At 44.5% G+C, this 72,089-nt stretch overlaps 1 protein-coding gene and 1 long non-coding RNA gene across 6 annotated transcripts; one reads left to right on the top strand and one right to left on the bottom strand.

Moving 5' to 3' along the window:
* Positions 1–19,556: 19,556 nt before the first annotated feature.
* SFPQ (splicing factor proline and glutamine rich) lies at positions 19,557–53,612 on the top strand. Of its 5 annotated transcripts, XM_077295799.1 has the most exons (14): positions 19,559–20,583; positions 20,867–21,055; positions 24,774–25,075; positions 25,185–25,280; positions 25,396–25,592; positions 26,644–26,728; positions 30,431–30,545; positions 31,220–31,265; positions 31,357–31,475; positions 32,235–32,303; positions 36,469–41,236; positions 49,991–50,037; positions 53,398–53,457; positions 53,554–53,612. In XM_077295799.1, the coding sequence occupies exons 1-10, from the start codon at positions 19,630–19,632 to the stop codon at positions 32,274–32,276; spliced, it is 2,145 nt and encodes a 714-aa protein (XP_077151914.1). In that variant the 5' UTR covers positions 19,559–19,629; the 3' UTR covers positions 32,277–32,303; positions 36,469–41,236; positions 49,991–50,037; positions 53,398–53,457; positions 53,554–53,612. The 5 variants fall into 5 exon arrangements, with proteins under 5 accessions (XP_077151913.1, XP_077151914.1, XP_077151912.1 ...); XM_077295798.1 differs by lacking the exon at positions 32,235–32,303 and having other exon boundaries at positions 19,557–20,583; positions 30,431–30,546; positions 31,224–31,265; XM_077295797.1 differs by lacking the exon at positions 32,235–32,303.
* LOC143815957 (uncharacterized) lies at positions 48,043–48,929 on the bottom strand. The gene is made up of 3 exons (XR_013223855.1): positions 48,736–48,929; positions 48,246–48,357; positions 48,043–48,204 (listed from the first exon to the last, which is right to left on the bottom strand). It is a non-coding gene; the product is annotated as an uncharacterized LOC143815957 (long non-coding RNA).
* Positions 53,613–72,089: the final 18,477 nt, after the last annotated feature.

The raw sequence follows: 72,089 nt of genomic DNA, 5'->3' as shown, positions 1-72,089 counted from the left end.
TCCCTCTGTTGATCCTCCTGCCCCGGTGTTGGTTGATGGGGAGTTGGAATATGTGGTGGAGAAAATTTTGGATTCTCGTTTTTCGAGGTGGAGGCTTCAGTATCTTGTCAAGTGGAAGGGTTATGGCCAGGAGGATAATTCTTGGGTTGTTGCCTCCGATGTCCATGCCGCCGATTTGGTTCGTGCTTTTCACTTGGCTCGTCCTGATCGGCCTGGGGGCTCTGGTGAGGGTTCGGTGACCCCTCCTCAAGGGGGGGTACTGTTGTGAATTCAGCTCTTGGGCTCCCTCCGGTGGTTGTAAGTGGCACTTTTGTGAGTTCTGCTCTTGGGCTCCCTCCGGTGGTTTTAAGTGGTACTGCTGCTCCTTGGATTTAGTAGTCAGCAGCTGCTTCCACTGATTGTCTTTCTGGCTCGGCTATTTAGCCTGGTTCTATCCTTCAGCCTGTGCCAGTTGTCAATGGTTCCTGGTTGGATTCACATCTCTGCTTGGATTTCCCTGATATTCTGACCAGTTCAGCAAAGATAAGTCCTGCTTTGTTCTTTTGCAGTCCACTTGTTGTGGACTTAATCTTTCTGCACTTTCTATGTTTTTTCTAGTCCAGCTTGTCAGTATGGATTTATTCAGTTAAGCTATAAGCTCTGGGAAGCTGATTTACCCTCCACACCTTTAGTCAGGTGTGGAGATTTTTGTAAACTGTTCTATCTATCTAGCTAGACTGGCCTCCTTTGCTACATCCTGGTTACATTCTGCGTATGTCATTTCCCTCTCCACTCACAGTCAATATTTGTGGGGGGCTGTCCTATCCTTTGTGGATTTTCTCTGAGGCAAGATAGCTTTCCTGTTTCTATCGTTAGGGGTAGTTAGTCCTCCGGCTGTGACGAGGTGTCTAGGGAGTGACAGGAACATCCCACGGCTACTTCTAGTGTTGTGTTAAGCTCAGGAACTGCGGTCAGTACAGGTACCACCTCCTCCAGAGCACGTCCCATGTTGCTCCTAAACCACCAGGTCATAACAGGATGCATTCAGGTGCAAGAACTCGGGCGCATAGCTCTGTACCTGACCCCTCTGGCGCTGCCGCCCTGAAGCCACAGGTGTACTAGAGGTGGCAGCATCAGAGGGTGGGGTAAGGGAAAAACTATATCCTCACCAGCAGATTCATGCAATGTAGCATGGATGACCAGGATGCTCCAGTGCTGGTGGATGGGATCGAGGGATCAGATGTGAAGGAAGGCTGGGAAGGTGCAGAGGGGCCGGGACTGTCAAAATGTCCCACGGTGGCGGACTCCTGAGGGATCGCCACAGAAGGGTTTAACTCTGCTGCAGGCTCCCCAGTGCTGCCAATGGTGCTGAGGAACAAAGAGAAAAGAAAATATAATTAATATACTGATATTGCATGGCCCTGGCTGAAACAGCAAAAGAGGGTTAGACATGTAAAACATTGGTTATTAAATGTGGTGGATAATATTTACCTTCGGCTCACCATCGTTGACCTGAGGAACAACAGAGCTTAGGCATATTTATATCTGCTCCTGCGTCCTCCAGATCCACTCAGGGCCTGCATCTCTTTGTTGAACTCCTTCTTGAAGCAATCCCTGATCGACCGCCACCGCTTGACAATCCTCTCACCTGTAAAAAAAGGAGAAACACAAATTGGTTAGTATACAACACTTTAAATCCATCAACACAACTGAACTGTGTATACTTACGTGCTTGATTCTGAGCCCGAACATCGAGGTCCTCCCAGAGTTGTCTACCAGCTGTTCGCAGACTTGCTCCCAGAGCTGACGGGTCACAATGACATCAGCGTGGCGGCGGTCAGCCATGTTCCACAGCGGCTCCCTCTCTCGGATCAGATTGATGAGGAGGTTAATATTTAGTCCAACCTCCTCACCGTCCGAGTCAGGAACACGCTGTGAAGCCTGTTAAAAAAGAAGAAAAAAACCAACAATAAGTTCAAATAAAAAAGAAATAAGGAGATACTTACACGATGACAGCCGCCCGCACTCTCACGCCGACGACTCTGGGAGCCGCTCGGAGGACCTCTGGATCGAGCACCAGAATCAGAAGACTATAAAAAAAAAAAATTATGTGCTTATGTATTGGCTTTTTATGTGTTGATGTGATGTGACAGTGTGATGTCTATAATGATCATTTTGTATGTTGTGTGATGTCTATAATGATCAGTTTGTATGTGTTGTGTGCAGTATTCTTTCGGTAAGGATCTTTTGTTTGTATGTGTTGGGTGTAGTGTGAGGTTGTGGTTCCACGATGCATGCAAGACACTTACCAATTGCGATCCCACTCCAGGTCTCTCTCCACCCCTTCGGTCTTCTTCTGGAAGCACCTCTTCTGCTGCAGCTTCCTACAAAAATTAGAGATTGATAAATAGATTAATTATTAAAATATATATATACATATAAAAAAAAGATATATGACAGATAGATAAATATGGGCTAGATAGATAGACAGACAGACAGACAGACAGACAGACAGACATTCAGACTGGGCCAAAAAAAACTTATCTCTAAAAACAGAAATTTTATTTACCTCACTGCGCTGCCGATGTTCAGGAGGGCTCCCAGAAGAAGACATGGTTGATAGCTGGCTGATATGCTCTGTGGCAGGCTAGGCTCTCGGCTCTCTGGCTGGCAGGCTAGGCTCTCTGGCTGGCAGGCTCTTGGCAGGCAGGCTAGGCTTTCTGGCTGGAAGGTTCTTGGCTCTCTGGCTGGCAGGCTCTTGGCAGGCAGGCTAGGCTCTTGACTCTCTGCTGGCAGGCAGGCAGGCTAGGCTCTCTGCTGGCAGGCTCTTGTTAGGCAGGCTAGGTTCTCTGCTGGCAGGCTCTTGGCTCTCTGGCTAGCAGGCTCTTGGCAGGCTGGCTGTCAGGCTCATGGCAGACAGGCAGGCTAGGCTCTCTGGCTGCAGGCTCTTGGCTCTCTGCTGGCAGGCTCTTTGCAGGCAGGCAGGCTAGGCTCTCTGCTGGCTGGCTCTTGGCTCTCTGGCTAGCAGGCTCTTGGCTGTCTGGCTGGCAGGCTCTTGGCAGGCAGGCAGGCTAGGCTCTCTGGCTGGCAAGCTCTTGTCAGCCAGGGTAGGCTCTCTGGCTGGCAGGCTCTTGGCTCTCTGGCTGGCAGGCTCTTGGCTCACTGGCTGGCAGGTTCTTGATAGGCAGGCAGGCTTGGCTCTCTGGTTGGCAGGCTCTTGGCTCTCTGGCTGGCAGGCTCTTGGCAGGCTCTTGGCTCTCTGCTGGCAGGCTCTTGGCTCTCTGGCTGGCAGGCTCTTGGCAGGCAGGCAGGCTAGGCTCTCTGGCTGGCAGGCTCTTGGCAGGCAGGCTCTTGGCTCTCTTGCTGGCAGGTTCTCAATGGATGGTAATGAGTGAGGGCCTCACTGGTATTGTTATACAGTTATATGAAAAAGTTTGGGCACCCCTATTAATCTTAAGCTTAATGTTTTATAAAAATTGTTTTTTTTTTTTGCAACAGCTATTTCAGTTTCATATATCTAATAACTGTTGGACACAGTAATGTTTCTGCCTTGAAATGAGGTTTATTGTACTAACAGAAAATGTGCAATCTGCATTCAAACAAAATTTGACAGGTGCAGAAGTATGGGCACCTCACCAGAAAAGTGACATTAATATTTAGTAGATCCTCCTTTTGCAAAAATAACAGCCTCTAGTCGCTTCCTGTAGCTTTTAATGAGTTCCTGGATCCTGGATGAAGGTATTTTTGACCATTCCTCTTTACAAAACAATTCCAGTTCAGTTAAGTTTGATGGTCGCCGAGCATGGACAGCCCTCTTCAAATGATCCCACAGATGTTCAATGATATTCAGGTCTGGGGACTGGGATGGTCATTCCAGAACAGTGTAATTGTTCCTCTGCATGAATGCCTGAGTAGATTTGGAGCGGTGTTTTGGATCATTGTCTTGCTGAAAGATCCATCCCCTGCGTAACTTCAACTTTGTCACTGAATCATGAACATTATTGTCAAGAATCTGCTGATACTGAGAGGAATCCATGAGTCCCTCAACTTTAACAAGATTCCCGGTGCCGGCATTGGCCACACAGCCCCAAAGCATGATGGAACCTCCACCAAAGTTTACTGTGGGTAGCAAGTGTTTTTCTTGGAATGCTATGTTTTTTTGCCGCCACGCATAACGCCTTTTTGTATGACCAAACAACTCAATCTTGGTTTCATCAGTCCACAGGACCTTCTTCCAAAAAGAAATTGGCTCCTCCAAATGTGCTTTTGCATACCTCAGCCGACTCTGTTTGTGGCGTGCTTGCAGAAACGGCTTCTTTCGCATCGCTCTCCCATACAGCTTCTCCTTGTGCAAAGTGCGTTGTATAGTTGACCGATGCACAGTGACACCATCTGCAGCAAGTTGATGCTGCAGCTCTCTGGAGGTGGTCTGAGGATTGTCCTTGACTGATCTCACCATTCTTCTCTGCCTTTCTAATGTTTTTCTTGGCCTGCCACTTCTGGCCTTAACAAGAACTGTACCTGTGTTCTTCCATTTCCTTACTATGTTCCTCACAGTGGAAATTGACAGGTTAAATCTCTGAGACAGCTTTTTGTATCCTTCCCCTGAACAACTATGTTGAATAATCTTTGTTTTCAGATCATGTGACAGTTGTTTTGAGGAGCCCATGATGCCACTCTTCAGAGGAGAGTCAAACAGGAGAACAACTTGCAAGTGGCCACTTTAAGTAGCTTTTCTCATGATTGCATACACCTGGCTATGAAGTTCAACGCTCAATGAGGTTACAAAACCAAAAAAGTGCTTTAGTAAGTCAGTAAAAAGTAGGTAGGAGTATTTAAAACAAGAAAATGATAAGGGTGCCCATACTTATGCACCTGTCAAATTTTGTTTGAATGCAGATTGCACATTTTCTGTTAGTACAATAAACCTCATTTCAAGGCAGAAACATTACTGTGTCCAACAGTTATTAGATATATGAAACTGAAATAGCTGTTACAAAAAAAACAATTTTTATAAAACATTAAGCTTAAGATTGATGTGAATACTTTTCTGCCCAATGATGACAGAAGTATTCTAGGAGTGATACCTTTATTGGCTAACCAGAAAATAATATGTTTGCAAGCTCTGAAAGCTTGCAAATATATTATTTTCTGGTTAGCCAATAAAGGTATCACTCCTAGAATACTTCTGTCATCATTGGGCAGAAAAGTATTCACATCGATTTTTCTGGCTAACACGGTACCACAATACAATTTGTTATTGTACATCATGATTAAGCTTAAGATTAATAGGGGTGCCCAAACTTTTTCATATAACTGTATATGTGTCCTGGGGCAGGCCAATATGTTCTGAGCATGCTCAGATTGAAAAACCGGATCAGGTCACCGGATCCAGCTTTTTCCGGATCCAGCACATTCCGGTGTCCACAGACATCCATTGTAGCAAAAAGCCGGAAAGGCCGGATCCGGCCTTTCTGGCTTTTTCACCGCAGACAAAAAACGTTACTGTAGACGCTTTTTCCAGACGCCGGTATTTAAATTTTCGCCGGATCCGGAAAAAACAGGAAGGACCGTTGGGCCATGCGGCGCAATCTGGCGCTAATACAAGTCAATGGGGAAAAACCGGTTCCGGTTTTTAATTTCGCCGGTTCCGTTTTTTCTAAAAAATAGCCGTAATGGGCTGGAATGAAAAAACCTGATGTGTGAAAGTAGCCTTAGAGGTTGGACAAAGAAATGACATCACAATTCTTTTTTTTTTTTGTTAAATAATAGATCTTTATTTAGGTTACAAAAACGCATACAAATCCGCATGAAAATCCGCATAAAAAACACATCAAATACGCACAGATTTGTACCTGCGTTTTCTGCTAAGAGATGCAGAATCTGCAGAGAAAATTCCACAGGCAAATCTGCAATTTGTGCAGACCCTTTTCACACATCACTGTGTCCAGTATGTGTAGTGACAGTTTTGACACATACAGGAGACTCTTGGGTATGTGCACACGTTGCAGATCTGTCTGTGGAATTTTCTGTTCAGATTCTGCATCTCTTGGCAGAAAACACAGGTACAAATCTGTGCGTATTTGATGTGTTTTTTATGCGGATTTTCATGCGTTTTTTTTTTTGCGGATTTGTATGCGTTTTTTTAAGCTAAATAAAGATCTATTATTTAACAAAAAAAAAAAGAATTGTGATGTCATTTCTTGTGCAAACTCTTCATTTACATACTCTATTGAAGAATAGTGTTTACACACACAGAAAGATAGATCTATAGATAGATGATTTATGGATAGATCAATAGATAGATCTACTGTATATATAGATACATGATAGATAGATAATGGATAGATACTGTATACCGATAGATATATCTATAGATAGATAGATAATACCAAGCCCGATGTTTAGTAATAAGCATAATAAAATTGGACATAAAGAGTTAAATAAAGATGCACACACACACACAAATCTGCCTTAGGCCGGGGTCATACTTTCGAGAAACTCGCACCTCAATACCCGACACTGCCGACGGCACTCGGGATCGGAGCGCTCAGCTGCATAGAAATACATACAGCCGCACGCTCCGCTCCCGAGAGCCGGCGACAGTGCTGGTTATTGATGCGAGAGACTCGTGCAGGTTTCTCACAAGTGTGACCCCGGCCTTAAACGCAATTTCTGCTTAATTTATAAAAAAATTGAAAAAAAAATGTGGTGGGCTCCCGCACAATTTTCTGGGAAAGAGAGGGAAAGACAGCGACTGGGGGGCTGATGTTTATAGCCTTGGAAGGGGTTAATACCCATGGATCTTCCCAGGCTATGAATATCAGCCTGCAGCTGTATATTTAGCCTTTACTATTAAAAAAGGGGGACCCCCACCAAAAAAACAAAAAAAAAACGACGTGGGGTCCCCCTATAATAGCCAGAAAAGGCTATGCAGACATCTGTAGGCTGATATTCATAGCCTAGGAAGGGGCCATGGATACATACACCAGCTCACAGCCGCCCCAGAAATGGCGCATCTGTAAGATGCGCCAATTCCGGCACTTAGCCTCTTTCTTCCCACTGCCCTGTAGCGGTGGCATATGGGGTAATAGTGGGTTAATGTCACCTTTGTATTGTAAGGTGACATCAAGCCTGCTTAGTAATGGAGAGGTGTCAATAAGATACCTATCCATTACTAATCCTATAGTTCTTAATGGGTTAAATAAACACACAGCAAGAATAAAGTATGTTAATGAAATAAAACACTACACAGTTTTGCCACCTTTATTGTTCTGCCAATCCATGCGACGCCCTCAATCTCCTGTAAAAAATAAAAAACCAACACAAATACTCCCTGGTCCGATGCAGTCCATTTAATAACGAGTGTCCCATGACGATCTCCCCTATAGAGCAGTCACATCAGGAGATGTGACCGCTCTACAGAGCCTCCAGTGACACACTGACAGGAGACAATGGCCCCCGCAGTGTTACCAATGAGGGTTCAATGGGCTCTCACTTTACGGCACTGCTACAATGGTGCCGCAAGTGACAGTATGAACTCTGCTGAACTCGGCAGAGGGATACAGTGCAGAGGATTACCTCCTCCTGTCATTGTATTACCGGAACCCCTGGAGAGCCGTCACATCTTCCAATGTGACAGCTCTCCATGGGAGATCATTGTGGGACACTCGTTAAATGGATTACATCGGATCCGGGAGTATACTATCGGTTTATTATTTTTATTTTTTTTTACAGGTGATTGAGGGCTTTTGGGACTAGGTGATTGGTGAGTATATACTGTATGTTGCATGTACTGTACTGTATGTGTATATGTGTTGTTTGTTTTGACACAGTAGCCGGATGATGGGCTACAGTTGTCACTGTAGCAGGCATAGCGGATGGGACTAGTAGTCCTATCGGACGATGCCTGCCTGCACACAGCCTCGCACACACAAACACAGCCCCGCACACACAGACACACACGCAGGCACCCGTAGACCCACGCTCACACATCCACAGACACACACAGATACACACAAACACACACACACACACGCACATCTTCTCCGCACATAGTCTCCGCCCACACGCATAGCCTCTGCCCACACACTCTTTCTTCTCCCTATCTGCAGTGTTTCTCGCACCCAACTCTGCAGCGAAACCACAGATCTTTTTAAACCTGCGGTTTTGCCATGGATTTCAGTGAATCAATGGAAGTCAATGGGTGCAGAAACGCTGCAGATCCGCAAAAAGAATTGACATGCTGCGGAAAAAAAATGCTGCTATTCCGCACGGATTTTTCTGCAGCATGTACACAACAATTCTCAATTTCCCATTGACTATCATTGCTTGTGCACTACACTGCGGATTTGATGTAATTCCGCGTGCCCAAAAACGCTGTTGAAACGCATCAAAATCAGCAAAATGTGTGCACATAGCCTTATACATGTAGACCCATTCAAATGAATGTTTCTGTACACGTCAGTGTGTTTCCACGGACCGTGTGTCTGTGGTCAAAATACTCTGACATGTCCGTTTTTTAACAGCAGCCCGGGTCGCAAGATGTCCCACACACGTGTACACTGATGACACACGGATGACATCCGTGTGTCATAAGTGTGACACGTATCAGTACCTGGGAAGCAGCGGTACTGTTAGCGCTGTTCCCCGGCGCCGGGTGCTGAAGACAGCTCTCATCATTCACCCCCGCTACACCTGCGATCAGGGCTAGCAGGGGAGAATGTTGAGAGTTATTTTCAACTGATAACAGTGAGGGCAGGCTGCGGCTGATGGTACTACTGCTTCCATCAGACTACACCTGCTGCAGCTAATAACAGTGAGAGCAGGTAGCGGCTGGTGGGAGTATTCATCAGCCTCTGCCTGCACTATAAATAAATTAAAAAAAAGCATGGGTTCCCCTGTATTTTTGATAACCAGCCAGTCAAAACTGACAGCTGAGGGCTGCAACCCTCAGCTGTGATATACAGACAATGTTAAAAAACATATAGGGAGAATGAGAAACCATACGTAAAAGAATGAAAAACAGGGGGACACCTTTGAAGTAAGAGGCTGCCGTCACACTAACCGTATTTGGTCAGTATTTTACATCAGTATTTGTAAGCCAAAACCAGGACGTAGGAAAAGAGGTGCAGAATTTTCTGCACAAAATCCGCATCTTCTGGCAGAATCCGCAGCCGCGGATTTTGTGCGGTTTTTATGCGGAATTGCTGCGGATTTTGTGCGGATATTCTGCGGATTTTGGCACTGCGGATTTTTTACATGGAGGAGTGCAGAAACGCTGCAGATCCGCTCATAAGAAGTGACATGCACTTCTTTGAAATCTGCAGTAACTCCGCACTGATTTTTCCGCACCGTCTGCACAGCTATTTTTTTTCCCATTAAATAACATTATACTGTACATCACAGTGCGGATCCGCAGCGTTTCTGCAAGGAAAAATCCGCTGCGGATCTGCAGCAAATCCGCATCGTGTGCACATAGCCTTAGAGGAAAAGTATAGTAGAAACATATGCACCACTTCTGCATTTATCACCCACTCCTGGTTTTGGCTTACAAATACTGATGTAAAATACTGACCAAATACTGAATGTGTGACGGCAGCCTAAGGGTATGTGCACACGTTGCGGATTCGTGTGTGGATTTTTCCTCGCAGATTCTGAAAAATCCGCAAGTAAAACACCGCTTTTCCATGCGGAATTTTCTGCAGCATGTGCACTGTGGATTTGGTTTTCCATAGGTTTACATGGTATTGTACAACTCATGGAAAACTGCTGCAGCATCAAATCCGCTGCGGATCTGCAGCCAAATCCGCAACATGTGCACAGACCATTAGGCTTCTTTCACACTTCTGTCGGCAGGCGGCCGTCAGAATGCGTCGTATCGATGTCTTAAAAATATGAGAGAGAGTGAGAGAGATTCCCCTGACTACAAAATCCTTCCAGGCATGCTCAGAATACAAAAACGGGATACGTCGCTGGATTCCTGTTTTTTTTGTAAGGCTAAGTTCACATTAGCGTATCTGTGCGCAGCGTATCATCGGCATGCGCAAACGCATGCCAAAACGCATACTTACGCTGCTTTTTATGTCAGCATCAGCTGATGCATCTCACAAAAAACTCTATGTGTGCATGCGTTTGTATTCGTTTTTGCCTGCGTTTGCGTTGTTTATGCGCATGTGTTCAATATTTCCAGGAGGGTGAGTCTCAATGGGAGTGTTTCAATCGGTTTCTGGACATGCGCAGTGAAAGGTACGCAAGTGCATTGAACACTTTCGTATGCATGTCTTTGCGTACCAATGCGTTCCCTTCCCATAGACAGTAATGCTTTGTTTATATGCACTCATCAGCATGCGCATGCCTGCGCATATTTGACGTGACAAAAAATGCAACATGTTGCCATCGGAGGGCGCTGCGAAACAACGCATACGGACGCATCCGCAGGTGAAAATATGGCCACACAATGCTCCATACTGTAGAATGGCACACATCATGCTCCATACTGTATAATGGCCACACATGATGCTCCATACTGTATAATGACCACACATGATGCTCCATACTGTATATTGGCTGCACATGATAGTTCGTACCGTATAATGGCCACACATAGCTACTCCTACACATGTGGCTGCGCTCCGTACACACGCGCTCCGCTCCATACACCTCGTACACACGCGGCTCCGCTCCGTACACCTCGTACACATTTAGCTCCGCTCCATACACCTCATACACACACGACTCCGCTCCGTACACCTCATACACACGGCTCCGCTCCGTACACCTCATACACACGGCTCCGCTCCGTACACCTTATACACACACGGCTTCGCTCCATACACCTCATACACATTCAGCTCCGCTCCATACACCTTTTGCCTTTTGAAAAGATTTTTTATAATTTTTTCTATTTTTTCTCTGGTGCCCCCTTAGGGTCGGCGCCCTAGGCGGCCGCCTAGTTCGCCTTTACGTTCGGGCCGGCCCTGCATATCTGAAGCTGAAGCAGTGCATTTTACAATAGTATTGATCTGGTGAAGATGCCTTCAGGAGGCCATCTGTTCCTCCAGCATATTATACAGTGCACCGATCTGGAGAAGACTCCTTCAGTAGGACATCTATTCCTCCAGCATATTGTACAGTGCACTGATCCAGGGAAGACGCCTTCAGGAGGCCATCTATTCCTCCAGCATATTGTGCAGTGCACTGATCGGGGGAAGACGCCTTCAGGAGGCCATCTGTTCCTCCAGCATATTGTGCAGTGCACTGATCCAGGGAAGACACCTTCAAGAGGCCATCTGTTCCTCCAGTATATTATACAGTGCACAGATTTGGGGATGACGCCTTCAGGAGGCTATCTGTTCCTCCACCATATTGTGCAGTGCACTGATCCAGGGAAGACACCTTCAGGAGGGTATCTGTTCCTCCAGTATATTATACAGTGCACGGATTTGGGGATGGCGCCTTCAGGAGGCTATCTGTTCCTCCAGTATATTATACAGTGCACAGATCCGGGGATGACGCCTTCAGGAGGCCATCTGTTCCTCTAGCATATTATGCAGTGCACTGATCCGGGGACGATGCCTTCAGGAGGACATCTGTTCCTCCAGCATATTATGCAGTGCACTGATGCGGGGAAGACACCTTCAGGAGGACATCTGTTCCTCCAGCATATTGTGCAGGGCACTGATCCAGGGAAAACGCCTTGAGGAGGACATCTGTTCCTCCAGCATACTGTGCACTGCACTGATCCGGGGAAGACGCCTTCAGGAGGCCATCTGTTCCTCTAGCATATTATGCAGTGCACTGATCCGGGGACGATGCCTTCAGGAGGACATCTGTTCCTCTAGCATATTATGCAGTGCACTGTTCCGGGGACGATGCCTTCAGGAGGACATCTGTTCCTCCAGCATATTGTGCAGGACACTGATCCGGGGAAGATGCCATCAGGAGGCCATCCGTTCCTCCAGCATACTGTGCACTGCACTGAGCCGGGGAGGACGCCTTAAGGACATCTGTTCCTCCAGCATACTGTGCACTGCACTGATTATTATACATTTTTATAGCGCCATTTATTCCATGGCGCTTTACATGTGAACGGATCAAATATAGACAAGTACAATAAACATGAGTAAAACAAGGCACACACAAGTACAGGAGGAGAGCGGACCCTGCCCGCGAGGGCTCATAGTCTACAGGGGATGGGTGAGGATACACTAGGAGAGGGCAGAATTGGTCATGTGGCGGTTCAGCAGACAGAGGATCGCTGCAGATTGTAGGCTTGTCAGGAGAGGTGGGTCTTCATGTTCCTTTTGAAGGTTTCCTTGGTAGGCGAGAGCCTGATGTATTGGGGTAGAGAGTTCCCAGACTATGGGGGAAGCACGGGAGAAGTCTTGTATGCAGTTGTGGGAGGAAGAGATGAGGGAGGAGTAGAGAAGGAGATCATGAGAGGATTGAAGGTTGCGTGTAGGTAGGTACCGGGAGACCATGTCACAGATGTTTGGAGGAGACAGGTTGTGAATGGCTTTGTATGTCATTGTTAGGGCTTGTTTCCACTTGCGAGAAATACGTCCGTGTCTCGCATGTAAAAACCAAGCTGTGGCACCAGCACTCCAGAGCGGAGCGTGCGGCTGCATAGGAACACATGGAGCTGCACGCTCCGCTCCAAAGTGCCGGCGCCACAGCTTGGTTTCCACATGCGAGACACAGACGTGTTTCTCGCAAGTGGAAAGGGGCCCTTAATGTTTTGAACTGTAGACTCTGGGCAATAGGAAGCCAGTGAAACGCTTGGCAGAGAGGTGAGGCTGGGAAATAATGGGTAATTGCGGTAATCGAGTCGGGAGATGATAAGGGCTTGCACTAGCGTTTTTGTGGTTTCATGGTCAAGGAATGCACGGATGCGGGAAATGTTTTGAGTTGGAAATGGCAGGAGGAGGCAAGGGCTTGGATATGTGGCTTGAAAGAGAGGGCAGAGTCAAGGATCACCCCGAGGCACCAAGTGTGCGGGACTGGGGAAAGTGAGCAGCCATTGACATTGATGGATAGGTCGGGTGGAGGGGTAGAGCGAGGCTGGGGAAAGATGATGAATTCTGTTTTGTCCATGTTCAGTTTTAGAAAGCGAGCAGAAAAGAAAGATGAAATAGCGGACAGACATTGTGGGATTTTGGTCAGTAAGGAAGTGAGGTCAGGTCCAGATAGTTAGATCTGCGTGTCATCAGCGTAGAGATGATACTGCAAACCATGGGATTCTATGAGCTGTCCCAAGCCTAAGGTGTAGATGGAGAAGAGAAGGGGCCCTAGAACTGAGCCTTGGGGAACACCGACAGACAGGGAGGGTTAGATATGATGAGATCCAGGATAGGAACAAGTCTGTGATGCCAAGAGATGAAAGAATCTGTAACAGGAGGGAATGTTATACAGTGTCAAAGGCAGAAGACAGGTCCAGGAGGAGGAGGACCGCGTAGGGTCGCTTGCTCTTGGAGGTTAGTAGGTCATTGGTCACTTCAGTTAGGGCAGTTTCAGTTGAGTGATGGGGTCGGAAGCCAGATTGTTACCGGTCAAAGAGGGAGCAAGAGGAGAGGTGGGAGGACAGTTCAAGATGGACATGCTGTTCCAGTAGTTTTGAGGCATAAGGGAGAAGGGATATCAGGCGATAGCTGAACACAGAGGATGGGTCGAGGGAGGGTTTTATGAGGATAGGTGTGATTGATGCATGTTTGAAGTATGAGAGGAAGACACCATTTGTAAGTGAGAGGTTGAAGAGTTGTGTTAGGGTTGGGATGAAGACTTTGGCGTGGTTAGGGATGAGGTGGGACGGGAGCGGGTCAAGCGTACAAGTGGTGACATGTGATCTTGACAGAAGGGTGGAGATCTGATCGTCTGTCATGGTGGAGAAGCTGGCTTTGGAAGAAAAGGGCTGAGAAGTCAAGAGGAGGGGCATTGGGGGCTGCCGGACAAAGCTTTGTCTGATGTTATCTATCTTCTGCTTAAAGAAAGAGGCAAAGTCTTCAGCAGAAATGAGAGGAGAGGGAGGAGGTACTGGGGGGATGGAGGAGACAATTGAAAGTGTTGAAGAGCTATTTAAGGTTGTGAGTCAGGGAGGATATGAAAGATGAGAAGTAGGTTTGTTTTGCAGCAGTGAGAGTGGACTTAAAGCTGGTGAGGGACTGCTTGTATGCAATAAAGTGCTCAGCAGAGCGAGATCTCTTCCATCTCTGCTCAGCGACCCTGAAAGCCCGTCTCAGTTCTTTGGTCAGGCTGGTCAGCCAAGGCTGCCTGTTGATTGTACGAGTTTTGCTATGCGTGAGGGGGCGGCCGAATCAAGCGTAGCTGTTATTGTGGTGTTATAAAAAGTGTCAGCAGCATCTGTGTCATGAAGGGAAGCTATGTCTGTAAGAGGGAGACTGATCCAGGGGAAGACGCCTTCAGGAGGCCATCTATTCCTCCAGCATATTGTGCAGTGAGCTGATCAGGGGAAGACGCCTTCAGGAGACCATCCATTCCTCCAGCATATTATGCAGTGCACTGATCCGGGGAAGCCGTCTTGAGGAGGCCATCTGTTCCTCCAGCATACTGTGCACTGCACTGATCCGGGGAACACTCCTTCAGGAGGCCATCTGTTCCTCCAGCATACTGTGCACTGCACTGATCCGGGGAACACTCCTTCAGGAGGCCATCTGTTCCTCCAGCATACTGTGCACTGCACTGATCCGGGGAACACTCCTTCAGGAGGCCATCTGTTCCTCCAGCATACTGTGCACTGCACTGATCCGGGGAAGATGCCTTGAGGAGGCCATCTGTTCCTCCAGCATACTGTGCACTGCACTGATCCAGGGAAGACGCCTTGAGGAGGCCATCTGTTCCTCCAGCATACTGTGTACTGCACTGATCCAGGGAAGACGCCTTGAGGAGGCCATCTGTTCCTCCAGCATACTGTGCACTGCACTGATCCAGGGAAGACGCCTTGAGGAGGCCATCTGTTCCTCCAGCATACTGTGCACTGCACTGATCCGGGGAAGATGCCTTGAGGAGGCCATCTGTTCCTCCAGCATACTGTGCACTGCACTGATCCAGGGAAGACTCCTTGAGGAGGCCATCTGTTCCTCCAGCATACTGTGCACTGCACTGATCCAGGGAAGACGCCTTGAGGAGGCCATCTGTTGACCTACTAACAGCTAAATCTAATGGTCACTATTCCATGCTAATTCTCTTGGATCTCTCCGCAGCATTCGACACTGTGGATCATCAGCTCCTCCTCACTATGCTCCGCTCCATCGGCCTCAAGGACACCGTTCTCTCTTGGTTCTCCTCCTATCTCTCTGGCCGATCCTTCACTGTTTGTTTTGCTGGTTCCTCCTCCTCTCACCTTCCCCTTACTGTTGGGGTTCCTCAAGGATCAGTCCTAGGCCCCCTCCTCTTCTCTTTGTATACTGCCCCTATTGGACAAACAATCAGTAGATTTGGTTTCCAGTACCATCTCTATGCTGACGACACCCAATTATATACCTCTTCTCCTGTTATCACGCCGACCTTTTTAGAAAACACCAGTGATTGTCTTACCGCTGTCTCTAACATCATGTCCTCCCTCTATCTGAAACTGAACCTGTCAAAAACTGAACTCCTCGTGTTCTCTCCCTCTACAAACCTACCTTTGCCCGACATTGCCATCTCTGTGTGCGGTTCCACCATTACTCCAAAGCAACATGCCCGCTGCCTTGGAGTCATCCTTGATTCCGAGCTTTCATTCACCCCCCACATCCGATCACTGGCTCGCTCTTCTTATCTGCATCTCAAAAACATTTCCAGAATTCGCCCTTTTCTTACTTTCGACTCTGCAAAAACTCTTACTGTCTCACTTATTCATTCTCGTCTGGACTATTGTAACTCTCTACTAATTGGCCTACCTTTTACCAGACTCTCCCCGCTCCAATCTGTCCTGAATGCTGCTGCCAGGATCATATTCCTCGCCAACCGTTACACCGATGCCTCTACCTTGTGCCAGTCATTACACTGGCTACCCATCCAATCCAGAATCCAGTACAAAACTACTACCCTCATCCACAAAGCACTCCATGGCTCAGCACCACCCTACATCTCCTCTCTGGTCTCAGTCTACCAACCTACCCGTGCCCTCCGCTCTGCTAATGACCTCAGGTTAGCATCCTCAATAATCAGAACCTCCCACTCCCGTCTCCAAGACTTTACACGTGCGGCGCCGATTCTTTGGAATGCACTACCTAGGTTAATACAATTAATCCCCAATCCCCACAGTTTAAAGCGTGCACTAAAAACTCATTTGTTCAGATTGGCCTACCGCCTCAACGCATTAACCTAATTATCCCTGTGTGGCCTATTAATAAAAAACAACAACATAATCACGTTCCTCCATCATGTTCTCATACACTTTATGCAGTTAATAGCCTCTGTGTCTGTACTGTTACATACTTAGGCAGTTAACTGGTTCATGCAGCTTTACATGAACACCCGAGCCTTACACTATGGCTGGTCCAAATAACTAAAGCAATTGTTACCATCCACCTCTTGTGTCTCCCCTTTTCCTCATAGATTGTAAGCTTGCGAGCAGCAGGGCCCTCATTCCTCCTGGTATCTGTTTTGAACTGTGATTTCTGTTATGCTGTAATGTCTGTTGTCTGTATAAGTCCCCTCTATAAGTTGTAAAGCGCTGCGGAATATGTTGGCGCTATATAAATAAAATTATTATTATTATTATTATCTGTTCCTCCAGCATACTGTGCACTGCACTGATCCAGGGAAGACGCCTTCAGGAGGCCATCTGTTCCTCCAGCATACTGTGCACTGCACTGATCCAGGGAAGACGCCTTGAGGAGGCCATCTGTTCCTCCAGCATACTGTGCACTGCACTGATCCGGGGAAGATGCCTTGAGGAGGCCATCTGTTCCTCCAGCATACTGTGCACTGCACTGATCCAGGGAAGACGCCTTGAGGAGGCCATCTGTTCCTCCAGCATACTGTGCACTGCACTGATCCAGGGAAGACGCCTTGAGGAGGCCATCTGTTCCTCCAGCATACTGTGCACTGCACTGATCCAGGGAAGACGCCTTGAGGAGGCCATCTGTTCCTCCAGCATACTGTGCACTGCACTGATCCGGGGAAGATGCCTTGAGGAGGCCATCTGTTCCTCCAGCATACTGTGCACTGCACTGATCCAGGGAAGACGCCTTGAGGAGGCCATCTGTTCCTCCAGCATACTGTGCACTGCACTGATCCAGGGAAGACGCCTTGAGGAGGCCATCTGTTCCTCCAGCATACTGTGTACTGCACTGATCCAGGGAAGACGCCTTGAGGAGGCCATCTGTTCCTCCAGCATACTGTGCACTGCACTGATCCAGGGAAGACGCCTTGAGGAGGCCATCTGTTCCTCCAGCATACTGTGCACTGCACTGATCCGGGGAAGATGCCTTGAGGAGGCCATCTGTTCCTCCAGCATACTGTGCACTGCACTGATCCAGGGAAGACGCCTTGAGGAGGCCATCTGTTCCTCCAGCATACTGTGCACTGCACTGATCCAGGGAAGACGCCTTGAGGAGGCCATCTGTTCCTCCAGCATACTGTGCACTGCACTGATCCAGGGAAGACGCCTTGAGGAGGCCATCTGTTCCTCCAGCATACTGTGCACTGCACTGATCCAGGGAAGACGCCTTGAGGAGGCCATCTGTTCCTCCAGCATACTGTGCACTGCACTGATCCAGGGAAGACGCCTTGAGGAGGCCATCTGTTCCTCCAGCATACTGTGCACTGCACTGATCCAGGGAAGACGCCTTGAGGAGGCCATCTGTTCCTCCAGCATACTGTGTACTGCACTGATCCAGGGAAGACGCCTTGAGGAGGCCATCTGTTCCTCCAGCATACTGTGCACTGCACTGATCCAGGGAAGACGCCTTGAGGAGGCCATCTGTTCCTCCAGCATACTGTGCACTGCACTGATCCAGGGAAGACGCCTTGAGGAGGCCATCTGTTCCTCCAGCATACTGTGTACTGCACTGATCCGGGAAACACTCCTTCAGGAGGTCATCTGTTCCTCCAGCATACTGTGTACTGCACTGATCCAGGGAAGACGCCTTGAGGAGGCCATCTGTTCCTCCAGCATACTGTGCACTGCACTGATCCAGGGAAGACGCCTTGAGGAGGCCATCTGTTCCTCCAGCATACTGTGCACTGCACTGATCCGGGGAAGATGCCTTGAGGAGGCCATCTGTTCCTCCAGCATACTGTGCACTGCACTGATCCAGGGAAGACGCCTTGAGGAGGCCATCTGTTCCTCCAGCATACTGTGCACTGCACTGATCCAGGGAAGACGCCTTGAGGAGGCCATCTGTTCCTCCAGCATACTGTGCACTGCACTGATCCAGGGAAGACGCCTTGAGGAGGCCATCTGTTCCTCCAGCATACTGTGCACTGCACTGATCCAGGGAAGACGCCTTGAGGAGGCCATCTGTTCCTCCAGCATACTGTGCACTGCACTGATCCAGGGAAGACGCCTTGAGGAGGCCATCTGTTCCTCCAGCATACTGTGCACTGCACTGATCCAGGGAAGACGCCTTGAGGAGGCCATCTGTTCCTCCAGCATACTGTGCACTGCACTGATCCAGGGAAGACGCCTTGAGGAGGCCATCTGTTCCTCCAGCATACTGTGCACTGCACTGATCCAGGGAAGACGCCTTGAGGAGGCCATCTGTTCCTCCAGCATACTGTGTACTGCACTGATCCAGGGAAGACGCCTTGAGGAGGCCATCTGTTCCTCCAGCATACTGTGTACTGCACTGATCCGGGAAACACTCCTTCAGGAGGTCATCTGTTCCTCCAGCATACTGTGCACTGCACTGATCCAGGGAAGACGCCTTGAGGAGGCCATCTGTTCCTCCAGCATACTGTGCACTGCACTGATCCAGGGAAGACGCCTTGAGGAGGCCATCTGTTCCTCCAGCATACTGTGTACTGCACTGATCCAGGGAAGACGCCTTGAGGAGGCCATCTGTTCCTCCAGCATACTGTGCACTGCACTGACTCTTCATTAGACCTCATGCAGACATCAGTGCTTGTGTGCCACAACCAGGAGTGTCTCCAAAGCACAGAACAGGTGTCACTCTTCCATTCCAGGTATAGTTTGCCTCTATATGTTCCTCTCCTGGTTTGGCATACAAGCATGGACGCAACATAAATGCTCACGTGTGACGGGACCTTACAGACACAGTGTATCAGTCATTGATACACATTACTTAATCTATAGCTTCTTAACTGTTTCTACACGAACATTAATGGATGCCCATACATAATCTATATAATATATGCAAGGAATATGCGACACTGCTTCCCCCGTCCATTCACAAATCAAAACGAGTCTATAGCACAATCTTTATTGGTTGTTAGTTCTGTCAATCATCTCAGCACCCAATCATTGTTGGAATTATTCTAGAGCAGTCACGTTTCCAATTCCGGTTAGCTAAACCACCAACCAATAGGCTTCTGGAGTCAGTCGGTAGGAGCCGTCTTATTGGTTAGTATTCAAGGGGGCGTACTCAGAGACTAACTACATAAGGAAAGGACAAAGACACCTCGCGTTCTTCGCCTGCGACGCCATTTTACAGTGACGAACGTTGAAACGAATCTTCGACAACGATGTCTCGTGATAGATTCAGAAGCCGCGGTGGAATGGGCGGCGGCGGAGGAGGAATGGGAATGAACATTTACCGTCGGGGTAATGGCGGCCGTGGAGGTCTGGGAGGCATAGGCGGCATGTCTAACTTCCGCGGACAAAGCTACATGGACTCAAACCGCGGCCCGTCGGCTTATCAGAACCAGAATAAACCGCAGCAGCCGCAGCAACAAGCGCAGAAGCCAGCGCCGCCTCCGCAGCAGCAGCAGAAGCCGGCCCAGCAGAACAGCCAGGAGCAGAAAGCTGCAGTCCAGGAGCCCCCCAAGGCGCCCCAGACCGCGCAGACCCCCGCAGCCAAGCCCCCTGCAGCGCCTCAGACTCCTGCTGCCAAGCCCCCTGCCGCCTCCCCGCAGACCAAACCAACCCCGTCCCCTCAGCAGAAGCCCGGCAGCACGCCACAGCAGCCAGCGCCCTCCGCCGCGCCGAAACCGGCCACCCCGAACCAGGCCCAGAAGCCCCCGCCACCTAAAGCCACCCCTCCCCCCAGCCAAAGCCCCGTTCAGCAGCAGGCCCAGCAGCAGAAGCCTGCTCCACTCCTGCAGCAGCAGCAGAAGCCTGCCCCGCTCCTGCAGCAGCAGCAGAAGCCTGCCCCACCACCTCAGCAACAGCAGCAGAAGCCTGCCCCACCACCGCAGCAACAGCAGAAGCCTGCCCCACCTCAGCAGCAACAGCAGCAGAAGCCTGCCCCACCTCAGCAGCAACAGCAGCAGCAGAGACCTCCACCACAGCAGCAGCAGAGACCTCCACCTCAGCAGCAACAACAGCAGCAGAGACCTCCACCTCAGCAGCAACAACAGCAGCAGAGACAGCGGTCTGGGCCCCAGCCCGGCCAGAAGAGGCCTCACCAGTCCAGATTCCAGTCACACCCGCCGCAGCCTGAGGTGAAAGTAGATGAAGAAGGCAGCGGCTGGAATGACGTAAGTGACAGTACTGTTTGTTATACACGAGTTATTACTGTTTGGCCTTCATCTTGTGTGGTGCAGGAAGTGTACAAAATGGCGGCTGGGGCTGCGTCGTCTTTTGTCGCCTCCATTTTGGGTGTAAGCCCCGCCCCCCGCCGTGTAGCGCCAGAAGGCGGGAGGCAGTCGGGCGGCTCCTGTGGAGTACAGGGGGGGCGGGGTGTGTAGCCGTGTGCACCCGGACGTGTCCGGTATCTGTGCGCGGCCCCGGTGACTGGATTCTGTTTCCTCTGCGTTTCAGGGCGTCCGGGCCACGCTGTCCCTGCTGAAGCGGCCGGGAGAGAAGACGTACACGCAGCGCTGCAGGCTGTTCGTGGGCAATCTCCCCACTGATATCTCGGATGACGAGTTCAAGAAGCTGTTTGCGAAATATGGAGAACCTGGAGAAGTGTTCATCAACAAAAGCAAGGGCTTTGGCTTCATCAAGCTGGTGAGGTTTCACTTCTTACACCTATCCTTAAAGGGCTATCCCCATATCCTGACGTGTAGGAACTAATGGCAAATACTTCTCTAGAAATGTCTAGTTCTTCTGATTGACCATGTGGCTTGCTCCAGGTGCAGGCATTTCAGTAGGTTAGGTATCCATGGCTGTGACCATGGGGTAAGCAACCTAGGAAATAGGAAGAACTATACTACAGTTCTAACTGCATAACAAAATTTGAACCAAGTAAAGGGTCAAATGGAGAAAAGATCTGTGATAAAATATTTATTGAATGCCAATTTAAAAATAAGCAGACATGTCACAGAAAAAGAGAACGCTAGAGGTGGCAACCAAAAGCAAAGGATGGATTATGAGTAATATAATAGATCACTACATTCCAGTTCCTTGAAATACAGCACTATTACATGGTAAAGACAGTGTGTAAATAAATAATAATTTGGCAATATCTCGCTAGCTTCTCAATGTGGAGGAGGCTCCAAACGGTCTTGTAACTACCATGTTTATTGGACTATAAGACGCACCCAACTCCTCTCCCCCCCCCCCTTGCGTCTTTTAGTGTGAACGCAGGCTTACCAGGGGGGGTTGCAGCATAGGTGTGGCGTTTTAGTGTGCACCTGAACAGGATGCCGGCGGCAGAAATGTGGCTACGTAGTCTTCCTGAAGCTGTATGCCGCCGGAGGCCATGCGTGTGCAGATTGAAAGGGAACCGGTCACCCCCAAAATGAAAGTTGAGCTAAGCCCACCGGTATCGGGCTTATCTACAGCATGCTGGAATGCTGAAAGATGAGAAAGAGGTTAGATTATACTCAAGGGGCGGTCCGGTCCGGGGCCTCCCATCTTCTTAATGATGACGTCCTCTTCTTGTCTTCTTGATGAGGCTCTGGCTCAGGCGTACTTTGTCTGTCCTGTTGAGAGCAGAGCAAAGTAATGCAGTGCGTAGGCGCCGGGAAAGGTCAGAGAGGCCCAGCGCCTGCGAACTGCCGTACTTTGCTCTGCTCTCAATACTTGCATTTTTGCCGTGTTTAAAAATAAAAACATTTGATTTCTCCACATCCATAAGTTTGGTATATCAGAATATGAATTGAATCGACCCAATTGTAAAACAATGTAATGGAAAGTTGATATGAGAATTTTTTTGTTGCTTTAACTACAAAAAATGCAGAAGATTACAGGTCTTGGAAAATAACAGTGCGAGTGAGGATCACCCCCTCCCCCACTGAAACATAATTATTTGTTGTTGCCATTATCGTACTCGCCTGCAGAATCTTGCTTCCTGGCTGTTTTTACAGCAGTGAACACTCAAGACAATCTATTGCGCTATTTCATCAAACTTAAAACTTATTTCTTCATTACATTATGATAAAAAGAATGGTAATGTTCAAAACTAATTCATCCCTTAAAAAAAAAAAACCCTCACATAGCAGTCAACATTAAAATGCTTTGAATGTAGCAACACAAGTATATGTTAAATTGGTAAAACATAATGAAAAATATTGTATTCCTGTAAATGTGCAGACACAGAATTAATACATTGTCTTTACTGTATGGAGACTCGCCCAAATCCCAAAATGGAAAGCTCCCAACAAACTAAAGCTATGTCCTTTGAATAGAAGTGGAGCTTAAAGGGAAACTGTCACCCCCAAAATGGCTGGTGAGGTAAGCTCACCGGCATCAGGGGCTTATCTACAGCATTCTGTAATGCTGTAGATAAGCCCCCGATGTTACCTGATAGAGGAGAAAAAGACGTTAGATTATACTCACCCAGGGGCGGTCCCGGTGCGGTCAGGTCGGATGGGTGTCTCCGGTCCGCTCCGGCGCCTCTCATGTTCATTCCATGACGTCCTCTTCGGGTCTTTCCGGCGCAGGCGTACTTTATCTGCCCTATTGAGGGCAGAGCAAAGTACTGCAGTGCGCAGGCGCCGGGCCTCTGACCTTTCCGGAGCCTGCGCACTGCAGTACTTTGCTCTGCCCTGAACTGAGACGCCCATTTGACCAGACCGCACCGGGACCGCCCCTGGGTGAGTATAATCTAACGTCTTTTTCTCCTCTTTCAGGTAACATCAGAGGGGCTTATCTACAGCATTACAGAATGCTGTAGATAATAAGCCCCTGATGCATTCTGTAATGCTGTAGTTAAGCCCCTGAAGGCGGTGGCCGCATCTTATAGGGCCAAAATTGGGTGACAGATTCCCTTTTAGGCCCTGGTCAATAGAAAGGAAATACCCAACAGTTTAGCTAGGTTCACATTTGTGGTTGAGTCCTCAGCGTTTCGTACTCAAACACATGGCAAAACGCATGATAAATCTGCGGTTTTTTATCCGCATCAACTTACACATGATGGAAGAGAACAACGTTTGAATGCGTTTTTGCATGCGTTCGTGTTTTTGCGCATGCCTTTGTTATGAAAACATTTTTCAAGGAGAATTTCCTTGACACAAGGGTGCGTGGCTCGTAGGATTTCTGTATGTAGACCCTTGTGCAAACGCAAGCGGACGCATGTCCTTGCATTCTCATAGACTGTAATGCGTTGTTTTGACGCACTCCTTCCGCAAGCATCCGCATGCGTATGGCGGTGGAAATTTGACACCCAAAAAATTCTAACATGGTGCGTCAGCCGCACACTGCAAAAAAAGCATGCGTAAGCAAACGCGGGGAAACGCATGTACCTGCGTCTACAATGTTAAAGATAGGAAATCAAGACCATGCAGACGTATTCGTCAGAAACGCTGCGGACACAACCGCAAATGTAAAACCAGCCTTAGCTGCTTCAGTTAAGATGCAGCTATCGAAGTGCAGAGAAGTTTCTGTAAGGTTTAGCCACGGACTAACTATATGAAGCTAGTACTTAACACCGGTCCCATGATGGGCACAAAGTCTAACACCAGTTATCAGTGGCATTTTCAATCATGTGAATGGCTGAATTGGAACTGCACTTCTATATGCCATCTAAAAGTACACAAAAAAAAAAATGACTTGGCTTCAAAGGTACTTCCAACGATCATTAAACCTACAACATACGGAAGCATATACCAAGTAGTAAAAAAAAAATCTAATTTTATTAACAAAAAAATACAACACAAGTTTTATAAAAACTTTTGAAACAAGTATTATCTTAGCGGGTAGACAAAAATGGACCTGAAAACACAGGATTATCATAAGAAAATGAGCCAAATATCAGAATAAGGATGGTAATAACATGTAGCGATATTTACAGTATGTATACCAGAATTACACTGCAGTTTATATGATATATTTAAATATAGTATATACTTTCTTTGCAAGGAAACTGACACCTAGGTATACTTCAACAAATTGCTGAATGTTGTATATTCTTTCAATGAATGCATAGTGCCAATATAACCCTAATTAAAAGGTGATATCCACATAATTAAAAAAAAAAAAAAATATTCTGTGCAATAAGACTGGGCTCAAGTTATTATACTAATTCGCTAACTCGTGTTATAAAGATAATATATATGTATAGATAGATAGATAGATAGATAGATTGCTCTACATCTCCACCTGGGAGGAATAAGGTGCGCACTCAGAAAATATTCCATACCATCATAGGAGAGTATATAAAATAAAGTGCATTAGTGCTACTAAGGTTTGCGGTGATTAAACCTATGGAAAAAGGTAAGCCATCTAAAAGTACTTGTATAAGTGCTGTGAGGCTTAAAGTGCCATTCTATGCTTATTTCTACAGGAAACTAGAGCACTGGCTGAGATTGCTAAAGCTGAGCTTGATGATTTCCCGATGAGGGGCCGTCAGCTCAGAGTACGGTTTGCCACCCATTCTGCAGCCCTTTCTGTGCGAAACCTGTCTCCATATGTATCAAATGAGCTCTTAGAAGAAGCCTTCAGTCAATTTGGACCAGTTGAAAGGGCAGTAGTTATCGTGGATGACAGAGGCCGATCCACTGGAAAGGGAATAGTTGAATTTGCAGCCAAACCAGCTGCCAGAAAGGCTTTTGACAGGTGTGCAGACGGAGTGTTTCTTTTAACCACGTAAGTCTTTTGCTTGTCAGCAGTCTACTAGTCTATGTTCAGTATTTTTGGTATATATCAGTTTTTAAACCTGTTAATGTAACTCTTATTGCTTCTACACACCTTAAAGGACTCCCATGCCTGTTGTTGTGGAGCCCCTGGAGCAGTTTGATGATGAGGATGGGCTGCCAGAGAAACTTGCTCAGAAGAACCACATGTATCAAAAGTGAGTCTGAAATCTTAACAATTGACCTTGCTCTTGAAAGTGTGGTCCTCAATTATAAACGTAAAGGCAGTAAATGTCTACACAGTATAACTTTATCAAACAACCTTTTCAACAGGGAGAGGGAGGTACCGCCTCGATTTGCACAACATGGCTCCTTTGAGTTTGAATATTCCCAAAGGTGGAAGTCCTTGGATGATATGGAGAAACAGCAACGGCAACAAGTGGAAAAAAACATGAAAGAAGCTAAAGAGAAGCTTGAAAGTGAAATGGAAGATGCTTTCCATGAACACCAAGCCAACCTGCTTCGACAAGGTTGGTTTGCTTTTGTTTTGGACATGCTGGTAGTAATAGTTGTTGGGCTCCTTCCAAAATAGTACTTGTCTAAACAATGCAGTTTGTGCTATTCACCTAAGGGTACTGTCACACTCTGCAACTTTCCAACGATCACGACCAGCAATACGACCTGGCCGTGATCGTTGGAAAGTCGTTGTGTGGTCGCTGGGGAGCTGTCACACAGACCGCTCTCCAGCGACCAACGATGCCGAAGGCCCCGGGTAACCAGGGTAAATGTCGGGTTACTAAGCGCAGGGCCGCGCTTAGTAACCCGATGTTTACCCTGGTTACCATCGTAAAAGTAAAAAAAACAAACAGTACATACTCACATTCCGGTGTCCGTCAGGTCCCTCTGTCTGCTTCCCGCTCTGACTGAGTGCTGCCGTAAAGTGAAAGCAGAGCACAGCGGTGACGTCACCGCTGTGATCTGCTTTCACTTTACGGCCGGCAGTCAGTCAGTGCGGGAAGCAGACGGCCAGGGACCTGACGGACACCGGAATGTGAGTATGTACTGTTTGTTTTTTTTACTTTTACGATGGTAACCAGGGTAAACATCGGGTTACTAAGCGCGGCCCTGCGCTTAGTAACCCGATGTTTACCCTGGTTACAAGCGAACGCATTGTTGGATCGGTGTCACACACCGATCCAACGATAACAGCGAGAGATCCAGCAACGAAAGAAAGTTCCAAACGATCTGCTACGACATACGATTCTCAGCAGGGTCCCTGATCGCTGCTGCATGTCACACAGCGATATCGTATGGATATCGCTGGAACGTCACGGATCGTACCGTCGTAGCGACAAAAGTGCCACTGTGAGACAGTACACTTAGTGACATCACTTAACAATAATTATGTTGCTTTTAAAATCTTCCTGATACCAGTAGTCCTTTTAAATAAAGCTGCACTGAAAAAGGTAGAAATGTTTGCCCGATGCTAGATCTTTCATGTAAATGGGAGGCTAGTCTTAGGTCTGCTGCCTTGTGTAGTAAAATATACACTTAATTTGCTTCATTTACTTTGTAATACAGATCTCATGAGACGTCAAGAAGAGCTTAGACGGATGGAAGAAATTCACAATCAAGAAATGCAAAAGCGCAAGGAAATGCAGTTAAGGTAAACATTTTAACTTGATTTCATTATATCTTTTATGGCAGAACTGCTGCGCAAAACTTTGCAACTTTTCAAAACGGCAAACTGCAAATTTTCTGACTTTTCTTCGTTTTTCATTCTTTTTGCCTATCTATGACATGGTGGCACTGGGTTGTGGTGATCCTTACTCATCAAGTTCATAAAGAATACTTTGATTTGTCCCATCTTACTATTTACTGACTAAAGACTTGTGGTGAGGAGAACACCACTCTGTCTTTGGGGCATGTTTCTATATTTGGACACTGTCCAGTCATTGACAGCAACTTTATTTGTAAATCATGTTTATTGAAGCGAATAAACAATACAAAACATAATAAAGTAGGAACATAAGAACATAATCAATTTAGTTGCTAGGTTCTTATCTAGATTTCTGGCAGAAGGTTAGTGACCTTACATTTTCAGGATTTTTATTAGCCAGAAACAAGATTGTCTCTTATTCTATGTAGCAATGTTAATTGTTATTATAGTGATTGATCTTCAAAAAAACTAATCATAACTAGTGTTGAGCGATACCTTCTGATATTTGAAAGTATCGGTATCGGATTGGATCGGCCTATATCCAAAAAATATCGGATATCGCCGATACCGATACCCGATACCAATACAAGTCAATGGGACACAAATATCGGAAGTGATCCTTGATGGTTCCCAGGGTCTGAAGGAGAGGAAACTCTCCTTCAGGCCCTGGGATCCATATTCATGTAAAAAATAAAGAATAAAAATAAAAAATATGGATATACTCACCCTCGGACGAGCCCTGGCTGTCACCGCTGCAAGCGTCTGCCTCCGTTCCTAAGAATGCAGAGTGAAGGACCTTCGATGACGTCGCGGACACGTGAGCGGTCACGCGACCAATCACAAGCCGCGATGTCATCACAGGTCCTACACTCACTGCATTCTTAGGAACGGAGGCTGCCGGTTGCACCGCTGAGGTCCAGGGTCCGTCGGAGGGGTGAGTATATCCATATTTTTTATTTTTATTCTTTATTTTTTACATGAATATGGATCCCAGGGCCTGAAGGAGAGTCTCCTCCAGACCCTGGGAACCATACGCACCGCACACGCCTGGGAACTTCCGATTCCCGATATTTTTGTGATATCGGAACTCGGTATCGGAATTCCGATATACAGCGAATATTGGACGATACCCGATATTTGCAGTATCGGAATGCTCAACACTAATCATAACTCCAAAAGCTAGGTTACAATATTAATAATAAACAAGGCATGTAAGGTAAAGAAATTATAGAGAGTAAAAAGTAGAAGAGGAGAGAGCTAAATATAGAAAGATACATTATATGGAATTGGATATGAGGGGGCTGGGTTCGAGTGGGTCCGCATTCCCTGCTGATAATGGGGAGGGTAAAAGAGTATTAGGATCAATTCTAAGTCATGGAGGTATGTTGAGTCAAGAGAAGTGTTCAAAATGTATAGGCATCTAAAGCCAATTCAAGTATGTCAGGGTCTAGATAGCCAGAGGTCTAGTTCTGGTGTTTCCCTAAATGCAATCCAGGAAGCCCAAGTATTGTAAAATTTCTCAGAGTCCCCGGTGTTCTGATTTATCAATTGTTCCATTCTATAAATATCATTAAGTTCTGCAACAAATTCAGAACATGAGGGAGATATGTTCTGTTTCCAATACCGAGGAATCAGATTCCTAGTAGCTGTGAGGAAATGTCTGACTAGGCTCTTAAACCTAGAAATCGACAAATCACACAATGACAAGAGCCAGTTCTGCTGTAGGTCGGACCCTGTGAATAGATAGTTTATTGTAAAGATCAAAAATTGAGATCCATAGTTTTTTTTTATGGGCGGGCAATCCCACCCAATGTGGACATATGTTCCTTTTTTCTTTAAGCATCTCCAGCATGTGTCTGGGACCACTGGGAACATGGCATGTACTGAGGAAGGGCATCTATACCACCTTGATAAAATCTTATAACTCCTCTCCTGCGACACAGAGGACAACGAAGTCCTGAATGTAAATAGAAGGATCTTATCTCTCTCCTCTTAAGGATATCCCCAAATCATTCTCCCATTTTGAAAAAAATATTGGGAAATTGTATGTCGGAGATTGACCCCTTTGGAAAAGATTATATAGCAGAGAGACCGTGTGGACCGGAGACTCCTTAGTGGTGCACAGCTTTTCAAAAGGAGTTAATGTTCTAATAATATTATTTTGTTAGATGTCGTGTTTATGAAGCTTTTTAGTTCATAGAAAAACCAGGTGCCGGTAGGAGGCTCCTCCTCTTGAAATATTTCATGTAGAGATTTAATGCCTGTCTGATTTAAATAGTCATAAATGATAGGTCTTGAAGCTCTAGGTCTCCCTGTGGAACCCGGCGGGAAAATTAGGGTTGTCTTATATTGGGGTTAGTGGCCCAGGTGATGTCAAGGTTTGGATTCCCCTACTGCTCTGCTGGATAAATAAGATCATGTTTTAGTCATAAAGGGTATATAGGGCCCTCTCCTCCCCCCTCCTTTTGTGGTCCATAGGATTATTTGGGGGTCGCACCTATTAAGGTCATTTTCCAGATTAACCCACTTCTTACTGCTCCTGCTATGATATAAGTCCAAGATACAAGTTCCTATTGATGCGTGGCTATTAACAGAAAAATCTGGTAATCCAATTCCCCCAGTTGCTTAGGTCTGCTTAGTAAAAAATATGATACACGTGGTCTGGTATGTGACCAAACAAATCGAATGATTGCCTTCTTAAGACGCGAGAAAAAAGCAGGTAAGTATAATGGAATCATTTGAAAATAATATAGGAGACGTGGCAATAGGTCCATTTTGATATTGACTCTGCCAAACCAAGACAACTGAAGTCTGTGCCACCTGTGTAAGTCTAATTCTGCTTTATGTAGCGCATTTTTCAAATTTGCATCATATAGCCCAGAGACTTCAGCTGTTATTTTAACTCCCAAATATGTAAGTGAATCAAAACGCCATTTAAAGGGGAAAGAGGTACGCAACTGATCTACCACAGATAATTGTAGTGAAATATTTAGGATCTCGGATTTATGCGAGTTCATTTTGAAGTTGCTCAAGAGACCAAACTTATGCAGCTCTGAAACAACATTCGGTATGCTGGTAATCGGAGAGGTGATATGTAAAAGAATGTCGTCTGCAAAGAGCCAGCTTGTGCTCCTCTGATAATTTAATTCTCTTGATGGAGGGATTGTTTGCGTATTGCAGTGGCCAGGAATTCCATCGTCAAGATGTATAGAAGAGGGGAAAGTAGGCATCCCTGCCTCATGCCGTTCCTAATTATAAAGGCGTCGGAAAGAGCACCATTAACTTTACCTGTGCGCTGGGAGAGGTATATAATGCCTTAATCCTATGGAGCATGTTCTCCCCCAAACCAATCCTCATCAGGGCCTGAAACATAAATTCCCAGTGCACCCTGTCGAAGGCTTTTTCAGCCATTGACAGCAACTTTGTTGGCACATGCACTGACAAGCAGGACAACTCATTTGTCAATGAAAGCCTAGGCATAACTGCACAACAGAGTTCTGTTGACATGTAATCCAGAATTGCAGTTCTCCATAAAATGAGTACAATTAAAACCTGTATAAAAATTTGAAACGTTCTTTTTAGATTTGTCTTTTGGTCCATGTGCAGTATTAAACTTGCAGCTCAAGAAATGTTCTCCTTCTTAAACAGACAAGAAGAAGAACGACGCAGACGTGAGGAAGAAATGATTATTCGTCAGCGTGAAATGGAAGAGCAGATGAGACGCCAAAGAGAAGAGGGCTATCGTATGGGATACATGGACCCAGTAAGTGTTTGGGTGACCTTTATCTGAAACATTCGTTCCTAATTAAAAGCACACTGTAATATGCACCAAATTTTGCTCCTTAATCTTGGATGGCTTGTGTGCCACAATCAAGGTTTTACTGTATCTGAGATGGTGTAACTTTCTGCTATCTCGTACTTAAGTGGCAAAATATGAAAAAACTGTGGCGAGTATTTGCTCAGAAATTGTTTTGATAATGCCTTGAACACTTCATCTTCAGTTGCATGTACATTTTTCAGTTATGGAAGGGTGGAGTTAATAAAGGTATAGATTGGCTTATCTTTCAAGGATCTTTAGAATTGGAGGGATGGAGAGGAGAGGGACTAATTATTGACATTCCCTCTGGGTCTCCTCTGTCACATGATGGTTTTCTGACTTGCTGGTACATTGGGTTCTGTGTGACATGGAAGTACAAGTCTATGGAGCGTTGGAATAAGGCACCAAGCTTACATTGTAAACGCGACTTCCAGCTCATGTATAGAGCTGAGTGGCATTTGGCAATCTGAAATAACTTTCATGTGACCAGAGGGGTGCTGGAAACTAGGGAAAAAGTATGATTGGTGATTATATTAACATTTAACTACACACACCTTTACACAGGTGCAGTCAAAATATATTACGATGTGCTTTTTTAAAAATTTCAACTTCCTTCACAGAGGGAGCGAGATATGCGCATGGGAGCAAACTCTATGTCCATGGCAGGTGAGAAACCACTCATTTGCTTTGTACAAAGCACATTAAAAGTGAACTGCTTTGCATTTGCCATTCATTGTTTGTTTTATTTATTTAAAAGATCCATATGGTGCTGCAGCACAGAAGTACCCACCTCTTGGGACACCTGGCATGAGCTATGATGGCAGCCCAGGTGTTACCCAGGCTGCAATTGCTTCATCACTTATGGCAGGAGAAATGGTAATGTATCCAACTGTGTTCTAATAGTGATAGTCGCAGTCTATATAACTAGAATGCCCATCTATTAAGGCTAATGCTGCTCAATTGACACCGCAGTGTTGTAGTTGTACTAGTGCCAAAACAAACACAAAATCTGAACTAGAAATTCAATTTGAGATATAATTTGTCAAAATCAATAGTGTCAATTTTAGAGTTTTGACAGTAGGTAAGCATTTCAGTGCAGGTGGCTTGCATCTTGCAGTTTTTCTATTCAATCTTTATCTTAGATTTACCCTTTTTTGTGAAATCAGTCTTGCATTAATACAGTATTTGACTGGAGTACTAGGTTATGTTAGGCAGGTGTTTGACTGCACTATCATGTAATGTAAATCTATGCCAAGTCTGCTTGAAAAGGACAGACCTTCAGTATACAGGGAGTAATGAGCAAGATTTCTTCTGTGTGACCACTCTCATCTCTAGAAGTTCAGTTTAATGTGCTGTTATCCATTCTCTGTTCTCAGCCCATGCTTTTCACTTGCTAAGGTTCAATGCATCCTTTGCACAGGCTAACTATTATGGCTGAACATTGACTTTAAGTTTTGAACACTGCTCATGAGGGCATATAAATGGGAATAGCATTTTTCTGCTGAAGTTATTGTGGATGCCTAGTCTGGTGTCGTGCAGCCTGCATGCAACCCACAACACAACTTTTTCTTTATTTTTGTAAGAAAAAAAACTTTGCCTAACAGTGGTTTAGTTATGTTTCCTATATACTTACAGGAAGCCAGTTATGCAGATTCAATCATATATGGGCAATATTAGAGGTTTCCAAATGTAAAGCCTGATTCGGTAAGAAAAGTTGCCACTTAACCTAGTGACCATTATTATACATCTAATATATTTATATATATAAAATGTGTTTTAAAACTCTGTACAACAGAATGTTATTTTTTGATTGTTAAACAAGCTGTAGACCTCGACTTGTGTCCCTGGATTTTTTCCCATCGTTTTGTAATGGATAATGTAACTGCTAATAGCTTATCCCTTTCAGTAATGTTCCCTGCACTCTCATTATCCAAATCTTAAATCAGCTGCTGTAAAATGCAGGTGGTCCACTCCCAGCTGTGCTATATCATAGCCATGTTAGATGGTCTGCTTCATTTCTGCAGACTTGGTTTAGATGAGGGAATGGGGGCTGTTCTGTACAATGACTTAGAATTTGTTACTGTTCTATAAAACACGTGTTTAGAGCTACTGCAATGAGTAGCGTAAACCAGATGATTAGATGGCTGATTGTACATTTCTCGCGACCGCAGGGGAGTGCCATATCTTATTGCTAAACTCGAGGGAAGATTCATGAATTGACCACCGCAGTCATAAAACAGCATTTGAAATGTCACTGACACCATAGATACATTGCTCACGCATTTGTCCTTGGTTTGTTGTATGTAACAGCTTCCAAGTTGGATGTCATTAGGTTCATATGACTAAACTCTAGATCAGGGCTTCTCAAATTCTCTACTGGGGCCTCACTAGTTGTCAAAGGCAAGGCAAAACTACTGCTCATGTTTCACTATCCATACTTAATTATTTTTTTTAAATTGTCACCAGTTGTATTTATGAATTTAAAAAAAATTGTGTTTTTTTTTTTGTTTTTCGGTAGAGATCTTCCAAAATCTCATTACAGGCAGGATTACTATTAAAAGATCACTTAAATGGCTGGTCTACTGCTGGACATCCCCCTATCCCCTTCATGACGTCGCGTATTTCTGTGTTTTTTTTTTCTTCTACTTGTTTTACATACACATAGCTGTATGAGGGCAGCTTTTATTTGCGGGACAAGTTGTACTTTTCATTGACAGAATTCATTTTATCACTAAATGCACTGGAAAGTGGAAAAACTATTCCAAATGTTGAAAGTGCAATTCGACAAATTGTCTTTGCATTCACTACAGAAACATGATTCTCCAGGTCAATATGATTATGTAGAATCTGAGCATGTTTTTTTTGTTTTGTTTGTGGTGAAAAATTCAGAAGCTCATGCTTGCTGCAAAAACCTGTTTCCAAGTCGTATAATGTTTGTTTTCAGAATATGGGTTTGTGGTTATTTTTTGCCATGGGCGGACATTTTTAGATACCATTTGGGGTAGTTTTGTTCGCCTCAATGTTGTTGCTGCCAAAAAGCTTAATTCTAACGTTTACTTTATTTTGTTACACCTGGTTACCGATTAGCTTAATCTATATTTTGATCAGGGTTTTACAGCAATACCAAATGTGAGGTTTTTTAAAATTTATTTTAAATGGTTCAAAAAGTGATTTGAACTTTCAAATTTTTAAATGTTAAGCTAGATTTAATAGTCCACCTAAAAGTACTTGAAGCCACAATCGTTTTATCGCTTGTGCTATACATAGCAGTTCACCGTTTTCTAGCTAAAATCACAATCTCCTATGAACACCAGCTAAATGCTGACTTTCACAGGATTGTCCTGACAAGCATGGAGGTCTTCAACAGACCCTGGTAGTCATGGCAGCCCAGCGGTACCCCATGATCACGACCTTATAAATCAGAATGTTATCAGAACACAGTGCTTGGACTGGCTGGTGGCTCTCCTGACCTGAGCTGTACAGCATGTATTCCTATGCAGTTGTCGCGCTTGGGTCAGGAGAGCAGTCAGTGCACTGCGTTACGATCTGTCCAATTTTCATGGCAGTCTGCCTGCCCTTATGTAGCACTATTAATTTTCACAATGCTTTAGATATCATTGTTCATATAGTAACCACACATCAAGTGGTGCACACATGCCTAAACAGGAGGGGGTTAGGACTTCCTACTGCATCTCGCCTATGAACTTTCTAGTAAAGGTACCTTCACACTGAGCGACTTAACAACGATAGCGATCCGTGACGTTGCAGCGTCCTGGATAGCGATATCGTTGTTTGACACGCAGCAGCGATCTGGATCCCGCTGTAATATCGCTGGTCGTTGCTGAAAGTCCAGAACTTTATTTGGTCGTTAGATTGGCGTGTATCATCGTGTTTGACAGCAAAAGCAACGATGCCAGCAATGTTTTACAATGGTAACCAGGGTAAATATCGGGTTACTAAGCGCAGGGCCACGCTTAGTAACCCGATATTTACCCTGGTTACCATTGTAAAAGTAAAAAAAAACACTACATACTCACCCTCTGATGTCTGTCACGTCCCCCGGCGTCCGCGCTGCTGCTCAGCTTCCTGCACTGAATGTGTCAGTGCCGGCCGTAAAGCAAAGCACAGCGGTGACGTCACCGCTGTGCTTTAGGGCCGGCGCTTACAGTGCAGGGAAGCTGAAGGCGAGGGACGCGACAGACACGGCAATGTAAGTATGTAGTGTTTGGTTTTTTTACATTTACACTGGTAACCAGGGTAAACATCGGGTTACTAAGTGCGGCCCTGCGCTTAGTAACCCGATGTTTACCCTGGTTACCCAGGGACCTCGGCATCGTTGGTCGCTGGAGAGCGGTCTGTGTGACAGCTCTCCAGCGACCACACAGCGACGCTGCAGCGATCGGCATCGTTGTCGATATCGCTGCAGCGTCGCTTAATGTGACGGTACCTTAACAGTTTATCACTGTAACAAGATGGTGGCCATTTTAATTCTATTAAAGTACCTTAAAAGTATATAGGTTTTTCTCACCAGCAAATCAACTTTTATTTTTTATATATTCCTGGTGAACTCCCTAAAATGCAAGTGAAGGACAGTTTTTATTTAACCCATTCTATTGCTCCCAGAGCCTTTTTCACATCAAAGTTTTAAATTATGTGAAAAAGCTGTTCATCTTCCCCCATGGTTCTTGATCCTGACACTAGCTAATAATGCTCAATATACTCTGCTTGCACACCAGTGAAGAGTGCAATCTGCACTGTGGAGTGGCTCAATTTCTCAATAACTGGTAGGTAAAGGGTTGATAGAGGGAGAGTTCTCCCTCTGTCACATTATTGGGTTGCTCTGGCAAACCAGAGGCCTTGAAAAATAGAATAGATCATGCTATCAATAGATTACAGCTCCTTGTGGCATCAGAAAAATATTGTTAAAGTTAAAAATAGCTGTTTATGTAATTGTCTGGATTTTTTTTTTGCTATTTTAAGGACCAATACCATAATGCACAATTGCATATAAAATTGATTATAAACATACTGGTTGCCAACACAGAAATTTTCTTTTTCCTTTGTGCTAATGGGCAACACCAGCATAAAACTAGTGACCAGGTCTGTGATCCGTACTACAAAGTTTCAACCACACGGTGCAAAATTTTATCTATTTTTGAATTTTTTTTTATTTTTGTTTTGTGACAGCCAGCACCATAAGATCAAGCTTTGCTGCTTCACTTCCTATTATTGCAGCAGGAGTGATCAGCTTATGACCGCTCCTGTGATAAAACTGCCTTAACAACTAGGGGCATCTCAGCTTGAGAAGCGCTGTTCTAGAGGCAACTTTAGGAACATGTTCGGTAAGCAATTTTAGTGGCTTTTGAGTAAGGTAGCAGTGTTCTCACATTGGTATTATGAAATGCTGACTGACCCTCTGAAATGATTTGGTGCAATCAATATGAATGGTGTGATTCTGTTAGGGCCATGTAGCGACTTCTAGTGCTGTTTTTTACCAGTGAGCATATAAGGCCATGCAGTGATGGGTCTCACTTTTGTTCCATTGACAAAAGGTATGTGAATGCCTCTTGACTGTCGCATCATAACATTCCAGTTGCCCATATGTGCTTTTTCAAGCACAGCTAGAAGTCTATTTGAAACGGCTTACCTTTATCAATTGTGGGCGCGTATCTCGTGGTATGTGTGATACTTGACTAATTTGCAAATTACCCTTTTTTCCTTTCTATGTTCCTCGTGCCTGTGGATCGGCTCACTGGTGATTGTATCGACGAACCTTGACTACGGGACTCTTCTGTAAAAAAACAAACAAAAAAAACATACTATACACATGGACTTCTTCTGTAACGAACTGTACTTGTCTTTTCAATAGCGTAACGATCGATTTGGCCAAGGCAATGCAGGGACTCCCAATGCACAGGCTTCCAGAGGAATTGGAGCTGTAACTCCTGCAGCAACTGCTGGAGGTTATAGCAGCAGGGGGAGAGAGGATTATGAAGGACCAAACAAAAAGCCTAGGTTCTAAACAGATTCCCAGAAACCTAATGTAACCTTTTGTTTTATAGAATTTTTTTTTTTAAAACTTGCATTTTTAGCGAGAACATTTTATGGTTGCCTTTGCTTGACCCAGTATTTGTAAAACCATTCAATATATGCAGATTTAATTTGTGACATGGTCTCATTTTGTTTTGACAGTTTGTAATTGCTCTTCCCTCTACTCGCCCTTTTTTATTTTCCATATATATATATATTTTTTTTAAACTGCTTCAGCTATACTGGATGCTAAACAACGCTTTGACATTTGCCATTCATAACTTTTTCATCTGTTTTCTGAGATAACGTGTCATCAGCTACAAAGACCTTGATTGTGGCCTGGTAAGACCACTGCATGACTTGGCTTGTCTCTAAAGCCACCCACATCCAGTAACAGGCTGTAAAGCCAAATAGGCAGCTCCACACATGCATTAACCAATGTGTGCAGCACAAATACCGCTCGCTTTGGTATTGTCATGATTCGGTTTAGTGTGGTTTATCTGCCCAACAATTTAGGTAAAATCTAGTAACTCCCTCCTTTTTATGTATTTGAGTATTGTGACTTGAGTAGAAGCTTCATGGAAATTGTCCTTGTAATTCATTGTATTAAAAAAACAAACTTGTAAATAAAAATGTGGAATGCTTTTTGTGTTGGGTAACATAATATATTTACTAAAATGGGACTAGCCAGTCCCAAGGCAGGGAATTGTCTGAAGTGATGTAATCCGAATTCATAACTTTAGACTCTCGTAAGGGTGTGCACTAAAGTAACACTTGATTGTTGCTGGGTCAGCATCCCATGCCTTAAACTTTGGCAGCACGTGAGAATTCCATCCATATAAAGAAGCCAACGTGGCCAGGAAGATGTGCAATTGGCATTTTTTGGCATTAATATTTTTCTTCCTTCTACATTGAAGGCCAGTTTGTAGAACTGCATCTGTAGTGAACTGCATTGTGGTAATGTCAAACAAATCAACCTATCCATAAAGAAAACTTAAATGTAAACATTTCTTTGGTTTCAAGAAAACCAAGCTTGCAGATGGGACTTAATGGTTTTAGGTCTTGCGCATTTTCTACTTCTCTGGCAGAAACAATGTTTTCCAGATATCCTACACATGGTCTGTATCTTTATGGTAAATTATACAAGCTTTATATTCTAATTCTGAAATATTTGAAACCCTTATTGATGGGTTCAAATGAAATTTTCGTTTCGTAAATTGAGTGTTAACTGATCAAGCAATTCTAAAACTTGCCCTTACTCATCCTTCCTGGGTTAAGTCCTGTTCCCGTTATGTTATTGCCTGCAGTGCTGATGACGCTTTGGCGTTGCAGCCAACTACTGAGCTAAGTTGCTGTGCCAGAGTTTACAGGACTGGCTGCAGACAAGAACGCTGGGAGCAGGATCACTCTGCACTGGACCCACGGGGAGGGGGAGTAAAGTAGTCTTGTTTTTTTTTTTTTTGTTTAAAAAAAGAGCACGGTGGGTGGAGGGGGAAGCCTGAAAGCATTTTAAGCTTGTAACCTGATTTGCTTAAGGTCACTGTAGAAGAAAGTTGCCATGCGAATTCTAGATGGATATGTAAACTTGTAGTATCTCTTGTAAATCGCAACACATTTTCTGGCTGTAAGACTTTAGTGACCTCAGTGACCTCTTAAAGGGAATCTGTCAACAAGATTTCACAATGCAAGCTTCATGTTAAAGTACAAGGTAGCAATACCATTACATGGCTAGTCTGTTCCTGTTTTTCAGCCTCATTTGTAACTTGAATTCAAATTGCGCTATGTGTAAGTTTGAATGCTGTCACTTGAGGTCCATTCTCCACCCAGTGCAGTCTCTTGCTTGATTTAAGGCTACTTTTGCCTGAAGTCACACACCATAGTGGCTGAAATTCAAGCAGTAGGACACTGGAGAGACACTGACCACTGCAGCTCTGAAGACTAATCTGCATATGGCTTCAAATGCTGCTTTCAGTAATGGACTGGCCAAGGGAAATGTGCATAATTTTTTTCAGGTGGGGATTAGAATCCTGCTGACAGATTACCTTTAATAGCAATAATCATTGGTTAAAGTTGGGGACAACCTGTCTATAATTTGTAGAACATGGGACAAGGCCACAATGACTGACTGGTTTTTCTGTAAAGTTAATTCTGTCTCTTTAAATTACAGTGTCTTGGGAAAAAATGTAAAGCTTCAACAATCTCAGAAGTAGGCAATTTCTCATAGCCTTAATATTTGCAGCGTGGAATGAAGTTACCAGTCTCAAGTCCTTCTCTTTAAAACTTTTAATTTGTAGAGATGCAGATATATAGTTCAAAGGCAGACATCCTTAAGATAAATTGGTGACATTAAGGCAGGGCCAAGCTCAAATATCTGGTATTTGAGATTAAGATCTTTTTGCTTGCAAAGAAAATGTACAAAAACAGGTGCCACACTAATTTCAAAACCTAGTTGTGGCGTCTAGTTGTCATTCTGTAACGTTGTAGCTTGGTAACTCGCTCTTTTGAGACAATATTCTCCAGCTTTATGAAACTAAAGGGATCTGAAAAAAGGTAAATGGTGGCATTTGGTCTACTTGCGGTTCTCACTTTACTATTTAAAACGATGTACCCAGAATAGAATTTATCAATCTAAAGGCAGATAGCATTTTAAGTCTCAAGAAGAATGATCCTTTCCATATGCCATACTCTTGGGCATCTGATCTCTATTACATAGAACAGAGAGCCTGCATTGTGGGGACTTCTCTAAAAGTTAGTCTGTGGTAGGATTCTAGTGCAGTGATGCTACCAGAGCTAGTCTAAAACTGGACATGTCAGCTCGCTGTCATTTTTTTTTCACCCCCTCTTATTTTAATTTTTATTTTTTTAAATGTAAATCTGAGCACTTAAATTGAACTGTACTTTTAACCAACTTTTTGTATAAGCACAGACAACGATAATCTTTAGGCAATGAAGCAGATTTCTCTGATAAATGTAGGAGACACAAAATAAGTATACTGCCATATGATCTGCTTGAAACGTATTCCAAAATCTGACTAGGAGTGAGGTGCAGAGTAGGAGAAAGTTCAGAATGATCTTTGATTCTCAGTCTTTTAACTTTCCTCAGGGCTTGTGCATTCAGAGTACAGCCCTATAGTCTCCATTTTGCTTCTATGTGTACTAATATAAGGAATGAAGAGTGGGAATCACTCTCCCTGTGAGGTGTATGACCTACACCATAGCAGCTAATCTCCCATCAGCTCAGTTGACTGCAAATGAAGAGGATGGTTCTTCAGAGAAACTGATTAATATGCAGTTGACAAATTATAAAAGTTAAATTGTGTTAATTCTCATGGACATAAAGGACCGCATTTTCTGAAGTTATTTGAAAGTACAGTTGATCTTTAAATGGCAAGGGTTGCTTAAATGGAATCTAATTCATGCTGCCTGAACCTGGCTGTATTATAGCAGTTCATATTTCTACTCTGAAACACTAGCATTTCGGAGGAGAAACAACTTAAGACTAGTCAGCTTAGACGTGGGGCCTAATTCATTGACTGGCATTGTAGGCCTTGGGCTACAAATCTAGAGTCGCTCTGCTCGTGCTCGGAGTGTTTTCTGGTGCCAGCATCTGCTGATACATGCCTGCAAGTATGTTCCTTGCATATATGGTCACATGACTAATAAATGTGTGCAGTTTCGCTCAATGCAAGTGTATTGCGCGAGGCTGAATACAGTCTATTTGGAATGTGGCCAGAAGTATGCAAATGACAGACTTTTGGTCACATTGCCACTTTCCCAGCACCAGAGAATCCCCGCAGTCTTGGTGAGTATTCTCAACTTTGAGTTGTGCAAAAACTAAGCAACTTCTCAATTTTTTTTTTTTTATATATCCAGATGACACTCCCTGAGAAGCCAGCCAGGGACTAAAGCCTCCAATCAGACAAGACTGTGGCAGCTGCTTCCCACCTGAATCCCCCTTTCTGATAGGCCTTTCCCAGTCAGTCAAGCGGGCCAGGGAGAAGCTATTGTAAACCTACCTCAGGCTAGTCAGTTGAGACACAGAACCTGTGCCAGCTTCTGTTTTCTAAAATTCTGCAGCACTTTTGAGTAAAGACGCTATAATACTGCATCTGATTTGTTCTTCCAATGGTTCAAGCAGCCTGACTCAGATCACATACTTCCTTTTAAGAACTTAGTGCTCATCAAAGATGGTTGGAACCAAAGCGCTTTGTCATTTCTATGGGTATGGTGATGGCACATGAAGCAAATGCCATTGGCAAATCTGCTAACTGGCAAAATTAACGTCCTATTGGAGTTCGGGTGTACTGTACTTGCTATAAATGCAAGTTTCAGAAGGAGGTAAAATATTCCAGTTGACTAACCGTTCCTGTTAAAGTCTTCACTTATTCCTGGCAAAGATGCGTACATCTGTTGTGATCTTGGCAGCCAGAGACATGGGAATGCATTTACAGGTTTTATCTGGCAATTTAGCCACTTCAAGCTTAGTGGCCGTCTGTAGCAAGCAGTTCTCCAGTGCATAACTTTGAGGAACATAGTGCTACCAAAGGACTGTAGGATCCCGGATGTAGTAGTGCCTCTTCAAGATGTTCAATGCTGGCCGTGATCAGGTAGGTACATAAGAAATCCTCTACCTTGGTAAAATACTGTGTAGAAATGCCATTCTGACATAACTCTTCTGTTTAATGAAATACAGTGCAGCACTTGTTTATTCTTCACATGAAATAATATCTCTAGGCACAACTCTAATGCTAAATGTCAGTGGGCATTTACTTGCCTACAGGATTTCATGGCTTTTGTACTGTACCTAGCAGGAGTCATTATTGGGGTGGGCATTGAGTTCCTGTAACAGACTAGGTTTCTGTTTAGTACTTGAAATATTCACTTTGCTTTTGGAAAGGTCTACTTTGGAAGACCACATGCTTGCAGTTTGGCGTAAATTTGTAAAGCCGTCATCTTCGGAGATAAGCTGTTAAATTAAGGTTGTGATTTATTTGTCAATTGACAAAGTACTGGGGATGTTTATGCATCTAGCAGTAGATTAAGTTCTCTTTGGCTTTCTAATGTGATACTTTACAATGACCACTATTATCTTTAAGTTAATAAGTGTTCCAGTTATGGCTGCTATCTGAATATTTACATATTCAATCCTTTTTAGGCCAACCTGGGCAGACTCTTCCTGGGTTTGGTCCTTCAATGACGACAATCCATTTTTGCCTGCTATATTTTTGATCTGCATGAGCTTAACAGCTGCCAGCCAACAGAATGTAAGGAGTTGCGCCATGCAAACATTAAATTCTGCCTAGATAGATGTGCATTATATAATTTACTCCTAAAGGTTCATTTAAATTGAGAGCACGATGTTGCCATTTACTAAGCCACAGTTAAACTCGGCAGTCCTTAGAACTGGTCAATGCAAGTCTAGGTTCACTTATCTGCTTTATGCTGGATATATGCCTTTATGGCAGCATATTCCTTGACTAAAATGGGCAAGGCATAGTTTAAAATGTTCTTTTGAGTGTCAGACTTGTCATGATGCAGTTTTGTATTTTTTTTTTTCTTTTTTAAATGGAAAAGTATGATGCGTACTGCTCTCTGTATGTTTTCAATCTGATGTACTGAAAAGGTAGTGGTACATTTTGATAAGTCTTAAAATATGTAGTATTCGTTACTGTATAAACGGACCATATTAAATTTACCCCTTCATGACCTATGAGTACATCATGGGTCGCATCCCTGCATTTGATGCGAGCTTCAGTGCTGAGCACGCATCTTTCCTGGCACATGACATCTGATCAGTTGTCATGTGCCTGTAGCAACTGTTGGTGGAATCCACCTGCAGCTGTTAACATGTTAAATGTCTGTCAATCTCTTGACAGTGGTATTTAACTTGCACAAACTAATGTGTCATAAGACTGCCCCTACCACGGGGTGCCGATGGATTGCCAGGACAGTTGGGGATCTGCAGAAGAGGTTTTTTTTTTTTTCTTAAATAGAAGTTCAAATCACCCCTTTTGCCCCTTTCAAAATAAAACCATAAAAAAAACTTTTGCCATCACTGATTTCAGAAATGCCTGTTTTATCAAAATATAAACTAATTTGATTGGTAAGCTGCGTAATTAGAAAAAAAAGCCCCAAATTACATTCTCGGATTGCTGCAACATTCCAAAACTTGTCTGCCCCAAAATGCTATCAATAAAACGACAGCTCTGCGCACAAAAAATAAGCCCTCAACCAGCCCCAGATCCCAAAAAATGGAGAAGTTTTGGTGTCTCCGAAAATGGCACTAGTTTTTCTTATTTTAAAATTTGGACTTTTTATCTAGCATAAAAAACTACCTGTTTGGTAGCAAACTCGGTGATCTGAGGAATTGTAATGGCAGGTCAGTTTTAGCATTTAGTGAACATGGCAATTTCACTGCACTTGGATTTTTTTCCCCCCAGTACACTATATGGTAAAATCAATGGTGTCGTTCAAAAGTACAGCTGCCCTGTAAAAAAACACAAAACTGCTGTGATATGGCCATAGTAAAAGAAATAAGTTATGGCTCTGGGAAGAAAGGGAGTAAAAAAAAAACCTGAAAATAAGTTGTGAAGAGGTTAAGGTCATGTTAAAAACTAAAAAAGCTTGTTTCTCTGTATGTGTATGGCCAACCAAGCTCGCATCAATAATCATAACCACACCATGGCTTTATCCTCAGGACGCCTTTTATGAGCACACTGCTCCTAAGAAGCTTTGCTGGACTTGTGCTATTCATGAATAAGGAAATGATTAGCAGACTCAAATCTGTTGATCTGATCCCAAGTCCCCTGCTCACAGCTGTCAGCTGATTGCCACATGAATGTTCAGATAAAAGGGGCTGTTCCTGAGAAAGTGACAGAAGAAAAAAAATGGCCTTGCCAAAAACAGTAATGAGGTTGTGCACAAGCATAAGTCTGTATGTTAGAGGTCAAATGTCAATAATCCTAGTCAAGAAGAATCCTTGTTGAAAGTATCTTTGGTTTTGTTTCAATGCAGGTAACACTAGGCAGGCTGTTTTTAAAAGGTGGATTTTATTGAAGCCTATAAAAGTCCTTGTTAATGGATGTCTATTCAGAGGGGCTGTGGACTGACTTCAGTATGTCAATAATGGCTTTTGATGATAATGTTCCAAGCTTTCCAACAAATGCAATACTCTTAATGGCAGATTTCAACTAAACCATAACTGGGTTCTGGGCACCTCATCTCTGCATCAGAGCAGTAGTTTTGTTAACTGTTTTCTCCCATGAGCCTTAGGCTGGTTTTACATTAGCGTTTGTAGGAGCTGTGGACTTCCTCTGTGAAGCCCCGCCCTCAGCAGCACCTCCACCACTAGCTCCGCCTACTTCTGCATGCGGCTGGCATGCGGCCTGCGTACCTATCTTTCACATTAGGTACGCAGGTCGTGCCGCAGTATGCGGATGCTTCCGCATGCGTCGTTTTGACGATGCGGCGACCAGCGTAGGATGCAGCTTGTAGCAATTTCTTTTTTTTCTGCATCGTCAAAACGACGCATGCAGAAGCATCCGCATACAGCCGCACGACCTGCGTACCTAATCATAAAGATAGGCACGCAGGCCGCATGCAGAAGTAGGCGGAGCTAGCGGCGGAGGTGCGGCCGAGGGCGGGGCTTCACAGAGGAAGTCCGCAGCTCCTACAAACGCTAGTGTGAAACTAGCCTTACTGGCTGTGTAGGCTCCTGATGCATGAGGTGCTGGATTGCCTTTAGTGCAGCACAGATTCATATCAACTAAAAGTCAAGATCCTTAGATCAGGAACAGAACAGATTTATAGGAAATTTCAGAACTTTCACAAATTCTTACGAAAAAATTTACAGCATACTGCACTGAACTACTGTATCCAATATCGTAGAAGTCAGTTCATTTTATGCCAACTCGGACTGCACCAAAATGCACTTAAAGGGAACCTGTCACCCCAAAATGGAAGTTGAGCTAAGCCCCCGATGTAACCTGAAAGATGAGAAAAAGAGGTTAGATTATACTCACCCAGGGGCGGTCCGACCTGATGGGCGTCGCGGTCCGGTCCGGGGCCTCCCATCTTCTTACGATCACGTGCTTTTCTTGTCTTCACGCTCCAGCACAGGTGTACTTTGTCTGCCCCGTTGAGGGCAGAGCAAAGTACTGCAGAGCACAGGCGCTGGGCCTCTGACCTTTCCGGCGCCTGCGCACTGCAGTACTTTGCTCTGCCCTCAACAGGGCAGACAAAGTACGCTTGCGCCGGAGTGTGAATACAAGAAGTCATCATATGAAGATGGGAGGCCCCGGCCCGCGCGCCCGTCAGATCGGACCGCCCCTGGGTGAGAATAATCTAACCTCATCTTTCAGGATACATTGGGGGCTTATCTACAGCATTACTGAATGCTGTAGATAAGCCCCTGATGCCGGTGCACTTAGCTCACCGTCGATTTTGGGGGCAACAGGTTCCCTTTAATGGCTGGACACGGAACCCCTGGAGAATCTGTAGCCAGAGCTTAATTGAGTCACTGCATGTCACACTGGCAATGCCTGACTGCTCTCCTGGACCCTCTACTGTGCTAGTTATCACACAGCTCTGCAGAGCGGAGTCTTGTCTCAATACAAACACATCTGCAGTTTTAGCTCTTGCTGTCCGCTTGACTGTACTGCCTTCTGTCACACTGGCTGCCTGTAAGATGGAAGCCAAAGTTAGTTGTAATGTGTAACAGCCTTGCAGTGAGATCATCAGCACAGACTTTCCTGTGTGAAACATGTAATGACTGTCTTCAACTAATTTATTTATCTTACTATATTACTATAAACTCTTATCAGCTCTTCCCAGTGCTGTCAGCTGTCTAGTGACTCCTGGCATTTCTACATTCTGGTCTTCCTGCAGAGCTGTGTGCAATTGGTCATTATCCAAAAAGTACAAGTCTTTCACTGGCAATACCCCATTTATTTTAAAATTGGATATGGGCGAGACATAGATCTGTGTAAGAATCTACCTTCAGATCTTAAAGGGGTTTACCCACAAATAAATATTCTATTTAATCAATAGGTCTTGGAATAATAACTTCCACACTTAAGGTACCTTCACATTAAGCGACTTTGCAACGATAACGATAGCGATCCGTGACGTTGCAGCGTCCTGGATAGCGATATCGTTGTGTTTGACACGCAGCAGCGATCAGGATCCTGATATCGCTGGTCGTTGCTGAAAGTCCAGAACTTTATTTGGTCGTCAGATCGGCGTGTATCGTCGTGTTTGACAGCAAAAGCAACGATGCCAGCAATGTTTTACTATGGTAACCAGGGTAAATATCGGGTTACTAAGCGCAGGGCCGTGCTTAGTAACCCGATGTTTACCCTGGTTACCATTGTAAATGTAAAAAACCAACAGTACATACTCACCTTCAGATGTCCGTCAGGTCCCTGGCCGTCTGCTTCCTGCACTGACTGTGAGCGCCGGCCGTAAAGTAAAAGCACAGCGGTGACGTCACCGCTGTGCTGTGCCTTACGGCCGGCACTCAGTCAGGGGGACGTTATGGACACCGGAATGTAAGTATGTACTGTTTTTTTTTTTTTTTTTACATGTACACTGGTAACCAGGGTAAACATCGGGTTACTAAGCGCGGCCCTGCGCTTAGTAACCCGATGTTTACCCTGGTTACCCGGGGACTTCGGCATAGTTGGTCGCTGGAGAGCGGTCTGTGTGACAGCTCTCCAGCGACCACACAGCGACGCTGCAGCGATCGGCATCGTTGTCGATATCGCTGCAGCGTCGTTTAATGTGAAGGTACCTTTAGATGTACTTGGTGTTCCTGTGCTGAGATAATCTTATAGATGGGCCCCTGCTGTGTGCTGTGTAATGGCTGTGTCTGACCATGCAGGAACATGGTCTGATCATACCACTGCTCCAGGGCATGGGAGGATGAAAAGAGTATAGACATTACAGCAGGAGATCACAGCTGATTGTTTTTGTGAGATAAAATATTTCACTGCCTGTTTTTAAACAATGTATTACTTCAGAGAAAAATCAGCTGTGATCCCATGCTGTAATGTCTGTATACTCTTTTGTCCTCCACTGACCAAGAGTTGCCGTATGATCAGACCATGTTCTGGTAAGACACCACATTGGCACATTTAAAAGATGATCTTGGCACAAACGTTTTAAACTCATCCAACTATGGAAATTATAATTCCAAAACGTATTGATTAAAATTGACCTTTGTTAGTGGGAAAGACCCTACCATATTTTCCAGATACTTTTTTTCCAACTAAAATACCTCTGTATGTCCACATACAGCTTAAGTGTTGATCCTACTTGCAGATTACCTTTTAAGACAGATGGCTTTCCCTAGATCCATTTGTACAGAGCCTGGTGTAATTAACTCATCTCAGACCAACAATAAAATGGTGATTCTTCTGAAATATTATAGACCAATTCAGAATAGAAATGCTAAAACTTTGGCCACTTTTAGTTAAAGAACTTCACAATTATTGCAATAGTCTTGAGCATTCAAGGTGTAGACAATGGTTTTCCTGATCGAACATACAAAAGATGTGCATTGCATATCCTGAGATCAGAGATGTTCCATATGAACAATTCCAGTGATTTTTTTTTTTTAAACATGGCTCTAGCCAGACTGTCTTGCTGAACAGGGCTTCGACTGAATTTGGACAGAATCTTCAAAGGTTTAACATTGCATTGGGTAAACCTGGATTTATTAAAGGTGTTTTTTAGGACTGGCGATGACCAGTGTTCTCAGCCAGTGAAAGACTTGATTGATGCGCCTGTGTATGTGAACTAGTTTTGTAATGAACTAGCTGTGTATACGACTTTTTTTAAGTTTGTCATCAGACGAAGTTTTGTTCAATGGTATGATTTTGAATTGAGGATTTGTTTTTTTAATTAGTCCATATAGAAGCCTCTAATTTGATATTATGCTTCAACTTCAGTGGTCTAAAGAGCAGTATCTGTAAGGCTGCTCTTATATTTATGGGTACATAATTGTATGGGTGTGATGCTTCACTTTATATGCAGTAATAAATTCAGCAGTGGGATCTATATCTTGATAAAGTGCTGCACTGTGTTTTAAAGTATTAGTAATGTCACATTTGAAAACAAATCAGAAGCGATATGTCAGAATCCAGATGCTGCTTAAAGGTGCAGAGATGCTGACTGGAATTAAAATTCAGTAAATATTTAAGTAAACTGTACCTTTAAACTGCAAAAAAAAACCTGGGAATGTAATGGGGTTTTTGGGTGCTGATTCAAAGTAAATTGGTTAAGGCAGGAAGTTTTGTGGACTAATGGGGAATAGTGGCTTATTTTCTGTAGCCCATAATTTAGCATTCGAATACTAGATGCATTAGTTGCCCTACTTCGGGGGTGGGCAATAAACTTGCACCAATGGGCTTAAATTAATTCTGCTGAATATTAATATTACAATATTACCATTAAATGTGTTGGAATTAATATTGAGCAGTCTTAAGTATTCACACAGCCTGCCCATGTACAGCATGGAGGTCCCCCCACACAGCCTGCCCATGTACAGCATGGGGGTTCCCCCCCACCACACAGCCTGCCCATGTACAGCATGGGGGTTCCCCCCCACCACACAGCCTGCCCATGTACAGCATAGGGGTTCCCCCCCACAGCCTGCCCATGTACAGCATGGGGCTTCCCTCACCACACAGTCTGCCCATGTACAGCATGGAGGTCCCCCCCACACAGCCTGCCCATGTACAGCATGGGGGTTCCCTCACCACACAGTCTGCCCATGTACAGCATGGAGGTCCCCCCCACACAGCCTGCCCATGTACAGCATGGGGGTTCCCCCCACAGAGCCTGCCCATGTACAGCATGGAGCTTCCCTCACCACACAGCCTGCCCATGTACAGCATGGGGGTCGTCCGTCCTACACACACACACACACACACACACACACACACACACACACACACACACACACACACACACACACACACACACACACTGCTCATGTACAGCATGGGGGTTCCCCCACCACCACACAGCCTGCCCATGTACAGCATAGGGGCTCCCCCCACACAGCCTGCCCATGTACAGCATGGAGCTTCCCTCACCACACAGCCTGCCCATGTACAGCATGGGGGTCATCCTACACACACACACACACACACACACACACACACACACACACACACACACACACACACACACACACACCCACCCCCTGCCCATGTACAGCATGGGGGTTCCCCCACCACCACACGGCCTGCCCATGTACAGCATGGGGGTTCCCCCACCACCACACGGCCTGCCCATGTACAGCATGGGGGTTCCCCCACCACCACACGGCCTGCCCATGTACAGCATGGGGGTTCCCCCACCACCACACGGCCTGCCCATGTACAGCATGGGGGTTCCCCCACCACCACACGGCCTGCCCATGTACAGCATGGGGGTTCCCCCACCACCACACGGCCTGCCCATGTACAGCATGGGGGTTCCCCCACCACCACACGGCCTGCCCATGTACAGCATGGGGGTTCCCCCACCACCACACGGCCTGCCCATGTACAGCATCGGGGGTTCCCCCACCACCACACGGCCTGCCCATGTACAGCATCGGGGCCCCCCACCACCACACGGCCTGCCCATGTACAGCATCGGGGCCCCCCACCACCACACGGCCTGCCCATGTACAGTATGAGGGTTCCCCCCACACAGCCTGCCCATGTACAGCATGCGGGGGCTGCCCCCACACTGTGCCTTGCTCCTGTTCCCTCGGCGCTCTTTGCTATGTGCATTGACACTCTGCACAGCAGACGCGATGTAGTGACTTCATTGCGTGTGCAATATCACTCGTATGCCTGCGGCTCACTCTATTGTTCACCACTACCTGCATCCTAAGGATGCAGGTAGCTGTGAATTTGAAACGCTGAGTGGTATGGCAGCAGCATCGTGCGACCTGTGGGCCACTGTTCTGCCCTTTTGGCTTGGTCTTTACATAGCCCAGATAGGAACAGCCAGAGGTCTGGATGTGACCCGCAGGCCACACTTTGCCCACGTCGGCCCTATATAATTGTAAACTGTACACAATTTAACAGGCTTAAACTGCAGCACCAGCTTGGTCTGTATTGCTGATATTTAATTGAATTTATAAAAACTTGAATAAATACAGCACATTTTGTGCTTAGTAATCATTCTTAATCAGTCCTGTTCAGTCACTAAATCAGTATTAGTTCATCTGCCTGTTTAAATCCAGTCATCTGGTAGATTTTCCACCTATTGCCCCCAAGATTCACTTGACACTTCAGATTGCTTTTTCAGGATTTTTCCTTTTACTTCAGTGTTACTTATTCAATGCTTACTCTTATCTGTAGGTATGGAATCTAGACACTGGCTGACATAAACTACTGTCCTGTTAAAGGTAAGTTGGGTAATCTGGGAGAGAGCAGCTGATGACTATATAAAATAAGGACCTTCTGGCTCTTGTCGATTGTAGAATGCAAATTCATAAAATGTGTTAACACTTTGTTTAGGACTCCAATATCCTTAATGTTTGTATACACAAAACAAAGTGCACATTGTCAAGGCAGATGTAAAGTTTGTGCATTAAAAATTCAGGACAGTGTTCTGTGCCATCCCAAAGATTTGTATGACTTTTTAAAGCCTTTTAAAGGGAATCTGTCAGCATGTTTTTGCCATGTAATTTAAATACAGCCGGAAATGGAAGCTCAAAACACAGAATTTAGTAGTTTGAGTGGTGTTTACTAACTGAAGCATTTATCACTAAGATTAACATTGGTGGACTAGTTTGGCAGCTAAGCACCTCACTATCTATGAACTTTACACCTCACTATCTATGAACTTTATACATGGAGAACCTGATGTGGGCGATGTTGGCTTTCTCAGCTCTGCTTCATTCTAAATCTAAGCTGTCATAAAGCTGCACCCAGTTTTCTAAGTGATACATCGCTGTGTTCAGCTTCTTCCTCTACATCATGCTGCTCTCAGATGAGGTAGCAAAAACCTGCTGATTCTCTTAAACACTGGCCTGCTTGTCCATAGCAATTTAATCATAACGCTAACATGTCAAAATTGGTGACGGGTCTGTTGTAAAACTGAAGTCATGGAATAGTGGCAGCAGAGTTGAATAAAGAAACTGGTGAAAATTGGTTTCTAAAATATGCTGAAACCAAGGGGGTGCATTATGTTCATGTGGGGTAATTTACTTTGTATGAGTGAAAGCTGCAGCAAGAATGCTGAAAGAATTGATATGCTGCAGATTAAAATCTGTCAGGATTCTCATAGCTGCTGGCATCAGGAAACCCTTAAGGTTTTGTGACCACCACAGAAAAAAACCCAAAATACTGCATGCAGCCTTCAACTGGGCTGTTAGGCTGCTTTCACACATCAGGTTTTTGTTTTCAGGCTAAATTCAGCTAATGTTTAAAAAAACGGATCCGACCTAAATTGCGAAACTGATGCACCGGATCTGTTTTTTTAGCTGAATCCGGTCTTCTTTAATGCGCATGATTTTTTGACTTCCTGGTTCCGGAGAGAGACCCCCCAGAACGGCAAATCTAAATGATTTGTATGGTAAATGCATTGAAAACCGGATCCAGGCGCTGTATTCATGGTTTCACACGTCTGTTCCATGTGTTTTTGGCTGATTCCGTCAATGTGCGTTTTTTTTTCCGCCGGACAAAAAAAGTTGCAGTGGACGTTTTTTCCGTCTGCCGGAAACGACTATTTGGACAGATCCAGAAAAAAAACAGATGAAACGTCTGGCCATCAGGCACAATCTGGCACTAATACAACTCTATGGGAAAAAACTGATCCGGTGTAAAAAAAAAAACATCCTTTTTTTTCACAAATTGCCGGATTGTGCCTGAAACAAAAAACCTGATGTGTGAAAGTAGCCTTAGGCTACTTTCACACTGGCGTCGTGCACTGCACGTCGCAATGTGTCGTTGTGGAGAAAAAAACGCATCCTGCAAAGTTGTCTGCAAGATGCGGTTTTTCCCCATAGACTAACATTACCGATGCATTGCGACGCAGTGCCACACGTGCGACTGTTGCGTCGTGTTTTGGCGCACCTCCGCCACAAAAAACGTTACATGTAACGTTTATTTGTGCGTCGGGACCTCCATGCGCGGTCGAAACTCCGCCCCCTCCTCCCCGGACCTTACAATGAAGCAGCGGAAGCGTCTTAAGACTGCTTCCGCTGCCAACGTCGGGCATTTTCTTCACAGTATGCGTCGGTACGTCGGGCCCTGTACCGACTCTAGTGTGAATGTAGCCTTAGACATGCAAGGACATGCAGTGGTTCTTCCTTCACTGACCTCACATTTGGCATCTTTGATTACTGGTGAAGGGAAATGGAGCAGAGTTGATGGTGTTATGAGGGGAACTGCTGCTATGAGACAGCATCTACAAGAATTTTATAGTAGTCTGATCTACTCCCCTCCCCCTCTTGCATTTTGCCTTCTACTTATGACTGGTCAGGTCCACATCACAAAGAAACTGTATTGCCCCCAGGAAAGAATTTCTGATAATGCTAATAGTCTTGGCATACATTATATTTGCACTAAAATCTTTGCAACAGAGATCAGGAATTAAAATCTGTTTTTATTCAGCTTTGCAGCCACTCAGTTTTAACATGCTAGAAATGATGAAAGTTCCCATTTTAGTAGCTCAAAGGGCATTTGATCTGATAGGGTCAGCATTGTGTTTTGATGAATGAGCCTCTTACCTAAGTTTTAGATATATGTAGTGTCCGTTTTGTTGCATGTTTTGCTGAATCTAGGTTTAAAGAGAACCTGTCACCAGGTTTGGCCAATAAACACCCATCACCTTTCCGGGCTGATATACAGCATTCTGTAATGCTCTGTATCTGCCCCAATCTGACGTGTAAGGAAAGAAAAATATCTTATTATACTCGCCTGCGGACTGATTAGCGTTGCTGGTCTTGGTCTGTCGCCTCCCATCTTACGATCCACGTTCTCCTGCTTGCTTCATCATCGTCTCCTCAGCACAGCGCACCTGCGCAGGTGTACCTCTCTGAACTGTTAAGGGCAGAGCAAAGTACTGCAGTGTGTGGCACCTGCACAGTGCAGTACTTTGCTCTCAACAGGTCAGAGAAGTGCGCCTGCGCAGGTGTGCGGTGCCAAGAAGACTTATCATCCACACGAAGCAAGCAGGAGGGCTGCATTGCAAGAAGATAAAGGCGCCAGACCAAGACCAGCGACGCCCATCAGACCGACCGTTCTTCTCATGCAGGTTGGGTTTGGGGCAGACATACAGTATTATAAGAATGCTGTAAATCAACCCTGAAGTGGTGGCTATCTTTTACCGTCCAAACCTGGTGACAGGTTCACTTTAAGTTACGTTCCCACGATCATGATGTAGCAGCGCTTTGGATGCAGTGTATTTTCACTGTTCAAAACCCTGCTTTCTAATGCAGGTAGATCCACATGTGTTCACTGAACGATGCGGATTTACCGCTGGTGAGTTTATGCTGCGTCAACTAGAAGCAGTGGGAATAAAATTTCTATAAATCCCATCCACTGTGCTTGAACTGAACAAGCTGCTATTATTGATAGTTGGCACGTACCCTGAGACCCCTTATGAAACAATTTGACTTTGGATTATAAATAACTTGTCCATGCTCCTTAAAAATCCAGTGACTAAATTTGTATTCTACAATTTAGTTTGCAAGTTCACTGTATGCTATTGCATGTAAGGTATTTATTGAAAATATAATTTCTGCACTTACATTTTACAGGCAATCTGGAAGTGTCTAACCCTGCACTGTATCCGTGAAGTTGATTTAAAGGGGAGAAAGGTAGTATTCAGTCTATATTGCAAATTATCACAACGTGTGATATGTTTAACCACTATTTGCAATGCTTTTTTTTAATGTCTTGTTTTTCGTTTGCAGGACTGCTATTGACTTTGAAATGGATTTTTTTTGTTGTAAATAAACTTGCTTTGTCTTAAGCTCTGTAATGACTTTTCTTTCAAAAATTACAACTCTAAAATGGTAGATCAGATGTAACATAAATGGATATTCAACGTTATTATCCCAAAAATAATATAAATTAGTTTTTGGATTGGCATAGTGGAGTCTAAATGGCCCTGGAGCGATGCAGGTGTTCATCTGCTCATGAACTAGGATGTTGTCCTGGGGAAAGATTAAGTGACAATATGTTAAAAGCCTGGGGGCCTTCTAAGTGTACAAGAGCAGTGATGGAAGAAAAATTCCAGCTATGGGTTCTGTATCAAAAATATATTGATCTTTGAGGTTGATACGAAAAACCCAGTATAGTGTGCTTGGAAAAGACGGTAACATGTAGCATAGCTTTCTGATTATTTGTTATCTGCTAGCACCTGCCAGACTTACAGGAAACTGAATTACCAGTCAGTCTAGCCACACATTTTGTGGCTGCCTCTTTTACAGGGCCTTGAAAAAGTATTCATATCCCATGAACTTTCCCAACCTCTTCCTTTTTTTTTTTTTTTTTTCTCACATTACACACATTTTTATTTGGAGTTTTGTGATATACCAACAAAGTTTCATGATTTTTCTAATTTTTTAAAAAATAGATAAGTGACCAATTTGTATTGGGCCCCCTGTAGTCTGATACCCCTAAATAAAATTGACCAATTGCCCCCAGAACATAATAAGTAATTTTTAAAGTCCAGCCGTGTAATTTATTCTCAGTATAACAACCTCTGTTATCTGAAGGCCTCAAAGGTTTATTTGAGAACATTAACCCCTTAATGACAGCCAATACGTCTTTTAACTGACCTGAGATGTAAGGCTTATGTGCACACGTAGGAAAAGAGGTGCAGAATTTTCTGCACAAAATCCGCATCTCCTGGCAGCCGTGGATTTGCTGTGGTTTTTATGTGGATTTTGTGCGGTTTTTATGCAGAATTGATGGGGATTTTCCACGGTTTTTGCCACTGCGGATTTTTATGATGAAACACTTCAGATCTGCACAAAAGTGACATGCACTTTGAAATCTGCAGCAATTCTGCACTGATTTTTTCGCACCATCTGCACAGCTTTATTTTTACCCCATTGAATAACATTATACTGTACATCAGTGTGGATCTGCAGCGTTTCTGCGCGGAAAAATGTGCTGCGGATCCGCAGCAAATCCGCATCGTGGGCACATTGCCTTAAGGTACCGTCACATTAAGCGACGCTGCAGCGATATAGACAACGATGCCGATCGCTGCAGCGTCGCTGTTTCGTCGCTGTGTGGTCGCTGGAGAGCTGTCACACAGACAGCTCTCCAGTGACCAACGTTGCCGAAGTCCCCTGGTAACCAGGGTAAACATCGGGTTACTAAGCGCAGGGCCGCGCTTAGTAACCTGATGTTTACCCTGGTTACCATTGTAAATGTAAAATAAACCCAAACAGTACATACTTACATTCTGGTCTGTCCCCCGACCTCAGCTTCCCTGCACTGACTCAGCGCCGGCCCTAACAGCAGAGCGGTGACGTCACCGCTGTGCTTTACGGCCGGCCGGCGCTCAGTCAGCGCGGGAAGCTGACGGCGAGGGGACAGACACCGGAATGTAAGTGTACTGTTTGGTTTTTTTTTAACATTTACAATGGTAACCAGGGTAAACATTGGGTTACTAAACGCGGCCCTGCACTTAGTAACCCGATGTTTACCCTGGTTACCAGTGAAAACATCGCTGAATCCGTGTCACACACACAGATTCAGCGATGTTTGCGGGAGATCCAGCGACGACATAAGGTGCTGGCCTTCTAGCTCCGACCAACGATTTCACAGCAGGATCCTGATCGCTGCTGCGTGTCAAACACAACGATATCGCTAGCCAGGATGCTGCAACGTCACGGATCGCTAGCGATATCGTTGTTAAGTCGCTCAGTGTGAAGGTACCTTTAGACTAGCCTCCACATACAGGTGACAATCCAGCAGCTGTGGGCTGTCCTCTATAGCTGACAACTTGCTGCATCAGCCAGGATCAGTGTTTGCACAGTCCAAATCTGTTTAACTCCTTAGTTGCTGCTGTCAATAGTGACTACATCATTATAAATGGTTAACAGTGTGGGGCCTACCTCTTTATCCCAGTTTTGGTGCCCTCACATCATGATTGTGTGGTCCTGATGTTTGCCATGGCAAATAATGACCAAATAGTTGCCTTAGGGTACTGTCACACAGTCACACTTTGATCGCTACGACGGTACGATCCGTGACGTTCCAGCGATATCCATACGATATCGCTGTGTCTGACACGCAGCAGGGATCCTGCTGAGAATCGTACGTCGTAGCAGATCGTTTGGAACTTTCTTTCGTCGCTTGATCACCCGCTGACATCGCTGGATCGTTGTGTGTGACAGCGATCCAGCGATGTGTTCGCTTGTAACCAGGGTAAACATCGGGTAACTAAGCGCAGGGCTGCGCTTAGTAACCCGATGTTTACCGTGGTTACTAGCGTAAAAGTAAAAAACAAACAAACAGTACATACTTACATTCCGGTGTCTGTCCTCCGGCGTCTCAGCTTCTCTGCACCGTGAGCGCCGGCAAGCCGGAAAGCGAGCACAGCGGTGACGTCTGACGTCACCGCTGTGCTTTTTCCGGCTCTGCTGCTTACACAGTGGAGAGAAGCAGAACGCCGGGGGACAGACACCGGAATGTAAGTATGTACTGTTTGTTTTTTTTACGTTTACGCTGGTAACCAGGGTAAACATCGGGTTACTAAGCGCGGCCCTGCGCTTAGTAACCCGATGTTTACCCTGGTTACATGGGGACTTTGGCATCGCTCCAGCGCCGTGATTGCAACGTGTGACCGCAGTCTACGACGCTGGAGCGATACTCATACGACGCTGCGACGTCACGGAACGTGCCGTCGTAGCGTCCAAAGTGTGACTGTGTGACAGTACCCTTAGAGTCTGTCGGCTGTAGTAATCTGTTTAGAAATTACAGGCATTGAGGTGGTAAAAATACACTTTTTCATTTGTCATGCCACTTTGCATTAATTCCTGAATCACCTGAAGGGTTAATATACTACCTGACAGCAGTTTTCAATATGTCAGGGGGTGCCGTTTTCAAAATTGTTTAACTTTTAGGGGGGTTCCCAATATATGGGACCCCTAAAGGCACTTCAAATATGGATAAGTCCTAAAATAATATATTTTGTAAATTTCCTTGAAAAAAATTGAAAAATTACTGCTACATTTTTAAACCTCCTAAAATGCTAACAAAATAAAATAACATTTTACAAATGGTGCTGATGTAAAGCAGGCATGAGTGAAATGTTTATTATTTTGCTGTTGTATGACTATCTGGATTAAAGGGATAATCATTCAGAGTTTGAAAATTGCTAATTTTTTAACATTTTACTCAAATTTTAAATTTTTTTTTATAAATAAACACAAAACATATCGACCTTAATTTACCATTATCATAAAGTATGTGTCCCGAAAAAACAAACTCAAAATCACTGGAATTTGTTAAAGCGTTCCAGAGTTATTACTACATAAAGTGACACTGGTCAGATTTAAAAAATTTGGCTGTCACTAAGGGGTTAAAGATTATTTTTAATAGCACCATTCATTCCACGGTGCTCTACATGACAAGGGGTTACCTACAAAATAAAGTTGCAGTAAACAATGACAGACTGGTACAGAGGAAGAGGACTCTGCCCTTTCGAGCTTATTTTCTACAGGCATCATGAAAACCAATGACCACACCAGGCTGGTCAAGTATCAAGTTGTGGAGAAAAATAAATCAAGAATTGGTTAAATAAAAAAAAAAATCCAAGTTCTGAACATCTCATCCATAAAGGAGTATGTCAAAAATGCAAACCTACCATGATGTAACTAAACTGATATCCCAAGCAAAAGGAGAGCTCTAAGGAAGCAACAGAGACCCATGGTCACTCTGGAGTAGCTGCACTGAACCACAGCTCAGGTGGGAGAAGTTGTCTATAGGCCAAGTAGTCTCATACTCCATAAATCTCTACTTTCATGAAAGAGTGGTAAGAAAACAAATTTTTTTTTAAATCGAGCCATAAAAAGGCTGGATTAGTTGGCAAAAGTCATGTATTGGGACACAGTATGTGGAAGAAGGTGCTCTGGTCAGATGAGACCAAAGTAGAACTTTTTGGGCTAAATGCAAAACAGTGTGCTGCAAAAAAAATCTACACATCTCCCTGAAAACCCCATCCCCAGTCAAACATGGTGATGTTGGCATCATACTTTGGGGATGCTTTTCTTAACCCCTTTCTGACATCTGACGTACTATCCCGTCGAGGTGGGGTGGGCCCGTATGACCACCGACGGGATAGTACGTCATACGCGATCGGCCGCGCTCACGGGGGGAGCGCGGCCGATCGCGGCCGGGTGTCAGCTGTATATCGCAGCTGACATCCGGCACTATGTGCCAGGAGCGGTCACGGACCGCCCCCGGCACATTAACCCCCGGCACACCGCGATCAAACATGATCGCGGTGTACCGGCAGTATAGGGAAGCATCGCGCAGGGAGGGGGCTCCCTGCGGGCTTCCCTGAGACCCCCGGAGCAACGCGATGTGATCGCGTTGCTCCGAGGGTCTCCTACCTCCCTCGCCGCAGGTCCCGGATCCAAGATGGCTGCGGCATCCGGGTCCTGCAGGGAGGGAGGTGGCTTACCGAGTGCCTGCTCAGAGCAAGCGCTTGGTAAGCCTGCAGCCCTGCACAGCAGATCGCCGATCTGACAGAGTGCTGTGCACACTGTCAGATCAACGATCTGTGATGTCCCCCCCTGGGACAAAGTAAAAAAGTTAAAAAAAATTCTCCACGTGTGTTAAAAAAAAAAAAAAAATCCTAAATAAACAAAAAAATATTTATTATTCCCATAAATACATTTCTTTAGCTAAATTAAAAAAAAACAATAAAAGTACACATATTTAGTATCGCCGCGTCCGTAACGGCCGAACCTATAAAACTGCCCCACTAGTTAACCCCTTCAGTAAACACCGTAAGAAAAGAAAAAAACGAGGCAAAAAACAACGCTTTATTATCATACCGCCAAACAAGTGGAATAACACGCGATCAAAAAGACTGATATAAATAACCATGGTACCACTGAAAACGTCATCTTGTCCCGCAAAAAACGAGCCGCCATACAGCATCATCAGCAAAAAAATAAAGTTATAGTCCTGAGAATAAAGCGATACCAAAATAATTATTTTTTCTATAAAATAGTTTTTATCGTATAAAAACGCCAAAACATAAAAAAAATGATATAAATGAGGTATCGCTGTAATCGTACTGACCCGACGAATAAAACTGCTTTATCAATTTTACCAAACGCGGAACGGTATAAACGCCTCCCCCAAAAGAAATTCATGAATAGCTGGTTTTTGATTACTCTGCCTCACAAAAATCGGAATAAAAAGCGATCAAAAAATGTCACGTGTCCGAAAATGTTACCAATAAAAACGTCAACTCGTCCCTCAAAAAACAAGATCTCACATGCCTCTGTGGACTCAAATATGGAAAAATTATAGCTCTCAAAATGTGGTAACGCAAAAAATATTTTTTGCAATGAAAAGCGTCTTTCAGTGTGTGACGGCTGCCAATCATAAAAATCCGCTATAAATGTAAATCAAACCCCCCTTCATCACCCCCTTAGTTAGGGAAAAATTAAAAAATTTATTTATTTCCATTTTCCCATTAGGGTTAGGGTTAGGGTTGGGGCTAGGGTTAGGGCTAGTGTTAGGGCTAGGGTTATTGCTAGGGTTAGGGCTAGGGTTGGGGCTACAGTTAGGGTTGGGGCTAAAGATAGGGTTAGGGTTTGGATTACATTTACGGTTGGGAATAGGGTTGGGTGTGTCTGGGTTAGAGGAGTGGTTAGGGTTACTGTTGGGATTAGGGTAAGGGTGTGTTTGGATTAGGGTTTCAGTTATTATTGGGGGTTTCCACTGGTTAGGCACATCAGGGGCTCTCCAAACGGGACATGGCATCCGATCTGAATTCCAGCCAATTCTGCGTTGAAAAAGGAAAACAGTGCTCCTTCCCTTCAGAGCTCTCCCGTGTGCCCAAACAGGGGTTTACCCCAACATATGGGGTATCGGCGTACTCAGGACAAATTGGACATCATCTTTTGGGGTCCAATTTCTCCTGCTACCCTTGGAAAAATACAAAACTGGGGGCCAAAAAATAAGTTTTGTGGGGAAAAAAATATTTTTTATTTTCACGGCTCTGCGTTGTAAACTGTAGTGAAACACTTGGGGGTTCAAAGTTCTCACAACACATCTAGATAAGTTCCTTGGGGGATCTAGTTTCCAATATGGCGTCACTTGTGGGGGGTTTGTACTGTTTGGGTACATCAGGGGCTCTGCAAATGCAACTTGACGTCTGCAGACCAATCCATTTAAGTCTGCATTCCAAATGGCGCTCCTTCCCTTCCGAGCTCTGTCATGTGCCCAAACAGTGGTTCCCCACCACATATGGGGTATCGGCGTACTCAGGACAAATTGGACAACAACTTTTGGGGTCCAATTTATCCTGATACCCTTGTGAAAATACAAAACTGGGGGCTAAAAAATCATTTTTGTGAAAAAAAAAAAAATTATTTTCACGGCTCTGCGTTATAAACTGTAGTGAAACACTTGGGGGTTCAAAGTTCTCACAACACATCTAGATAAGTTCCATAGGGGGTCTACTTTCCAAAATGGTGTCACTTGTGGGGGTTTTTAATGTTTAGGCACATCAAGGGCTCTCCAAACGCAACATGGCATCCCATCTTAATTCCAGTCAATTTTGCATTGAAAAGTCAAATGGCGCTCCTTCCCTTCCAAGCTCTGCCCTGTGCCCAAACAATGGTTTACACCCACAAATAGGGGGATCAGCGTACTCAGGACAAATTGCACAACAATTTTTGGGGTCCAATTTCTTCTCTTACCCTTGGGAAAATAAAAAATTGGGGGCGAAAAGATCATTTTTGTGAAAAAATATGATTTTTTATGTTTACGGCTCTGCATTATAAACTTCTGTGAAGCACTTGTTGGGTCAAAGTGCTCACCATACATCTAGATAAGTTCCTTAGGGGGTCTACTTTCCAAAATGGTGTCACTTGTGGGGGGTTTCAATGTTTAGGCACATCAGGGGCTCTCCAAATGCAACATGGCGTCCCATCTCAATTCCAGTCAATTTTGCATTGAAAAGTCAAATGGCGCTCCTTTCCTTCCGAGCTCTGCCATGCGCCCAAACAGTGGTTTACCCCCACATATGGGGTATCAGCGTACTCAGGACAAATTGTACAACAAATTTTGGGGTCTATTTTCTCCTGTTACCCTTGGTAAAATAAAACAAATTGGAGCTGAAATAAATTTTGTGTGAAAAAAAGTTAAATGTTCATTTTTATTTAAACATTCCAAAAATTCCTGTGAAACACCTGAAGGGTTAATAAACTTCTTGAAAGTGGTTTTGAGTACCTTGATGGGTGCAGTTTTTAGAATGGTGTCACACTTGGGTATTTTCTATCATATAGACCCCTCAAAATGACTTCAAATGAGATGTGGTCCCTAAAAAAAAAAAAAATGGTGTTGTAAAAATGAGAAATTGCTGGTCAACTTTTAACCCTTAACTCCGTCACAAAAAAAAATTTTGGTTCCAAAATTGTGCTGATGTAAAGTAGACGTGGGAAATGTTACTTATTAAGTATTTTGCATGACATATGTCTGTGATTTAAGGGCATAAAAATTCAAAGTTGGAAAATTGCGAAATTTTCTAAATTTTCGCCAAATATTCATTTTTTTCACAAATAAACGCAAGTTATATCGAAGAAATTTTACCACTATCATGAAGTACAATATGTCACGAGAAAACAATGTCAGAATCGCCAAGATCCGTTGAAGCGTTCCAGAGTTATAACCTCATAAAGGGACGGTGGTCAGAATTGTAAAAATTGGCCCGGTCAGTAACGTGCAAACCACCCTTGGGGGTGAAGGGGTTAAGCAAGGACAGGGAAGATGCATGAATCTAAATACCAGGCAAAATCCTGGAGGAAAACCTGTTAGATGCTGCAGAAGACTTGAGATGGGTGTGTACGTTTTATTTTCCAGCATGAACCCTAAATATACTACCAGAGCTACAATGGAGTGGTTTACATTAAAGCCTATTCAGGTGTGTGAATGGCCCAGTCAGTCCAGACCTAAATCCCATTGAGAATCTGTAGCTAGACTAAAATGACTGTTCAGACACTCCACCCAATCTTGCCGAGCTAGAGATAGTTTGCAAAGAATGGACAAAGGGCAGCCTCTTGGTGAGCAAAGCTGGTAGACATGCCACCCAATACTTGTGACAGTAGAAAAACACAATGGAGCAACCATCAGCACACTGGGTTGAGAAATTATTAGAATAAGGGTGAGGCGCACTGAGACTTAGCCTCTTAATGACGAATAAGGGTGCGGCGCACTGAGACTTAGCCTCTTAATGACTGGTAATGCGTCTTTTTACTGACCTAAGATAAGAGAATAGCATCCCCAGACAGGTGCCAGCTGCGGCTCACATAGGGATATGGACGGCAGCACTGCAGGTGTTTAACCCCTTCCCGACCGGTGGCACAGCGTATGCGTCATGAAAGTCCGTGCCAATCCAACCTGTGATGCATATGCTGGGTCACAGAATGATTGTGTCCCTGCAGATCGGGTGAAAGGGTTAACTCCAATTTCACCCGACCGACGGGGAGTGGTACTTCATCCGAGGGGGGGGTGGCTTCGCCCCCCCGTGGCTACGATCGCTCTGATTGGCTGTTTCACTTTCAACAGCCAATCAGAGCAATTTGTAATATTTCACCTTTGAAAAGTGGTGAAATATTACAATCCAGCCATGGCCGATGCTGCAATATCATCGGCCATGGCTGGAAACCCTGATCTGCCCCCCGCCACCGATCTCCCCGGTCCTCGGTTCTGTCCCGCAAACCCCTCCATCCTCCTGTCCGCTCCCCCCCGTGCTCCGATCCACACCCCCCTGTTCTCCGATCCCACCCCCTCATACTTAACGAGCCTCCCGGTGTCTGTCCGTCTTCTCCATGGGCGCCGCCCATCTGCCAGCCGGCAGATTCATTCCAGGTACATTTTGATCACTGTGATAAAACCTATCACAGTGATCAAAAAAAAAATAGTAAACGATTCCCCCCCCCCCCCCCCCCCCATAGGTAGGGACAATAAAATAAAGAAAATATATATATATTTTTTTCCCACTAGGGTTAGGGTTAGAACTAGGCTATGTGCACACGGTGCGGATTTGGCTGCGGATCCGCAGCGGATTGGCCGCTGCGGATTCGTAGCAGTTTTCCATCAGGTTTACAGTACCATGTAACCCTATGGAAAACCAAATCCGCTGTGCCCATGGTGCGGAAAATACAGCGCAGAAACGCTGTGTTGTATTTTACGCAGCATGTCAATTCTTTGTGCGGATTCCGCAGCGTTTTACACCTGTTCCTCAATAGGAATCCGCAGGTGAAATCCGCACAAAAAACACTGGAAATCCGTGGTAAATCTGCAGGTAAAGCACAGTGCCTTTTACCTGCGGATTTTTCAAAAATGGTGCGGAAAAATCTCACACGAATCCGCAACATGGGCACATAGCCTTAGGGTTGGAATTAGAATTAGGGTTGGAATTAGGGCTAGGGTTGGAAATAGGGTTAAGATTAGACTTGTGGTTAGGGGTGTGTTGGGGTTAGGGGTGTGTGGCGGTTAGGGTTGTGATTAGGGTTATGGCTAGAGTTGGGATTAGGGTTAGGGGTGTGTTGCGGTTAGTGTTGGAGTTAGAATTGAGGGGTTTCCACTTTTTAGGCACATCAGGGGTCTCCAAACGCAACATGGCGCCACCATTGATTCCAGCCAATCTTGCGTTCAAAAAGTCAAATGGTGCTCCCTCCCTTCCGAGCCCTGATGTGCGCCCAAACAGTGGTTTACCCCCACATACGGGGTACCAGCATACTCAGGACAAACTGGGAAACAATTATTGGGGTCCAGTTTCTCCTGTTACCCTTGCGAAAATAAAAAATTGCTTGGTAAAACTATTTTTCAGTCCTCAAAAATTATTTTTTATTTTCACGTCTCTGCGTTATAAAATTCTGTAAAGCACTCGGGGGTTCAAAGTGCTCACCATACATCTAGATAAGTTCCTTGGGGGGTCTAGTTTCCAAAATGGGGTCACTTGTGGGGGGTTTCTACTGTTTAGGCACATCAGGGGCTCTGCAAACTCAACGTGACACCCGCAGACCATTCTATCAAAGTCTGCATTTCAAAAGTCACTACTTCCCTTCCAAGCACCGACGTGTGCCCAAACAGTGGTTTACCCCCACATATGGGGTATCCGTGTACTTGGGACAAACTGGGCAACAACTTTTGGGGTCCAATTTCTCCTGTTACTCTTGGGAAAATAAAAAATTGCAGGCTAAATAATTTTTGAGGAAAGAAAAATGATTTTTTTATTTTCACGGCTCTGCGTTATAAACTTCTGTGAAGCACTTGGGGGTTTAAAGTGGTCACTGCACATCTAGATTAGTTCCATGGGAGGTCTAGTTTCCAAAATGGGAAGTATAAACTACTGGCACACTCCAGAACTGTGATGCAAAAGGGGTTTGTTTATTATACATACAGAACGTTTCGGTCTACAATTGACCTTCATCAGCGTGCTAGGAACTAGCAGGAGTGGTATGGATATAAACCCCAGTGAGTCTTAATTAGTATGCATCAAAATTGTTGTGGGTAGGATCTACATACATGTGTATGTGTAGGCCAAAAAGACAAATGGTCCGGTAAGCGGGGAGGAGGAAAATGGGCACAGGGACTACGCTGTATCCACCGCAAGGCACAGGGACTACGCCTTGCTACTTGCGGTGGATACCGCCTGTGCCTGTTTTCCTCCTCCCCGCTTACTGGACCATTTGCCTTTTTGGCCTACACATACATAATATGTATGTAGATCCTACCCGCAACAATTTGGATGCATACTAATTAAGACTCACTGGGGTTTATATCCATACCACTCCTGCTATTTCCTAGCACGCTGATGAAGGTCAATTGTAGACCGAAACGTTCTGTATGTATAATAAACAAACCCCTTTTGCATCACAGTTCTGGAGTGTGCCAGTAGTTTATACTTCACATTAAGGTTTGGGAACCTATTCCTGTGCACCTCCCCCTGGCAAGGCTGTGCTGAACATTTTCTTTACCGTAGTTTCCAAAATGGGGTCACATGTGGGGGAGCTCCAATGTTTAGGCACACAGGGGCTCTCCAAACGAGACATGATGTCCGCTAACGATTGGAGCTATTTTTTCATTCAAAAAGTCAAATGGCACTCCTTCCCTTCCGAGCCCTGCCGTGTGCCCAAACAGTGGTTTACCCCCACATGTGAGGTATCGGTGTACTCAGGAGAAATTTCCCAATAAATTTTAGGATCCATTTTATCCTGTTGCCCATGTGGAAATGAACAAATTGAGGCTAAAAGTAATTTTTTGTGAAAAATTTCATTTTTACGTATCAATTTGTGAAGCACCTGGGGGTTCAAAGTGCTCATTATGCATCTAGATAAGTTCCTTGGGGGGGGGGGGGGGGGTCTAGTTTCGAAAATGGGGTCACATGTGGGGGAGCTCCAATGTTTAGGCACACAGGGGCTCTCCAAACGCGACATGGTGTCCATTAACGATTGGAGCTAATTTTTTCATTCATAAGTCAAATGGCGCTTTTTCCCTTCTGAGCCTTGCCGTGTGCACAAACAGTGGTTTGTGACCACATATGAGGTATCGGTGTACTCGGGAGCAATTGCCCAACACATTTTAGGATCCATTTTATCCTGTTGCCCATGTGAAAATGAATAAAATTGAGGATAAAAATTTTTTTGTGAAAAAAAGAGTACTTTTTCATTTTTACGGATCAATTTGTGAAGCACCTGGGGGTTTAAAGTGCTCAATATGCTTCTAGATAAGTTCCTTGGGGGGTCTAGATTCCAAAATGGGGTCACTTGTGGGGGAGCTTCAATGTTTAGGCAAACAGGGGCTCTCCAAACGCGACATGGTGTCCGCTAAAGATTGGAGCCAATTTTTCATTGAAAAAGTCAAATGGCGCTCCTTCCCTTCCGAGCCCTGTCGTGCGCCCCCACATATGGGGTATCGGCTTACTCAGGACAAATTGTACAATAACTTTTGGAGTCCAGTTTCTCTTTTTACCCTTGGGAAAATAAAAAAAAATTGTTGCTAAAAGATCATTTTTGTGACTAAAAAGTTAAATGTTCATTTTTTTTCCTTCCATGTTGCTTCTGCTGTTGTGAAGCACCTGAAGGGTTAATAAACTTCTTGAATATGGTTTTGAGTACCTTGAGGGGTGCAGTTTTTAGAATGGTGTCACTTTTGGGTATTTTCAGCCATATAGACCCCTCAAAGTGACTTCAAATGTGAGGTGGTACCTAAAAAAAAAAAAGTTTTGTAAATTTCGTTGTAAAAATGAGAAATCGTTGCTCAAATTTTAACCCTTATAACTTCCTAGCAAAAAAAAAATTGTTTCAAATTGTGCTGATGTAAAGTAGACAAGTGGGAAATGTTATTTATTAACTATTTTGTCACACAACTCTCGTTTAACAGAATGAAAATTCAAAATTTGAAAATTGCGAAAATTTTCAACATTTTTGCCAAATTTCCATTTTTTTTCACAAATAAATGCAAAAATCATCGACCTAAATTTACCACTAGCATGAAGCCCAATATGTCACGAAAAAACAATCTCAGAACCGCTAGGATCCGTTGAAGTGTTCTTGAGTTATTACCTCATAAAGGGACACTGGTCAGAATTGCAAAAAATGGCCAGGTCATTAAGGTCAAAATAGGCTGGGTCATGAAGGGGTTAAGTGGTGCGGACTCTTTTGGTTCTTTCATGACAACCTTTAATTAAGCAAAGATCCTCCAACTATACTTTTCCTGAAATACCAAAGTATTTAAGATAAAGACACCTGACAGCAATTGTGCGGGCCATGCTCTGACTGATGCTGACTTATGCTGATGTATTTTCTTAGGCTTACGCCACATTCACACGCTCAGTATTTGGTGAGTATTTTACCTCAGTATGTGTAAGCCAAAACCAGAAGTTGGTCAAAAATGCTGAAGTGGTGACGTGTTTTTATTATACTTTTCCACCTAACTCTGACTTAGGCTGGAGTCACACTCAGCGTAAGACAATACGGTCCGTTTTTTACGGCCGTAATACAGAGAAATGTTCCCAAAATAGTGATCCGTAGGCAGGGTGTGTCAGCGTATTTTGCGCATGGCATCCTCCGTATGTAATCCGTTTGGCATCCGTACTGCGATATTTTCTCGCAGGCTTGCAAAACCGACATCCAATGGATTTATGTGCTCAAATGTTCGGTATAACATATATACAATATATATACATATATATATATATATATATATATATATATATATATATATATATATATATATATATATATATATATATATATATATATATATATATATATATATATATATATATTCTCAATGATATATATATTCAATTGCCGGCTTTTCATTTCTCCTTCCCAAACCCGACAGGATATGAGACATGGTTTACATACAGTAAACCATCTCATATCCCCTTTTTTTTTTGCATATTCCACACTACTAATGTTAGTAGTGTGTATGTGCAAAATTTGGGTGCTGTAGCTGCTAAAATAAAGGGTTAAATGGCAGAAAAAATTGGCGTGGGCTCCCGCGCAATTTTCTCCGCCAGAGTGGTAAAGCCAGTGACTGAGGGCAGATATTAATAGCCAGGAGAGTGTCCATGGTTATTGCCCCCCCCCCCCCCCGGCTAAAAACATCTGCCCCCAGCCACCCCAGAAAAGGCACATCTGGAAGATGCGCCTATTCTGGCACTTGGCCACTCTCTTCCCACTCCCGTGTAGCGGTGGGATATGGGGTAATGAAGGGTTAATGCCACCTTGCTATTGTAAGGTGACATTAAGCCAGATTAATAATGGAGAGGCGTCAATTCTGACACCTATCCATTATTAATCCAATTGTCTGAAAGGGTTAAAAATACACACACATTATTAAAAATTATTTTAATGAAATAAACACACAGGTTGTTTTAGTATTTTATTGTTCTCTCAATCCATCCGGAAGACCCTCCGCTTGGCAAAATAATAAACCCACAATATACATACCCTCTGATGAACTGTCAGGTCCCACGAGGTAATCCATATGAAGGGGTTAATTATTTTACAGGCAGGAGCTGCGCTAAAGCACTGCTCGTGTCTGTAATCCCCGGGTGATGAAAGGAAAGCTGAGTGATCTGTACTTACATTGAGTTGCGGTGAGGCGCCCTCTGGTGGATGAACTCATATGAACTCGAGCGTGGGAATTTTCCAAGGCTCCAGTTCATGAGAACATCCACCAGAGGGCGCCTCACCGCAACTCAACGTAAGTAAAGATCACTCAGCTTTCCTTTCAGCACCCGGGGGATTACAGACACCAGCAGTGCTTTAGCGCAGCTCCTGCCTGTAAAATAATTAACCCCTTCAGATGGATTACCTCGTGGGACCTGACAGTTCAGCAGAGGGTATGTATATTGTGGGTTTATTATTTTGCCAAGCGAGGGTCTTCAGATGGATTGAGAGAACAATAAAATACTAAAACACTGTGTGTTTATTTCATTAAAATAGTTTTTAATAATGTGTGTGTGTGTGTTTTTTAACCCTTTCAGACAATTGGATTAATAATGGATAGGTGTCATAATTGACGCCTCTCCATTATTAATCTGGCTTAATGTCACCTTACAATAGCAAGGTGGCATTAACCCTTCATTACCCCATATCCCACCGCTACACGGGAGTGGGAAGAGAGTGGCCAAGTGCCAGAATAGGCGCATCTTCCAGATGTGCCTTTTCTGGGGTGGCTGGGGGCAGATGTTTTTAGCCACGGGGGGGCCAATAACCATGGACCCTCTCCTGGCTATTAATATCTGCCGTCAGTCACTGGCTTTACCGCTCTGGCGGAGAAAATTGCGCGGGAGCCCACGCCAATTTTTTCCGCGATTTAACCCTTAAATTTAATAGCTACAGCGCTGAAATTTTGCACATACACACTACTAACATTAGTAGTGTGGAATATGCAAAAAAAAAAGGGGATATGAGATGGTTTACTGTATGTAAACCATGTCTCATATCCTGTCGGGTTGGGGAAGGAGAAATGAAAAGCCGGCAATTGAATTACTGGCTTTTCACTAACACCGCTGCGTATTTCTCGCAAGTCACACTGCTGGTCCGTGTGGAATCCGTATTTTTCTCGCCCCCATAGACTTTCATTGGTGTATTATTTGCGTAATACGCTGACAAACGCAGCATGCTGCGATTTTGTACGGCCGTAGAAAGCCATATAATACGTCGCCGTAATATACGGCTGATAGGACCAGACCCATTGAGAATAATTGTGCCGTTTGTTTGGCGAGTTTTACGGACGTATTTTCTGCGCTCATACGTCCGTAAAACTCGCTAGTGTGACTCCAGCCTTACAAATACTGATGCAAAATACTGACCAAATACTGAATGTGTAAACGTAATCTAAGGCCGGCGTCACACTTAGCGTAGGGAAATATGGTCTGTTTTTTACAGGCATAATATGCAGAAAAGTTCCTGAACAGTGATCTGTATTCAACACGAGGATGTGATTTTTTTTTTTTTTGCTCTAAAAATGATCCGCGTGTCATTCGTATGGCATCCGTACAGCGAGATTTTCTCGCCGGCTTGCAAAATGGACATAGAATGGATCCATGGGCTCAAATACTCGTGAAAACATATATACAGTCTCTCTATCTATATTACAGAGCAAAAGTTTGGACACTCCTCATTTAAAGAATATGTAAAAAAAAAAAAAAAATAAGGGATATGAAATGGTTTACGGTGTGTAAACCATGTCTCATCCTGTTGGGTTTGATAAGGAGATGGCAAAAGCCAGCAATTGAATTACCGGCTTTTAAGCTATCTAGCGCTGTATGAATATATAATATATAAATACCGTATTTTTTCGGATTATAAGACACACTTTTGTTCCCCAAAATTTTGGGGGAAAGTGGGGGGGGGGGGGTGCGTCTTATAATCCGAATCTGTGTGCTGTGCTGTAGAGGAGGGGGGCAGCTCTGGAGTGGTGTCGGGGGTGGAGTGGGCTGGCTGCGGGCTGCAGAGACAGCAGGAGATCCTGTGCTCCCGCCCATGTCTGCCAATTACAGGTGGGTGGGGGCATGTGTCTGGCAGCAGCACGGGGGGGGGGGGGGGGGGGGGGAGGCATTGTCTGGCAGCAGCACGGGGAGGCATGGGTCTGCCAGCAGCACGGGGGGGGGGGGGGAAAGCATGTGTCTGCCAGCAGCACAGGGGGGGGGAAGCAAAGCATGTGCCTGCCAGCAGCACAGGGGGGGAAGCAAGGCATGTGTCTGCCAGCAGCACTGGGGGGCATATAGTGACCCAGGGGGCATGTGCCTGCCAGGAGCACAGGGGGGCATATTGTGACCGGGGGGGCATGTGCCTGCCAGCACAGGGGGCATATAGTGACCCAGGGGGCATGTCTGCCAGCATAGGGGGCATATAGTGACCAGGGGGGCATATAGTGACCAGGGGGGCATGTGCTAGCACAAAGATGGGTTATATAGATACCAGGATGAGGGACATATGATTTGAAAGACGGACACTGGCATTATAAGACAGACCCCCATTTAACCTACAAAATAATTTTATTTTCTTTTTCACCAAATTTGGGGGTGCATCTTATAATCAGGTGCGTCTTATAAAGCGAAAAATCCGGTATATATCTCACAGATAGATATCAGTGTACATATACACACACACACATACAGCGCTAGATAGCAAAAGCCGGCAATTGAATTACCGGCTTTTAAGCTATCGCCTTATCAAACCCGACAGGATATGAGACCTGGTTTACATACAATAAACCATTTCCTATTCCTCTTTTTTTTTTTTTTTTTTTTTTTTTTTTACATATTCCTCACTACTAATGTTAGAAGTGTCTGTGTGCAAAATTTGGTAGCTCTAGCTGTTAAAATAAAGGGTTAAGTCACGGAAAAAACTGGCGTAGGCTCCCATGCAATTTTCTCCGCCAGAGTGGGAAAGCCAGTGACCGAGGGCAGATATTAATAGCCTAGAGAGGGACCATGGTTATTGCCCCCACCCCCCTGGCTGAAAACATCTGCCCCCAGAAAAGGCACATCTGTAAGATGCGCCTATTCTAGCACTTAGCCTCTCTCTTCCCCCTCCCCTGTAGCGGTGTGATATGGGGTAATAAAGGGTTAAGGTCACCTTGCTAATGTAAGGTGACATTCAGCCTGGTTAATAATGGAGAGACGTCAATAAGACAACAATCCATTATTAATCCAATAGTAGAGGGTTAATAATACACACACACTCACACTCACAATGAATAAAGTATTCGTATTTTTCTCACCCCTATAGACTTTAATTGGTGGATTTTTTGCGCAATACGCTGCCAAACGCAGCATGCTGCGATTTTCTCAGCCCAGAAAACCAATAGTTATTCCTTCTAGAGGATACACAATCAATATATCATTATAAAGAAAGAAACTATCCAAAGTTATTGTATCCAAGTTGGAAATAATAGGAAACAGCCTGTAAAATAGGGCTGCGAAATATACGGCAGATAGGAGCTGCCCCATAGAGAATCATTGGTCCTTGTGCAATGCGTTGTTTTTGCGCTTCTCATACGTCTGTAAAACTCAAATCATGTGACGCCGGCCTAACCGTAAGGATTAAAGGGAAATTGTCACCAGAAATAACGCTTTTAACCTGCAGATATGGGGTTAATCTGTATACTCAGAGCGGTGACTGAACGGGCGGTGCCACTATGACTGAATACTGGATGCTGGCGGGGAGAATAAAGATAATTTTCTCTGTGCTGTATTAGGCTATGTAATAATAGAACAACGCGGCACTCGTAGTAGTGTATAGAGTAGGTGCTCAAGTAGGGTATCCAGCCCAACAAATCCGAAAAAACTTGGCACTCTAGATGAATAATTATCATATGCAAAAGGTTTATTGATGTGCATTCATAAAAGGCAAGTCGAACGTTTTCGGTCCACATCCGGACCTTCATCAGAACAAATACACTAGCAAAAAAACTAAATATACACAAAGATATAAATGAATACATTTCATAGTAAACGGATCTTTTTACATAACAGAATAACAATCATGCACATGTAAATCAAACGAGACAAAAATAAAGAGAAGAACAAACACTGTGTATGTCTTGTGATTGTGCTAAATTCAAGAGTCCTGAAAAAAAAGAAAAAGTCCAGAGGATGCCGTGAAGCTACAGTACATAGTGTGCGGGAGGAAGGCTCTATATTGAAATTAAGGGACAAAAACCGTGGCGATAGACTGTCTGACGAAAATATTAGTGCTTGGGTGCATAAAGGATA

Source organism: Ranitomeya variabilis, chromosome 3 (genome assembly GCF_051348905.1).
Source record: "Ranitomeya variabilis isolate aRanVar5 chromosome 3, aRanVar5.hap1, whole genome shotgun sequence".
In the NCBI taxonomy this organism is placed as follows: domain Eukaryota; kingdom Metazoa; phylum Chordata; class Amphibia; order Anura; family Dendrobatidae; genus Ranitomeya; species Ranitomeya variabilis.
The sequence above is the reverse complement of the archived record's forward strand: the minus strand, read 5'-3'. Positions and strand labels throughout refer to the sequence as shown.

Coding starts and splice junctions, on each gene's coding strand:
- SFPQ (XM_077295797.1), top strand. CDS start 19,630: ATGTCTCGTGATAGATTCAGAAGCCGCGGTGGAATGGGCGGCGGCGGA. Junction 20,584..20,866: donor AAGGCAGCGGCTGGAATGAC/GTAAGTGACAGT, acceptor TCTGCGTTTCAG/GGCGTCCGGGCCACGCTGTC. Junction 21,056..24,773: donor GCTTTGGCTTCATCAAGCTG/GTGAGGTTTCAC, acceptor TTATTTCTACAG/GAAACTAGAGCACTGGCTGA.